The sequence below is a fragment of the Myotis lucifugus genome, unplaced genomic scaffold (assembly GCF_000147115.1).
Source record: "Myotis lucifugus unplaced genomic scaffold, Myoluc2.0 scaffold_300, whole genome shotgun sequence".
In the NCBI taxonomy this organism is placed as follows: domain Eukaryota; kingdom Metazoa; phylum Chordata; class Mammalia; order Chiroptera; family Vespertilionidae; genus Myotis; species Myotis lucifugus.
Genome location: NW_005871348.1, coordinates 432456 through 503072, shown reverse-complemented (window position 1 = coordinate 503072; position 70617 = coordinate 432456). Strand labels below are relative to the sequence as shown.

Genomic DNA, 70617 nt, shown 5'->3' with positions numbered 1-70617 from the left:
GGGGCTGAGGTGATCTGCAGGCCAGGGCTGCTCTCACCTGAACCCCGCTCAGCAACCAGCCTGTCTAAAGACACCAGCCCCAGTGCCTGAACTATCCAGGCCTCTTCCATGCACCTTGAAGCTGTTTATCCAGAGGAGCTGGGTACCTGAGAATAGCAGAGTGAGGCCCTTTTCTGGTTTATATGTCACAATAGGAAAGAGGCTTAAGCTAAAGCAATAAAACCTTTTTTTAATTTTAATTTTTAATTGATTTCAGAGAGGAAAGGAGAGGGCGAGAGAAAACATCAATGATGAGAGAGAAACATTGATTGGCTGCTTCCTGTACATCCCCTACTGGGGATTGAGCCTGAAACCCGGGCATGTGCCCTGACTGAAAATCAAACTGTGACCTCCTAGTTCATAGGTTGACGTTCAGTCACTGAGCCACACCAGCTGGGCAAGCAATAAAATCTTAATGGGTGATTTCTAAGCATCAGGCTTATGACACATTTGGCCAGGAGCCGGTTTTGCGCAAGGCATTTTGAAGGTAGTGGGTTAATGCTATGATATGCAGCTCAGACCCCCACTTATGAATGAAGGCTTTATCCCACCAACTGCTGGGAGGGCTACCAGAAGATAGCCTCAGCTGCCAGCCCTCTTTGGGACTTGCACCTACTGAGGAACATTGACTTGTGAAAGATCACACCTGCTTCCATTTAGGGCAGGGGTGGGGAATGTCCAGCCTGTGGCCTGTGGCCTGTGAAATCATTTGGTCTGGCCCTGCTAAGGAATTAGGGGTGAGTTAATTAAATATTTGACCAACTTAGCAGGCTAATTTTTAAGTTGATAATTTTGTATGGCCCAAGAATGATGTTACAAATATCCAAATGGCCCTTGGCAGAAAAAAGGGTTCCCCACCCTTGATCTAGGGAGTTCACATCAAGTGACGTGACAGTGTGAGGGCATAAAAGGCATGGCTCCCTAGTCCATCATGGTAAAACTCTAAAGAACCATCGCAGGAGAGCTCTTCGGGCTCAGTGGGAACCTTTGTTGGAACTGCATGGCAGCTCAACCTCTCTCTAATCCTGCTTCCAGCCTCCCTTTTCCACAGGTGTTGATGCCAAGAGCTCTTCCGAATAAAGGTCCTGCATACCAACCTTTGACTCAGAGTCTGCTCACAGCACCTGATTTATAGTGTTTGGTTCCAGGAGTGATTTTTTTTAAAAAAGGAGATTTTGGAGCTAGATTACGTGTCTGGCTGCCAGTGAGGACCCAGCCCTTCCCAGTTGACAGGTGAAGCACAGACAGCCTCTGGCACAAGGTAGTGGTGCAATTATAACTTTCACTCCTGTTGGAAGAAAATGCATTAGCTGGTGCAGTTTACCAGGTGTTTGAGAAACATGGGGGAATTAGTACTCTAAGGACAATGAAATTGGGTAATTATTGCTAAGCCTGATGACCCTCAGGAAAAGATAATGAGAAGGTTAGAGTGATTAATTTTCAATTACAAGCTAAGTGTGAAAGCCCTAGGCCTCCATGGTTCATATACAGAGCTCTCATCTCGTGCAGTGGAAGACAAGGAAAAAGCTGAGAACCAAAGTCAAAGTAGTGAAATGCCATAGAAGGTTAAACTCCAACCAAGACAAGTCTTCTGTGCCAAGGTCAGGGCCTAGTTGTGAAAGAATGAGACCCTGACACATGGGGTGTCTTTTGCACCTGAAAATCTTGAATCATCAGATTCCACAATCCTCTGAGCCTACATAAGTGGCCATTCATCCCTATTAACAGCTAGGAACTCTAACTCTTGCCTAACTAAAGATGATGCAAAGTCCTCAGTCTTGCAAAACATATTCTCTCTTCCTCCCAGGATCTGTTCCCTCCCCCACTCTTGGCCACTAAGCCAATAACTAAAGTTAAGTCACAACATAGGCTGGCCACAGATGTGCCGGACCTGCTAAAGGAGAAAAAGCTCAATACCTCAAAATGAATGCAGGAGCTAGCCCACAAGTGTGAGCAGGAGTTGGGAGAATATATACAGGACTGGATTCTGGATCGAGAGGGTAGAACAGAAATTTGGATAAAAGAGTTTATGGATATGGATCACTCTCCAAGGTTATAATGTTTAAAACTGTGGCAAGGACCCAGGGGATGGTGCAAATACACCATTATAATGGCTTCTAGAAGCGTGGAAAAATAAGTGAGATGTGGCAGGAAGTGGGTGTACAGAAGTAGATATATTAAGCAAGGTTGAAAAACTCACCCAAGGGCCCAGGAGATACCAAAACAATAAGGAATGGGCTGGAAAGAAGGGCACCAGCATCACTAAGAAGTAAAGTGGTTGTCCTCCATAGGCCAGGCTGTGGTGTAAGTAGCCCTGCCATTTGAGCCATGTGAATCGTCAGACCTTGAGGTTTTTAAAGGTATCAGTAGTGGGAAAATACATTGTGTCCCTAGCGTTCTGGAGCAAGGCATTAGTATCTGCATTGGGGAATTATGCTTACCTTTTGAAAACAGCTCCTGTTAATACTACTGAACGCTAGTGGAGCTGGAGGGACTGAGTGACCATGCCGCTAGAACTACTTGTGATGGGTTGGTTTTTGTCAGACCTACTAAGCCATTAGGTCAGGTGGGCTTAGCAACAACCTATTATAAGATGGAATCAAGTGTGAGCAGGATTGGAGGGCACAAGTAAGCTGCACAAACAAGTAACACAGAACCTATGTCATCACTTCCACGGCACCAGAGCCTCTCCCTGTCTCACACCTATGACAATGTGTGTGATACTCAAGGACCAGCTAATGGAGGAGGTTCACAAATAGGTCAGATCAATATTTGGTCAAGCCAAAATGGTTAGTAACTGTACTACAGTCCCACTCGGGAGTGACCTGGAAAGTGAGGAAAAATCTAACAGGCTGGAACCTCAGGTGGTATACCTGGCCATTGACTTTATATGGGGAGGTAGACTGAAGTTAAAATACATGTGGACTCATGGGCAGCAGTAAATGGCTTGGCTGGTCAGGGACCTGGAGGGAGAAAGACTAGAAGACCTGGGACAAGAAAGTCTAGGATAGAGGTACGTGATGGGAAAATGTTAGTGGCATGAAGTATGGAAAGCTTCATATTGCATGTTAATGCCTACTAGGAAGCATACTGCAAGGGAGGAGGTACAATAATTGGGTAGACATAAGGACTCTTCCAGTTGATACTTTCTAGCTTCTGTCATTGTAATCCCAGTGCTGGCTCAATGGGTAGGTAAATGTCGTAGCTAATGAGGGCAGGGATGGAGGCTATGGAAACCCAATACCATGGACTCTTAACCACAGTTCATCTAGTTACTGCCACTCACCTGTCTAGACTTGCAGCCACAGAGACCAATCCTGAGCTCCACAAACAACACTGTGCCTCAAGGAAGTCAACAGGTCACTTGGTTGCCAGTTGACTCCACTGGCCCTCTTACACCCTGGAAAGGCCAGTGATTCATTTTGACAAAAATAAATACACATTCCAGGTATGGGGTTACCTTTTGTATCTGCTGACCTCAGCCAAATCACTATCCAAGGGCTTTCAGAGTTTTTTATTCACTAGCACAGTGGTCGGCAAACTGTGGCTCACAAGCCACATGCGGCTCTTTGGCCCCTTGAGTGTGGTTCTTCCACAAAATATCGACTTCGCATGGGCCACGAAGTTTCAATCGCACTGTATGTGTGTGCCCGCACGTGGTATTTTGTGGAAGAGCCACACTCAAGGGGCCAAAGAGCCGAATGTGGCTCGCGAGCCACAGTTTGCCGACCACTGCATTAGCATGAGATCTCATAGAATATCTTGTCAAGCCAAGGGATTCACTTTACATCAAAGAATATGGAGGAGTAGGTCTATGACTGGTCATAGCACATACTGCACCATCCAGGAGCTATCAGCCTTCAATAGCTGTGTCATCTTGGAAATGGTGCTATACAAGGATAATGAGCCATCATCCTGAGCTCAGTTCTCACTGTAAGTCAAAGACCCATATATGGAACCATGTCCCAGTAGGTATAATGCAAAGGTCTGAGAACCGAGAGATAGAAGCAGAAATGGCCCCTTTACCATGGCCCCCAGTGACCACCTTGGGAAATTTGTGCTTCCCATCCCTGTGACTCTGGACTCTGTGGATTTTTTAAAAATATTTTATTTATTTATTTTTTTTTTACAGAAAGGAAGGGAGAGGGATAGAGAGTTAGAAACATCGATGAGAGGGAAACATCGATCAGCTGCCTCCTGCACACCCCCCACTGGGGATGTGCCCGCAACCAAGGTACATGCCCTTGACCGGAATCGAACCTGGGACCTTTCAGTCCACAGGCCAACGCTCTATCCACTGAGCCAAACCGGTTAGGGCTGGACTCTGTGGGTTTAGAGATCCTTCCACTGGGGGCCACTGCAAGAGTTCTATTAAACTACAAACCAAGACTGCTGCCAGGGCACTTTGACCTCCTTGTGGCTGGGGACCAGCAGAAAAGAAGAGTAGTCACCAGCTTAGCAGGGCCACATGAGCCTGACATCAGGAGGAGGTAAGGCTACTGCTACACAGTGCTACACAGCGAGCCTCTTGGCTGCCTCTTTAGTACTCCCGCCCCCAATTTTATCAGTAAAGGGACAAATGCAGCAACCCCAGGCTAAAATGGAATCCGACCAGGAAACAGACCCCTCAGGGACTGGGTCATGCTACCAGAGAAGCCACCAGGATGAGCATACGTGCTAAGCAAGGGGTAGGGAGAATCGGACTAGGGGGATAGCAGAGGAAAAGGTGAGTCCTAGTTGCAGCCCTGAGATAAGCTACAACCATCCATCTCACTAAGTTTCCTCCCGGAAGAGAAGCACTAGGAGAGGGTTATTCTCCCAGCTTAGGAGTGCTGCTGAGACTCAGCTCTCCGTGGGCATCCCTCTCTTGGGGGATTTTCTTGGCTGAAGATATTTGTTATGGCTCCTTCCAGGGACAGCCTACATCTAATTACAGGTCAACATGAAGGAATAAAGGCCAGGACCTTTCAGACCCTCAGGTCTTTGGGCCCTGGAGGTATGTGTGTTAGGAGAAAAGCTGGTCAATTGGAGCTTAACATCCTCTGGTAACCACAGAAGCACAGAACTGCAGCCTCAACCTGGCACTGTCCACATTGTGCCCACACAGACTGGACTCACAGTGATCCCTAAGAAGACCTTTTCCAGGACAAGCAGGCCCACCAGGCTGTGAGGGATATGGGGCAGCCTTTCCCTATCCCACAAGGCTGGGAAGGGAAGTCAGGACAGGGGAATGGACTGAGTTTTGAGCCTGGTTTTAAGGACAGTGAGGGCCTGCTCCCTTCTTGGATACTATGGTGTAGGGGGAATTATTGCCCTAGAAAGAGTCCCTCTAAAGCCTCTGATCACAGTGCCAAGAGGGAGAAACTCCATAAGCCTCTGGGCTGAGCTCAGAACAGAACTGCCACCTTCCACCCTGACCATAGCAGCTGTGTCTTTGTCCCTGCCAAGGACTCCAAGTCTGTCCATCTATGTCTCTCGATCTGTCACTGCCACTGTTCCCAGTTAGTTGCTCCATCTGCCCCTTCCAAGCTCTGTCTGAATTTATTGGTCAGTGCCAGGGATTCTGTCAGTGTCTGTCTGTCTGTTATGATCAAGAGCCCTGAGCTGTGTCTGTCTGTCTGTCAGTGTCATGGGCCAACCTCTCTGCCTCTGACTTGTGGACCTTTGGACTGGCCAACTCTAAGGAAAGATGCTCCTTCCCACTGTGGAGGTTCATGACAACTAGAGGACACAAGTTCATGGCCATTCCTGGTGTTTTTATTTGGTCATAGAGCCCAAGGTTGTATCACTCTGTCCTTGAGCTTTATAGGCACAGGAACCTGTGGGGTGACAGTGGCCCAGGGCCATGTCCTGGGACTCTTGCACCTTCCTCTGATCTCTACTTGGTTTCTGACACTGATTGGTGTGCATTTCCAGGGCTTGGACTGGTGAGAAGGGGTGTTAGGGTCCACTGAGTCACAGCCCTATGACTCTGGGCTGGGTGTAGCTATGCCCCGGCCCTGAGGAGGGCTAGAACTTCTGTTTCATTTAAGGATCTGGGAAGGGCCCTCAGCAACAGCCTCAAAAAGATTCTGGTGGGAGATGGAGCAGAGGACTATGGGGGTCAGTTAAGGAGAGCTTTGGGGGTTGGGGGGCAAGGGGAGACAGAATTCTCGAGTAGTTTCTGACTCGAAGCTGTGGCTCCAGCAGCAGTAGCTGTTTTCCCAGTACCTGAAGGGCCCTATCCTTATCCAGCTCCGCTACCAGGAGAACTTGGGGCTGCCCCAGACTGTGGGCTGGAGGAAGTATGACACATTGCCAGGAGCTGGGCTTCCTTTTCTTCTGATTCCTTTGAGAGAGTTCCCAAATTAATTAAGTGGGAAAGGGAGCAGGCAGCTATGCTGCTCTTGGGTTCCCAGCTCCCCTGGCTCCTGGTTGGCCCAAGGTTATCCTCTTTGCTCAGCTCGCAGATGCTACTGTTGAGAAGGATCATGATCACACCCTTGGCTATGTAGTGAGTACCTTATAGCCTGGTGCTGATCTTTGCTCCACGGAGCATTCTCTCAACTTTGGTAAATTCATGCTGCCTTTCCATCCTAATTTCCATAAAACCTGTGTTTTTCTTTTAATCAGAGGTGAGAAGAGGCTTACTTTCATCAGACCCTCGACATGGCTGCTCTGGCACCTGTGCAGTGAGGGGTCCTTCGCAGATCTGGGGGATAGAGCAGGGTTCAGAGCAGACACCTCACAGCACCTCTGAGACCCAGGACATGGGCAGGCAAGCCCAGAATAGTGTTGAGGAGGAGGATGTCCCTGTAGAAGACATGTCCACCACCCGCTGGACTCTGGTCTACCCCATTGCGGGGGCTAGATATCAATCACTTAGCTGGGATGCATTCCAGGCACAGGGGCCAGGGGATGTTAGGAGAGCTGTGGCTAGTTTATGTCCCTGGGGTCCAGAGCTGCTGTGAGGGAGAAGGAGGGCTGTGAGCAATGAAACTTGGGGCGGGGGGAGGAGGGAAGGGTAGGGGCCATGGGGCCACAGTGGCAGGGCAGGGCCTTAGATAAGACCAAAGGGTTTGGAGTTCACACTGAGTCAGCAGGCAGCCCACATGGGATACAGCCAGACTAATCCCCTAAAATGTAAGCACTTCAAGGGTGCGTTTCCTACTGAGTCTGACAGTTCCTGCTACTTCCCAGTCACTCAGTAAATTTTTGTTGAATTAATTAATCGTACCTTATAGCCTGGTGAGAAACCCATCTGGCTGCCAGGGGGAGAGAAGCAGGAGGGGTCTGTCTAGAGCAGCGGTTCTCAACCTGTGGGTCACAACCCCTTTCGGGGTCGAACGACCCTTTCACAGGGGTCGCCTAAGATCATCGGAAAACATATATAATTACATACTGTTTTTGTGATTAATCACTATGCTTTAATTATGTTCAATTTGTAACAATGAAAATACATCCTGCATATCAGATATTTACATTACGATTCATAACAGTAGCAAAATTACAGTTATGAAGTAGCAACGAAAATAATTTTATGGTTGGGGGTCACCACAACATGAGGAACTGTATTAAAGGGTTGCGGCATTAGGAAGGTTGAGAACCACTGGTCTAGAGACTCCTGTGGGGCATTGGAGGTGCTCACCTGTGTGGGAGAGTGGATTGGGCCAGGGCAAGACTGTAGGATGGAGAGAACTCCAGATTTGAAAGGGGCCAGGAAGATGAAAGCACTAGCACATGGTAGGGGACTGAAACCCCAAGAGGAACCCAGATCACTCCCCAGGGCTGAGCCCCTTGGCCTGGACTCTCTACTAGGACGGCAGCCAATCATAGTTTCCTCACAACCTCCAAGAAGTTCTGGGGCCAGAGACTTGTAGACCAGGGCTGTACTCCACAGTGCCCTGGCAAGACACCATCCACGTCCATGTCAGACTGGGCCTTCTTGCGCTAACTCCCCCAAAGGGGAGACACTGGAAGTGAGGCCGTCCTGCCACAGACTTGGCAGCGTGGGGAACTGACGAGTGATAATCTGGCTAATTTCCTTTTGGTGAGCAGACTTCGCTGCAGCCTGCCTGAGCCAAGCTCCCCAAGGGCAATCCCTATGACCCTGTGAGCAAGGTCTGACCTCCGCCCAGGCTTACTTGGATTTGGGTTTTGTTTCCCAGAATTTGGCTTGTCAGAATATGGACAGTTGGGCAAGACTGAACGAAGTGGAGAAGGCTATCTCATAATGATGAGGACATTCGGGAGGCAGCTTCAGGTCACACGAAGGGAGAACTGAGACCAATGTCTGATGGATACGCACTGTCTGCAGATGGCAGGACAACCCATAGCAGTGTTGTTTCGAAAGGACTTTTCCTTGGAAAAATGTTTGGGTACTTACTAAAGCTAAAATATGTATATCCTGTGACTCAGTAACTCCATACCATTCCCAGCATTTTCAACAGAAATGCATACATATAATTACCAACATATGAGTACAAGAGTATTTATAGTAGTTTTCTTTATCTCAGCCAAAAATCAGAAACAGCCAAAATAGGCTATAGAGTGGGGAAATGCATCATGGGGCATGGGATAGTGTCCAGAAATGGAAAGAACAGACCATAGCTACATGGAATAACTAGAAAGAGTTATACAGCCCTAACCGGTTTGGCTCAGTGGATAGAGCGTCGGCCTGCGGACTGAAGTCTCTCGGGTTCAATTCTGGTCAAGGGCATGTACCTTGGTTGCCGCTACATCCCCAGTAGGGGGTGTGCAGGAGGCAGCTGATCAATGTTTCTCTCTCATCGATGTTTCTAACTCTCTATCCCTCTCCCTTCCTCTATGTAAAAAATCAATAAAGTATATTTTTAGAAAAAAGAGTTGTACAGACATGACATGGGTAGAAGGAATTATGGCGATAGCAGTTGGGATGGTGGCTGCGCATAGAGGGGTGGTTTCTGACTGGGAAAGAAAGCTCAGGAAGCCTCTGGCTGCTGGAATAGGTTCTCTGTCTCGCTCTGGGTGCTGGTTATGTAAGTTTAAACAGATATAAAAATTCATTAAACTGTACACTTAAGAGTTATGGACTCTATTGGATAATAATTCAACTAAAAATAACAGTTTTTTTAAAAGAACTTTCCCCACTTTTAGAAGAAACTGCAGGATTTTGAAGGAAATGCTGACCTTCCCCTTGGGTGAGGGCCCAGAGGTGTGTTTGAGGGCAGAACCTGGGGAGTTTATGCTCATCTTCCCTTGAAGTTGAGAAAAAGGGAGAGAGATTTTCAATGAATCATCTCTCAGGTTGAAAGAGCAGGTCTAGGCCAGAGATAACATCAGTGGCAACAACATGAAACTGTTTCGCTGCTCTTATCTCAAACCACAGTGAAAAATAACATGTGAAGTTGCATCTTTCCTGGCAGCCATAGCTCAGGGTCTCCTCACAGGAGGGAAATTGGTCAGCTCTTTCCGAAAACAAAGACTATGCCCAGCAGCCCTTCTGAGGGCCCCACAAGGGGGCTTCTGTGGGGCAGGCCTGAGGATTCTACCTAGCCCACCACCTGGGTGGTCCTGAGGAAGTCCCAGGACTCTCTGGCGCGGGGGTGGGGAGCTTCCAGCACTGCGGGAAGGTGAAAAGGCCCCCTCATATCCCAGCTCCATCTTGTGGGCTGGCCCTGCTCTGCCCAGCTCTGCCCAGCCCTGCAGACCTGGATGCCATGAGCATTCTGGCCTCCCCTCTGCTCAGAGGGACAGGGAAATCAGGGCACTCCCAGCAGAGACAGGTTTCCCTGGCTCTCCCCAGAGGCCCGGGCGGCAGGGCTCTGCGTGGCCAGGCCTCCGCGTGGCCAGGCCTCCTTATGTCAGGCAGGCTGGCCAGAGGCTGGAACCTCTCTGTTCCTGCCATGACCCCACTTCACAGATTTGAAAAGCAGACCCAGAAGAGTCTGATTTGTTACTTGTGAAACCCATGTGACAAGCTTGGAGGTTCCAGGGCAGGAGCGATGGGATCCAGAGCCACCAGCCGTGGGCCTTCAACACAAACAGCAGCTTGCTCAGGAGCTCAGGCTGGCACAGTGTGTGCCTGGTCCATGCAGCCCCCGCCTTCCACTTCCAGTCGTACAGACCCCCCAGTTCCCAAGCACGTACATGTGCAGACAGCCAGGAAGCAAGAGGAGTAAGGGCTCGGGAACATGGCATATGTGGGTTCCAGGGCCAGGCCTGCCCACTTGGGGCTGTGATGCAGGCCGGTGTGTAGCCCTCATCTGTGACTCCAGCACCAGGACAGTTGTGAGGTTGGTTGAGGATGCCTGGATAATACCTTGCAGCCTCCGGGCCCACACTGCCCTGCCTGCCGAGGAGGGCACACAGGCCTCTTGTGCTGTCCATGCTATCTCTGAAAGAGGGTGCCAGCGCTTGAGGCTTTGAGGTGAGCAGCCCCCATTGTTAGCTAATCACCAGCATCTTGGCTGAACAACCAACTTGGGGAATCAGTCGGTGCAATGTGAGCCACCATGAGGACCCCCACTTAGCTGGGGACAGAGGGTGCAAATTCTCTATAAGCAAGGGGACCGACCACATTATACCACTGACCTTGGCCCTCAGCCTTTCTCCTCAGGTCATGCCATGGCCACATTTACAGCCATCGCAGAGTAGAAAATCCAGGAGAAAACTCCCCTGCCATCCCCCCACCCAAGTCAACGTCCCCTTTCCCTTCCAACCCTGAGGTCACACAGGGTCATCCCAGCATCAGTGCCATTCTGGAACTTTCACAGGTGTCTTGTCATGTTAGCTTCATGTCCATCATTTCATTCCATGGACTGACCCATTGGCTCTTTCTGTGGATGAAACTTTTCTCCTTCTTTGTGATCCCTCTGAATATGAACGTTGAGTCAAAGGATGTGGCCACGCTATGGCCCATGACAGACTCTGCCATGTGGCTGACAAGGGGGCCGTTCCACTTCTCAAGGTCTAGCATATGAGAGAGGGCTGCCCTGCTGCTTTAGTGCACACCTTAGATTCCTGGTTCCACCCTCGGTGCTACTGATTTCTGAGGGGTGGTGGGTGAGCAGGCAGAGGAGATGAGAGTTGAGGTGGTTCCTGGGGAGGCCTCTGTGAAGGGAGTAGGAGGGACTGTTTTACTGTCCTGGGAGATCTTGATGTGTGAATGAACCTATTCCTCAGGCCACCCAGCCCTCTTCTCCCTCCTCGTCTACAGATGGGCCTAGCAAAGTTGAGGGTTTGTCTTCAGGGTCAAGGTGGGCCTTCCCCAGGCCTGCTCATGGTTATCTTCCATGGAGAGATATAATTTGGACCTGCTTCCCAGCATTCTAGGAAAACAGGGTGTCCAGAGCCAAGCCCAGACAATTGGGGATCAAGGCCTTGCCTCTTGTGCCCAGGTTTCCAGCCCAGAGTTCCAGGCTTCCAAAGTACTGGCCTCTCCTTAGATCCCAAGGCAGCAATACCAGTAGGCTCCAAGGAAACTATGAGCTCAGAAACTGAGCGCATGGCCCTCCCAGCCGGTTCCAGCCCCCAGCAGGTTCCCCAGTACCACTGTCCAGATCTGAGCCTGGTGAAGGGTAAACCAGGGCACATAGCAAAGGTTATCAGGGAGACGAAGGCAGTTTCTCTGTGTGGTATAGCCACCTTCCCACCTGGACCTTCCCAACTTTCCTGTTTCCCAGGAGAGGTACCAGAGGCTCTCTGTCAACTTGTTTCCCTAAAGTTGAACCAGATGCCTTGAGACCTCTAGTTTGACCAAGACTTTGAACATTGGCCGTGGTCTGGCCTCTGGGGCTAGAGTCCATCCCACCTTTGTGGACTCTGGCTGAGAGACTGGGGCACCTGTCCAGGGTCACACAGCAAGCTAGTGGCAGGCCAGGCTCCTGCACACCCTGCTGTCCAATCACAGCAGTGAGATGACAAGGATGTACGTGCCACCATCCAGCCCTCTACCATTAGGTGCCTCAGGCCAAGAGGAGGCCGGGTCACTGAAGTGGCGGGTCTTCCTGCCAATGTGTCTCAGCATGCGCCCCCAGACCCTGCTGCCTGTCAGGGAGGAGTGGTCTCCAGAAGCCTGAGCACCTGTGTGGTGTGCCCAAGGGACAGGAGCTCACAGCCCCTGGGGACTGGACTGTGGGCTTTCTCAGGGCTGAAACCACCCTTGACTCCTAGCCCCATGCCAACCCTGACACCAAACCTGAGTCACAGGGCCACCCTCCATGTTCTGAGATAATACGGCAACTTCACTCAGTCACACTTGCTGACCTCCAGCCTGTTGTGGCCCCAAGTGGTGGAGTGGCCCAGGACTCCTAGGGCCAGGGAGGGGGTGGGCAGGGCGGTGGTGGCCTCTGTGCTGGTTGCAGGCATAATCTGAAGCGTCACAGCTTGGCAAGGTCTGTCCATGGTAGACAGTGCAGGCTCTGTAGGTCTGGCCTGGGCCACATTGTGTTACAGCTTGATACCTAATTGTGTTCCAGAACAATCCATCTTTGTCTTTCCTGGTTTGGTGAAGGAGCCCACAGTCTGAGAGGTTTAAATTGTAGGAAGCTGTTTGGATTGTGGGTTAATCCCACTCACTTCCAATAAACTGTTCAAATGATTAGGTTAGGGTAGGACCTGAGGGTGGAGGATCAGAGCACAGAGGCACTTCAGGACCCAAGTGCCTGTGGATTCACTACAGGCAGGGCCTTGTGCCCTGGGGAGTCAGGGCATTAGTAGTCAAGGAGGGCTCCAGTGGTGCCACGGAGGCACTGGAGCATGTGTGAGGGGCCCTGCAGGCCAGGCGAGGGGCTTCACTTTGAAGTCAGGTAGTTCTTTGCTGATCTGGAAGAAGCTAGGAGTTTGGAGATGCCCTGGTCCTTGTGGGCCCCCCATCTGGTCCTGGTCCCCGGAGCCACTCCCCAGGGCTGACACTTTGTGGCCACACTGAGCCCTCAGGGCAGTGGGTTGAATTAAACTTCAAGCTCCCCAGGAGCTGTAGTAGAGACCAAAGGAGGGAGGACCTGGGGAGAGGGGTCTGGGCAAAGATCAGATTTGAGTTCTGAAGGACACAGAGAGACGTCAGGGCAGTAGCAAGCTGCACAGATCTTGATGGGGTTCCTACTATGTGACTACTCGCACTGGAGCGGGTAGCACTGGGGCCATGAGGTGGGTTTCCCACTCGCCCTCCTAGGCCGCTCCTCTTGGGAGACCGCTGGGCCCTGGTTATGGTGCCACCTATCCCAGCCCCCTGCCCCTTCCAGTCCATCAAGGCCCGGGGAGACTGGACTCTGTCACCAGCGTTTCCATGCCCCAGCTTTATTGGAGCAGCAGGTGCTAATGCATCAGTTACAGGAATATTTCTTCAGGCACAGCCCCTCCATTACCACCTTCAGCCTCATCTGCCAGCCCAGGGCCGGTACCCCCACCCATTCCAGACGTCAGTTGTTCCTGATGCTCCTCCAAACCCATTTTCTGCAGCTTTAACCATATATACCAGGCTCCCATGAGAGGACAGGGTCTCAGAGGCTACCCTCAGTCCTATTACATGATTTCCATACTTCTATGTACAGAATAACACTCTTTAAGGCTTCCTTGAACTGTGCGAAATCACTGTACTCAGAAGTACAGTTCTTGGATGATCCTGTTGGCTAAAAAAGAAACATATATTTAAGTCATCGCAGCAGAAAAAATAAAAGGGTCACTTGGTAAACTCCCCATCTGCTAGGAGGTAACTTAGCCTCTGTCCTAGGGAGGGCACTGGGGCCCATTTGCTGATTGTGGAGCCCAGAGCCATGGGGAAAGAGTCCGCGGAGTGTGGGCAGGTCACGGCTGCCTAGGGCAGGGACACAAGGATGAGCAGGGGCCTGTGCAAGCACTGGGTAAAGAGAGGGGAACACCTCAGTCATTTCCCCACAGCACCCCCGCTCCCCAACCCCTGCCTGACTGGGATTGGCATCACGTGGCCCTTTCCTCTCCCCAGGCTGAGTCCATGACCAGACCTGTCTCAGACCTACTCCTCACTGACCCCTGTACACGGGGGCTTGGCAGAGAGCATGACAAACCTCCAGAACGACCCCCGAGTACCCCCTCCCACAAGCCCAGCCCCCATCGGCCAGTGGGCTTTTGAATTGGAAAGTAGTTCCCGAGGCCTCCGATGCAGCAAGCAGGGGCCATAAGAAGCCCTTTGCCCTGCTGGACCTCTGGCTGTAGCAAGGAAAATAATGTGTCAGGTTCCCCCAAGAGCCAACAGCAACTTACTTGAAGCTTTGTGCAGATTTGGGTAAGGTATTTCATGTTCTTATAAACCTTTTGCAGGTGTTCATTCTTGTTACCTTTTATGAGATTCTTCAGAGTGGAGATGAAGTCCTTTATAAACTCCCCATAGCAGGACTCCTGAAACAGGGTTGGGGCACTGGGATGATGGTGGTGCACAGCACCAATTGACCGCCAACCTCATCCAACCCTTGTCACCCTGGCCAGAGGAGCCCTGGGCTCAAATTCAGGCCCTGCCCTGATCCTTTCACAGGAGACCTCTGAGCACTGTGAGCTGTGCAGTGGGTGCTTGGTCTCTCCCCAGGCCCAGGGCTGATCTGGGATGGTGATCAGAGAGCCTGGCAAAGCCCAGGACCTGGCCATGGCTTCATCTGTTGGCTGGGCTGGAGGCTCCATCCTCAGACTCTCAGCTTTCTCCCCAGATTTCTCTCTCCAACATCTTTTCTTTTTATCTCTTCCCTAGATGCCGACTGGGGTGATGGCCTTTGAAATGTGGTCAGAAGGTCCATGTGGTAGCTGCTCCTTACCTCACTGGTGTTCTGGGGCCTTTTGAAGTAACCCTGGAAGCAGGAAAAGTTGGTCAGAAGCACAAAGGACCACTGAAAGCCAAGTGATGTTTGATGAAGACCCAGACTTACGTTGTATGTAGTGTTGTCAGCCGAAAGGTCCTTCTGAATCTCAGCACAGACTGCCGTGTGATTGTCGTAGGGAGGCCCGCTGATTATCTTCATCCGGGTGGAATGGCTTTCCAAGCCCCAGAGCACACAAGCCAGGAGCACAAACAGGTACATGCTGTAACTTAAGAGCAGCTCTGATCCGATCCGAGCCCTGGGCTTGGTGACATTTCTGTGGGAAGGGCTACCTATATATGTGGGTCTAAGGAAATGCTAAATCTCTTATCAGTCATAACCGCCTTAGGTAGAAGATAGAGAGGACCTTATCGCCAGGCAAGATGTGCTTTTCGTGCATTTTATATGACCACAGCACACTTCATGGATTCTTGTCTTTGTTGAAATGCAGGTTTGGTTCAAGAAATGTTATTCATACTCACATTTTGAGTCATGACCCTTCTGCCTGTGTGTGGGGCAGCGCTTTGGCCAGGACTGGCTCTATCTGCAGGTCTGACCAGAGCACAGAGAGTGGATGAGGTGGAGAGAGAGCCAGCAGGGGCTAAAGCTGCACCAACCCAGCTTCCCCAGGCCCACCTGTCGGGGAGAAGGCTGGCCCTGCTCCCACCTGACACCTGGGACACACCCACTTTCTCACAGTCCACAGTAGGGAGTTGGGGGAAGAGGTGCAGGAACAAGTCTCCAGCCCTGCTGGCAAAGCAAGGGGGGAGATGACAGCTGCTATGTTCTCATCCAGACGGTCATGTATTTTAGGAGAAAGCACCTGATACAAAACTTCATGCACCAACATTCTGACTCTCAAAGATGAAGATCACCCATTTTGGGGAAAGTTTGGTAAATATGCTGAGCACTGATCCCTATGGTTTGGTTTCTTCTCCCCAGAACAGGTAGGCTACCTGCTGGTTTCCCTTAGGAGTGGTGAAGTCCTGACCATGAGGCAGGGTGTGGCCTCTGAGGGGCACGGGTGGTTTGCCTGATGCTAGGGGGCCTGTCTAGTCATCGCCTAGCCAAGCCAATCAACCCCCAGGCCTGCCCAGGAAGGAGGATGCCCCTTCTCTGGGGCAAGTTTCCCACTGACTGAGTACCTTGGATTTTTAAGTGAACCTGGAAACCTCTCCCTGGGATGGGAGCCCCCGTGCATCCTGGGAAGCACATGCAGGTGTGCTGAGTGCTGCACCCAAGGCTCTCTCCCCTCCCCTCTGCTCTGACAGTGCTGTCCACAGACAATGCTAGACCTGCTGCAGGCCTAAGCCCCTGCCCCCCACCAGTAACCTCCCCTCTACCCTGTAGGGAGGGCAGCACCACTAGCATTTGCTCCTGGCGAAAACAAACTACAAAACTGCACAAATAAGAACAGAATTTTAATAATTTATTATTATGGTAAAATATCTTGAATAAATATGAAGTAGGAGCATAAATAAATAAATAAATATTAAAATACATAAATATATAAATAAATATTAATGGTCCCTGCCAGTGTAAAAATCCTCCACCCAGATATGGGTCAGCACGACTCAGCGCAAGTCTGTGGCCCCATGGCCTGGCTCATCCTGTGGTCCCTCCAAGGTGAAGATCCTGAGTTTCAGCTCTTTGTGGGTAGGAGGACACCGATCTGCGAGGTAAGCTCTCAGGGCTGGCTCCTGGACTGGCCTGCCTCACTTCTGGACTGGCTTCCAGCAGTCAAAGGGGGTGATAAGTAGAAAATCATTCAGGTTCTCTTTGAAAATTTCGAAAGTGGTGTTGTGGATTGCACAGGAAGTTTCCTTTAAGAGAAAAAGAAAACTTGAGTCTAGGCGTGAGTGGGTAATGCGGGGGGGAGCACCAGCGTATTTATGTGTCTCTTAGGACTCAGAGGTCAGAAGGCCCGTCTGGGGCCTGCCTGCTTACTGGACCAGGTGACATGTGTGTCACCCGAAGTTGGGACCAGGGACCTGACAAAGTGCTGGAGGCTGGTCTGCTGGACAGTTGGGCCACTGGCTCTTTGGTCCCAAGCCAGGACAGAGCAGCTTGGCTGAGGCTGGCTCCAAACACCCAGAAAGGGCAGGAAGACACAGCTCTGTTCCCACAAGAAAGAAATGGTTGGACTTTGTACATCCTGATATGCTTCCATCCTTGCTCCCATGCAGTCCAGGAACCCCACCAGGGTCCAGGGGAAGGTCCCGTCGGGGAGGCGGCACTTGGGCTCCGGAATTTCCTCTCTATCTTTTCCACCCATGCCTGACACTGAGTTTCCTTGGGATTGCCTCACCGTGACAAGAGCAGAGAAGCTGCCACTAGGGGGCGCTGTGGACTCTGGAGCTCCAGACTTGAACTCCTTGAGCCTGAAACAAGGGCTGGGCTGCTCTAATTACAAATCTGTTAACACAGATTCCCTTTGGTGTCCCGAACAGCCACACCCAAAGGTCTCCCCTCCGCAGTCCTCCATCCTCCTAGACCAAGACCTTCCCGTTTGGGGCCCTGACACAGGCACTTACCAGGGTAGGGGGGCAGTGCTGCCTGTAGTGGCTGGCTATCAAGGTCAAGGAGCCCTTGAGCCTGGTGAGGCTGCCCCGAAGGCCCTTCGTAAACACCTCCAGGCGGGTCTGCAGGCATGTCGGCTCCTATGGAAAATGTCCAGGACTTGGTAAGCAGTGGCCAAGTGCCCTCCCCGTCACTCCGTGTTCTCATCCCTGTCCCCTGAGAGTAGAGCCTGGGAGGTCCGAGCTAGTCTCAGGCAGGTCCAGTCATATATGCTGCCCTGCCCCCTGTCCACTGCAGGCACCAATCTGCCTCCACCTCACCACTCAGCTCAGGCACCCTCAGCCCACACAGCCTGGCATCTCAAGAGGGTCCTAGCCCTTAGGAAAGGAGGTCACTACCCCACTTTTCAGGGAAAAGGGGGCAAAGGGGGCAGGGCATCGCCTGGACCCCTCTGTAGCCAGCACTAAGCCCACAGTCCCTGCTTACCCACCTGTCCCTGGTGACCCCTGGCCCCTTGAATGCTAGGTTTGTCCATGGCTGCTCAGATAATAAGGCAGCTCATGTGACTGCCACAGAGGCAAGGCCAGTGCCTTCTGAGCACACCTCCTTCTGGCAGCCAGCTTACTGGAGGGGAAGTGGACCACCTTGTGAGAATCCATCTAACATGGAGCCACCCTCTCCCCCAAAGGCAAAGGTCTCTGGGAAGGTGAGTCAGAGAAGAGCATCTTACCTGGGGGTTAAACACTTCAGAGATGACTTCTACTGTTTCATCCTATAGAAAAGGAAAATGCAGTGTTATGAAGCTGACAGGAAGGGCTCGTCCAGGCCAGGGGGTTTGGCCCAGGCACAACCCTCGTTCCCTCACTCACCATCACAGCAGCAGGGTCATTGCTCCGTTTCAGAAGGCTCAGGGCTTCGTTAATGGCTTCCACATGTAGAAAGGGCCGGGTGACGGGGCTGGGTGGGTGGGTGGGTGCGGAGATACTGCAAACCACAGTGCCCAGGAACAGCAGGTTCTGCAGCCACATCCTCCTGAGGACTTTAGCCTTTCTCTCTGAATACTGGGCTCACTGGCAAAAGAGCTTTTATATGCAGCTAGAGGAAATGATTAATGGTGACCACAAAACTCCAGGGAGGTGGGGGAACTACCTGAACTGTGGAATCTCCTGGCTCTTATCAGCTTCACGTGGGAAAGGTGAGCCTTCCCCCAGGTGGTCACCATCAGGGGTTTTCATTAATGAGCTCTTCCAAGAATTTGCAGCCCACCCACCAGCCTCCTTGAGCACGCTCTAGACCTCCCTAGGCGGTCTGGCAGCCCGCTGAGCCTACCCCCTCCATCTGAGGGGCCTTCCAGCACAGCTTGGACTTCCTGGCCTGGAGTGGCCGGAGGAGTCTCTGGGAGACACTGGATCTAGCTACTACTCCCAAGCTCCCCATCCTGCCTGTTATCCCAAGAGGCATTTGGGCTGGCTGTGCCCACCCTGATGTCCATTCCAATCCCAGCCTCCCCTTCACCCCCCTGGAGCCCTCTCCTATGACCACAGTGAGAGATTTGAGTGTGAGGAGGACTCTCACTGCCCCACTCTCCACCAGGCAGATTCCAGCCAAATTGCTCACCTCAGTTCCAACCGAGGACCCAGAGCAGTTGATAAGCTCTGCTCAGCCAGGGTCCTCTTCCCTACAGACCCTGTGAGCAGAGGAAACGACAACCATGCAGCTGCTCTGTTCTTGTCAGAGGTGAGGCAAACCCAGCGGGACTGCGGAGGGCTCCTTCACGGTGAGATCCCGTCGGACAGCCAGGCCTGGCTTAGCCCACGGTGAACCCCGCAGCTGCAGAGGTGAGCTGGGGCTCTCAGCTGGAGTGGGACCCTGAGCACGAATCCTGGCTCCAGCACACCTGGTTGAGTGACTCTTCCCTCAGTGCCGAGAGCCTCACCTCCCTCTGAGGTGGGCAGGGCTCTCCTACCTAGTCCCCGCAGGCACCAGGAGCTTCTGGGGCTGGCGGTGGGGTCGCGGCTGCGTCCACACCAGGTCCAGGGAACAATGTTCTCTCTAACAAGGTCTCCCAGGCTTAATTTCCTACATGGCCTCCAGCTCCAGGGGCCTCTCCGTGGAACAGGAACTGTTTCTGGAAAAGCCACAGGCTCTTGAGGGGCTGACAAGTGTTTGCTTTTCACAATGGAGTTTGGAGAGGATAGCACGAGGTTAGTTTTGTGGGTTTTTTTCCAATTAAAGTATAGTGGGCATATAATATTGTATGAGTTTCAGATGTACAAAAGTGATTTGACATTTACATGCCTTATGATGGGATCGTAACACTAAATCTAGTACCCGTTTGGCAACACACAAAATGATTGTGATATTGACTGTATTTCCTATGCTGTACATTACATCCTGTGACTTACTTTATAACTGAAAGTTTGTACCTCTTATTTCCCTTCACCTTTTTCATTCACCTCCCCACCACCACCCAGGACAGCATGCATTTGTGTTTGCTGCCCACACTGAGTTTCATGGCCGTGGGGGTGTGGGTCCACATGTATACATTTCTGGGTGTCTGTGTGCCCATGTGGTTGGATGTGTCTGTAAATACAGGTGATGGGGGTGTAGATTTTATAGGCGGTCATCTGTGTGAGCCCCCATGCCATGCCACTCTGATATGGGAGAAGCTCCCCACACGGGTGTGATGTTTCTGGGCCCCAGGGGCTGATTTGGCCTAGACTGATGGGATCAGACACAAGCCAGAGCAACATGCGGGACTAAGTGGGCAGCCCTTGACAGCAGGTAGAACTCATGGTCTGAGTACTGTGGCCCTGGAAAGTAACTACGCGACGGGAGGGTTGCTACCCTTGCACGGGAAAGCCAGGCCTTCGTCCTCCGGACCCCATTGGGTTCCTGCCAGATTCTGGGGGCCACCATGAGGCCAGCCCTGCCTTTCTGACCCTGGTGTAACATCCTAGAGGGCCAGGCTCGGGGGGAGAGTGTGGCATGTCTAGGCCCTGGCCCTTCTTCCTCTGAGGCCTCTGCTCAGCCCTTTCCAAGGAGCTCTCAGGGGGCACAAGGGGAATCAAGGACACTAGACGCCACAGAGTGGAGGTCTGTGTCAGACAGAGCCCCGGAGGCTCGGTGGTGGGGAGTGGGGTCCACAATTCGCGACTAAGCTGGTGACCAGGGAGGCAGAGAGCTGGTGTAATCCCTCTGAGATGGAAGGTCACTTTTCTCCAGGAAATGAGTTGATAGTTAGTCAACAGATTTGTCCAATCAGCACCAGGCCCTGTTCTGGTGGGAGGTGGATGGGACTTTCCCACTGGTCCTCACATCTGGCCCTGAGGACCTCCCAATCTGGTGAGGGAGACAGACAGCAGTGGACACTCCCATTGTGTAGTGCAGGCTTGTGGGGGGGCGGGGAGTTCAGAGCTGAGGAATCCCCAGGAAACCAGGTCTCCCAACTTGGGGGTCCAAGGGCCAGAGAGCTTCCCAGGAGATGCTGCCTCCCACCGCACCCTGAAAGGACAAGCAGAGTAGGTGGGCCAGTCAGGTTGGGGGGGGGCGGTGAGGAGAGGGGGGAAGTCCTTAGGGCACAGAGAAGCAGCGGGTTTTAGGAGCAGGTGTGGTTAAGATGAAGCAGGCTCCAGAGAGATTTAGAAGGTAGAATTGTGATAGGACATGGTGGTGTAACGGACTCATTCATTCAGTATTTACTGAACACCTACTAGGTTCCCAGCAAGGGGGGATACAAAATGGTGGAAAACCGACAGGGTCCTGCCTTTATGGACTTTGTAGCCCTGTCGATGAAGGAGCAAGATTAATCTACTCACCCCCCTCCCCAAAGGTGCTTCTGGATATAAGTAAGAAGAGTTAGGCCCAGCCGGCATGGCTCAGTGGTTGAGCATCCACCTATGAACCAGGAGCTCACGGTTCAGTTCACAGTCAGGGCACATGCCCGTGTTGCAGGCTCAATCCCCAGTGTGTGGGGGTGTGCAGGAGGCAGGCGATCAATGATTCACTCTCACTGATGTTTCTATCGCTCTCTCCCTCTCCCTTCCTCTCTGAAAAAAAAATGTTATATAAAAAGAGTTAGAACCACTGTCTAAGTGCCTAAGTTGGGGACCCAGGGGACAAAGGAGTGGGTCTGCAGGGTCTATGGGCCCATGAAAAGGTTTAGTAGGCAGCATGTGCAGGGCCAGACCTGGGTCCATGTCCAAGCGGTCACTAAGGCCACAGAGGGCCATTCAGGAAGAAGGGCTGACTGAAGGCCGGAAAAGAAGCAGGGGCCTGATAGCTGGTCAAAGGGCTGCCAGTGGTCAAGGCCCTGGGCAGGCAGGACAGGAGGGAGCACAGGAGCCATTGCAGAGGTCTACGCCCACAGTGTGCCCTATGGGCGCCAAAGTCAGCACGCAAAGGATAGAGGCCGGCTATGGGTTTGGCGCTGAGGTTCGTGGGCAGCCACATATCTTTCTTCTGGAAAGATGACATCAGGGCTGAGGCCATTACACGGGCAGGCATTCCTAGATTGCACCGCATGGAAAGTGGCAGTGATACCATCTAGCGGGTGCACTGACTCAGGGGCCCCAGTGGGACTGTGGGAGGGTGGGGGCAGGACCATGATGGGTAGGCAGTGTGACTCCTCTTTGGCCCCCTTACACCAGGGCCAGGAGAAAACCCTCTGGAAGGATTTTTTTTAATGAATTTCCCTCCTACAGGTTCTAGAGGAAACGGGCTTGTAGCTACCACAGGATCCTTATCACAAAGGAAGCTATCATAAGGGGAAGGAAACAGGCCTCCAAGTGCCTTGTGTCCCGTGGGACCTCTGCACAGGCATCTCAGCTGCCCTCACTCTCCCTGGGCCTGCCACCCTTTGGTGGGGTCTTGGTACTGGTGGCCCTCCCAGTCCACACGGTCAATGGTGCAGACAGTATTTGAGCCTATATCCATCCCTGCTTCCCCAATGTCTTCTACTCTCTCAGGGATCAGAAAACCAGGAAATGCTGGTCACCTGGCTAGACCAGCAGAGGGACGTCCCCCTAAGGACAGCTGTAAAGGGAGACTGCTGCAGGTGTTGGCAGAGAAACAGTGGCCTGTGACTGTCCCAGGGAAGCCCAAAGGCAGAATTTCCACAGCAGAGCCTGCCACCCAGGCTTCTCTCTGTCTCAGGCTTGGGCTCTCCACCACTGATCCCTGAGTAGCTCAAGAAAGTCCCTCCTCCCTGAGCCTCTGCTTCCTCATCTGTACAATGGGTTTAATTATCGCCGCCTCAGAGGAAACTGTTGCCTGTCTCATGAAACTTTGTGGGGAATCCTCCCAGGGAGGAGGCAGTGCTTCAACCTTTCCTCTCCTCTCCCCACCAGGTTGAGAGGTGTCTGAAGCCCAAACATTTTCAGGGTCAGCTGCCCCTTGCCCAGCCCCAGGCCCAGATAGCATCTTTCTGGAAAGATGTGGTGAAGTGGAGAGCTCAGCACAGCTCAGCACACAGCCTCCAGCCACATTTGGGTCTCATGGGTTCCTGCCCCACCCTATGAGATCCCAGTGCAGGGACAGTACCATCCTTCTCTGGGAGGGGGTTCAGGTCACTCCAGGCTACCCCAGACACTTGAAGCAACATCTCTGGCCTTCGTGCTAGCAGCTCCAGGCAGACCCCTCCCGCATCTCCTCTGTCTAGGTCCCCAGAGGTGCACCTCCAAAAGGCCAGGCTGTAAGACCAAACCCCGGTTCTGGTCCTGCTCACTGAGTATCCCCAGACCCTGCCTGGGACTGGCGAGTCCTGACTGGTCTGGGAGGATCTGAGGGTGATTAACTCCCAACTATGTGTGGACTCTGCGTCCCTACAACCAAGCTTCCAGGAAGCCCACCACGTGCCCCACCTCACAGCACCCTGCATTCAGAGCTCACATCTGGTGGTCACTTTAAGGAGGGGACAGGGAGGACAGGGCCACAACTCATATACACAGTGTTAAGGGCACCAACCAGGATGTACACCTAGAATGCAGTCAGGGGGAGTGTCATGAAATGAGAGAGACCTGAGATAGGAGGCCACGAGGGAACTCACTGGTTGTGTGGGCTTGAGGCAGGAGGTAAAGAAGGAATCTGACAGTGAGGCCGTTTGCTGCGATGGGGAGGCCCAAGGTGGCACGGGGTTAGGGAAGTCAGTCCAGACTGGGCTGGATGCGGCAAGTTTGGGAGGCCACGGGGCCTCCAGGAAGACAGTCAGATGTGGGACATGGGCCAGAGGTCATGTTTCGATTCCTCATCTGAGCACATGCCTGGGCTGCAGGCTCTATCTGTGGTAAGAGGTGTGCAGGAGGCAGCTGATCAATGATTTTCTCTCATCATTGATGTTTCTAACCCTCTCTCCCTCTCCCTTCTTCTCCCTGAAATCAATAAAAACATTTTAAAAGAAATTAAAAGAGGGAGAAATCATTAGACCAGAAGCCTTTACAACCCAGAGTCCTGAGGGTGCTCTCCCTGCCCTCTGTCGGACTGGAGTCCAGGCCAAGGTGCCTTCCTCTGGAGCTGATGGGCCAGAATTAAGGTTGCAGATGTGGGTTTTCCACTCTGGGCAGGATGGGTGGTTCTGGAACGAGCTTCCTTCAGGACTTTCTGAAGTGCCAGTCTCCCTCGAACTCTCCCTGGGGCTCTGTTTGGTGGGCACATCTCTCCTTCTGGTTCGCCAGGCCCCAGAGGGCCCTGGCCTTGGGCCTGGAGGCCACCTCTGCTCCCTGTTATGAACCTCTGCCTCCAGGCAGAGCCACTGCCTTCTTCCAGCATCTCCTCCGGAGGCCCTCAGCCCCTCCAGGGGTGACTGTCACTCAGGCTGAGGGCCCAGCAGGAGGGATAAAGGTGACAATGAATTAGGGGTTTGTGAGGAAAGGTGGTCCACAAAGTGTCTCTGGATGGCTGGAGGGGTCCTTGGGGATCTCTCCTTCCAGTCCAGGGCAACCACTCATAACTCTCTCCCCCTAACACAAACTCATTCCCACTCTCCCAGCCATGTCCCAGTAGGGGTGTGCCCAGTCCCCTATGTAGCTTCCTGGGGACACAGCAGCTCCCTTTGTGATGAATGCAGGTTTGGGGGTGATAGGCCTGCCTTCAAGCCTGGCCACTCCTCACTGCATGTGACTCCCACCTCTGAGCCCCAGTTGGCTCACCTCCACACAGAGGTGGCTTTGTGGGTTGCTGGGGAGCACTGGCCACATGTTTTGGCTGATGGGGTGTTGTACCCACCCCTACCGCCCAGCCTCAGTCTCCCTGTCAATAAGAGAGGGGCGTGATTGCTGGGGTCTGGACCAGTCTCCAGAGCTTTCCTGTGCCCTGGAGATGATGGCGGATTTAGGCTTCCCTGATGGGGGCTCCCTGTGCACACCCCTCCCCAGTGCCCCAGCACCTCCCACACCCAGCCGCAGGAGGCAAACCCTGAGGGTAGCCTGGATGAGCTAAGGTCAGCTGACTAAGAAATGACTCAGTCACGTGGATTTTCCTGGAAAGAGCCAACTGAGGATACCAGGACAGGGGACTCCCGTCCTGGCTGGAAGGAGCAAGTAACCATTGAGTCCAGCCCTCAGCCTGAGGAGAGCAGGGAGACGCGGGTGGGCTCACAGCCCCTCTGAGGGGCAGCGGTGGCTGTCCATTGTTTATTACCCATGCTCAGGAGGGCCTGGCCTGGCCCACAGGGATCGCAACAGTCTGTTGAAGGAGGTGGGAAGAACACCCACCACCATCACCTGTGTGGGCCCTCACTCCCAGCGCTCTGAGTCCATGGTCCACTCCCCACTCCCAGGTGCTCCTACAACTCTGTGCTGTGACTGCCCCTCAAACCTGCCCTGGCCATGCCTTCCCTCCCCTCCAGGGGGCCTCCCTCCCCACACCTCTCTGACACAACCCCCCTCAGGGTGCACATCTTCAGTGTCACAGTCTGCTGTTCCTGTCTGCACCTGGGCGGGCTCTGGACAGGACAGAGCAGAGCAAGACAGTCCCCAGTGTCTGCTGAAAGAAGCCCCAGGGGCAGCCAGGGTGGAGGGTGCCTCTCTGCAGAGGTGAGAGGCCTCCGACTAGGATTCCAGACTAGGACCCTGGGAACAGGGAGTGCTCCCGGGAGAGAAGGGAGGTGTCAGCATCAGCCAAGGCTGGAGGTAGAAGCTGAGCCTGGGGTCTTTGAAAGGTGGGTGGGAGGGAGGAGGCCTTGACTGCAGGCAAGGCAGGTGATGGCTGTGAGACCGTGGTCCCTCTCATAAGCCCCACGAGGTGTGGGGATGGGGCACACATGGACAGGAGCACCGGGAACAGCTGTGGACCTAAGCCCCAGTGTGGGTGTGTGGGGACTGTGCTGGGCTGGGCGGGGGGAGGGACAAATGGCATGTAGAGGAATTTGATGATGGATGTATGGTGGTTTGGTAAATGGGGGGTGGAGCTGAGGCACCGAGGCTGGGCTGCTGTCCTTAGGGCTGGAACCAGGAGTCTGTGGAGCCAGCAGGTACCTCTGGATCCAATCAAGGGGAGATGCCAGGTGGGCCCTGGGCCAGACCTAAAAGGCTCCTCAGCCTCAGTGGGCATTGGCCAGAGCACTGTGGTTTAAGGATTCAGAGGCTCTGGAGTTAGACTTCCTTAATTTCTTCGTGCCTCAGTTTCTCTGTATGTAAAATGGGGGTAATAATAGATTTCATCAGGTCATTGAGAGGGTTCTCTGAGTCTCTCCTCAGCCCAGCAGAGCAACAGCAATTTTGCCTGATAAATCTTCACCTCCATTAGCCTGACCTAAAATTTCCAAGAGGAAATTGAGGCCCGGGCTCCCTATGACAATTCACTCAACCCTCCACTCTGTGCCACATTATCTCCGCCTCTCCCACGCTCCCATTATGGGCCCAGGAATCCCTTTTTGCTCGCTGGGCCCTCCTCCGGCATCTTTCTCCCTCTGCCCTGGCTCCTTCCTATTGGCGTTAAACACAGCCATCCTATCCCTGATATGGCCCTATCCTACCTCCTGGTCTCCACAGTGGCCAGGTGGGATCAGGGAGGGAGAAATTGGGGAGGGAACCTGGCTAAATCCAAAGCTGCCTGTGGCCCAGGGTGGCGCACCTCTAGGGGCGAAGGCAGTGCCCTGGGGTGCTCTGGGGACCTGCCTCTCCTGGCACCCACACTCTGGCCCTATAAACTGCCTAGCCTCTCCTATGCCTCTGCTTGCCCTGAACTCTTAGACCTCCACGTCCTTGCCCCCAGCGCCATCTGCCTGACACCCTTCTCTGTGCCTCTCTCTGCCTGACAGACTCCTACTCCTTTCTCCTTTGTGCATCACCTCCTGTGGGAAGCACCTCCGACGAGATCCACAGCCCTCCAGCCACCACCTTGTTTATAATAACCTCCACCACATTGCGCTCGGCCAACTGGACAAGTGCCCCAGCCTGGGTAAGCCATGGAGGCCTGCACCCCAGCCTGGGTAAGCCATGAGACCTGCACCCCAGCCTGGGTAAGCCATGGAGGGTCCTCGGGGTGTTTGCTGAACTGAGTCAAATGTGGATTCGAGGCCAGGGTGGGAGGGCAGAGCCCCTTCCTGGAGCAGGAGGCTTCACATGGTGGTACGAGGCTGGCCATGCCTCTCAGTTCTCTCCTTAGGCACTTGCCTTCCTGGCAGTTTTTCTTTGCTCTGTTTGTGTGTTTTTTCAATTAAAGAGGATATATGCTCTCTCATATTTCCCTCCCAGTGAAAAACTAATATTTTCACAGCTAAAATAAAAAATAAAATTCCTGGTTGAGGCAATCTACTTTTCTGCTGAAGTGGGGAGGAGGGAACTTTGGCCTTCAGCCTGCCCTCCTCCGGACCATGAGGCTTTGCTGTCCCCTTGTGGCAACTGGGCTTATAAAGCTAGAGCTGAGGACAGTCTGGGTAGGCTTGGAGGAAAGATGTGAAACTGACAGACCTGCAGGGGGAGCCATCAGCCTTCCCAGACTGATGACTGAACACCACTTGGGCAGCAGCCCAGAGCTGTGCTTGGGCCGGGTTGTGCTGGCCGCGGGCAGAGTCTGAGGCTTGGGGTGAGCCCTCATGGGCCAAGCCCATGTTCATCCCAGTCCAACGTGGAGTGGACTGGACTACTCCATAAGCAGGGCAATGAGAGCCCCAGAACATCTGAAAAGGCCCATCTGCCTCTCAAGCATGTCCCCTCCTCCTTCACCCCCACTCCTGCGGTGGGTCCTGCTGGGTGCTGATCTCTCTCCCACACCTCTGATCTTCCCACACCAGGTCTGGGTCTGACCTGACCCCTAACCGCCTCCTGCAGTCATCGGTCACTGACACAGGGCTTGGGCCTGAGGGATGCGGGAGGGAGAGAGATGGAGGGAGAGTGGTAGGCTCCTCCCAGAATTCCCCACCACAGGTCTCCCTTTGTTCCGTGAGTGCTCTCAGCCTCTTTCAGTCTCTAGATCTCTGCGCTGGCTGTTGTTCCCTCTGTCCTCCCTAGTTGCCACGTGGCTGGCACTTTCTTGTCGTTCAGGTTTCAACCTATAGGTCACCTCCGCAGGAAGGCCTTCCCAGACATTCAGTCAAAAGCAGCCTCCCTGGACCCCTTCCATGTCCCCCGCGTCTGTACAGGGCCTGACACAGGCGCGCAGCCAATGTTTACTGTATGTACGAACTGCAAGTCAGGAGAGAAATGCAGTGTCGTCCAGCCTGGATAGTGGACAACCCAGAGGTAGGCAGCGTTTGAGTTGGTCTCTCAAGTAGAAACTTCACCGAGCGAGTCAGGATGGAGGGCATGCGAGGCAGAGGTGACAGCGTGGGGAAAAGTTTAGAGGTAGGAAACTGGTGCGTGGTTCATTTAGGGAGCCTCAGTGCGTCCCTTGGCTGGAGCCTGGAGGGGATCGGTAGCTGTGGGAGTAAGGAAAGAGAAGCACAGGTGGCAGCAGGCCTTTGATGCTTTCCTAAGGAGAAGGACAAGGTCCAGACCCTGAGGATTGGAAAATTAGGAATGAGGCCAACCTGGTTAGATTTGCATTTTCTAAATCTGGTTCCCCAAGAAAACACAGATTGGCAGGGTGTGGGTTCTGGGCCCCATCTGGTGGCAATGAGGCCTGAGGGGCAGGGCGGGGCAGGGGGAGGGTGGGGAAGGTGGCTAAATTATCAGGCAAGAGAGTACCGAAGACCTGAGTCAAACTGAGACACGGGCAACAAAGCAGTTGTTCACAGTGTGGTTTATTTTCACAGATGTATAGAAACTGGCTCAAAACCTGAGGTACAAATGAGCATGTCCCCAACTCCACTCCTGATCTTGTTCAGAAGGAGCAGGGCCTGGCTCCTCTGCTAAAATAAATACACGTCACATTGCACAGTAATAAATAAATGCGTAAATCTTACACCTATGGATGAGGACAGTGGCAGGGGGTGGGGGCATGGGGTGGGGTGGGAACCAGGTGGAGGGGAGATATGGGGGGGAAAAGGAACATATGTAATAATCTGAACAATAAAGATTTATTAATAAAAAAAGAAATAATAAATAAATAAATAAATGCATAATAAATAGCCTCAATAGGATAAAAATGAGAACATAATTGCAACAGGCCACATGGGGCTGCACACTTCAGACATTAGATAAATAACAATTCTTTGGACTTTGCTGGAGAAAATAAAATCCTCTGGTCCTGCGCTGTGTGAGAGACGTCTCAGAGTCTTCAGAGGTTTTGCTGCTTCCTGTAGAGAGAAGGCTCAGAGGGATCTGGATGTCTGACTTAACACACCCACTTTTTAAGGGTGCCCAGATATTCTCTCAGTTTCGTCCTGAAATCTCCCCAGTTCTTGATACTGAACAGGTTTTCCTGTGAAGAAACCGGAAAGGTGGTATTAGATGAGGCTGGGTTGCAAGGCAGATGACAGGCTGAGGGTCCGATCGTGGCTGATGGCACCACTGGCAGGGGTGTCTTCGGGGGCAGCTTACCTTGGACGTGGAGGTGGGCAGGACTGTCTTGAATACCTATGGGAAGAGACCAAAGCAGACCGTCAGAGCCTCGCCTGGGAAAGGAGCAGGCCCTGAAGAGGTTCCCCAGAGGAAGGACAGGGCCGAGGGGGGGAGCCCAAAGCCCTCGACAGCTTCACACACCTCAAGATTTGTCCTGATTTTGTCTCCATCTGTAAAATTATTGGTAGCATTCAGGAATGTATCCAGATTTATCTTCAGAAAGCTATTATTCTAAGGGGACAAAGAATACATGTAAGAGGGGGGACCTTGGGGAGTGTCCTTCCCATGACCAGGCTGAAGTCCTCCCCACAATTTTCCAAGACTTCTTCAGGGACACCCTTGGACAGTGCCCTCCTCATCCCCCTCTCGCCCAGGTTATGCCTCAAAGGACACAGGCCTAGATGTGTGAGCACGGAACAGGCAAGGCCCACTTCCCTCCCACCAGAGCCCCTGTCTCCATGAGAGCTGCATAGAGGGCCCGGGTGGATGCTTCTGCACTTGGGGAGAAAACGTTTTTCAGAAGAAACGCTAAAGAAGGCAAAGCGCTGGCCAAGGGACATTCTTGCAGCGAACAGGGTAAATGCCCAACTGCACTAAGGGCGCTGAGGAATCAGGAAGAAAATCCAGCCCCCCGCCCCCCCCCCCCCATGGAAATGGGCGCAGCATGCGAACTGTGAGTGCCTAGAGGGGAGCTGCAGGCGGCCGATAAACTCAGCAGAGGTTTGACTCCCACCCCCACCCCCCGTGCACACAAGATGACATAGTTTCCATTTAGGAGAAATAATTGTGAATGATAATACCCAGGGCTGGTCAGCGTGGAAAACAGAATTCAGTTTTTTAAAGAAAAGAAAAGAAGCAGGCATGTTCCGGGGGGGGGGGGGGGGGTCAATCTGCCAGTCCAGAGGCTGCCCCCTGAAAGCTGAGCTTACAGCCTATGGTATTATTCACCTACAGCTGCCTTTTCATTTTGTAATAAAAACAAAACATGTTCGTATTATAGCCATGGCTGCGGAAATGTCCTGGACACCTGACCTGGGCACTTTATGCACAGTGGGCCATTTAACTCACAACCACCCCACCGAGCTAGGTGCTGCTAACCCTATTTACAGATGAAAAACTGAGGTCACCCAGGCAGGGGGTGCAACCAAGTGTGGGGCTGAGCTCTTACCTTCAGGATGAATTGTTCATTTAAGCTCAAGGGTTCCTGTGGGGGAGAGAGAAAGCGAGCCCATGAGTCCCGTTGGCCTGAGCACTGCCAGCCCTTCCCTGCCCCATGCCAACCTGTCCCGGCTACTCACTTCTGAAGGCACAGGCGGCTTTTTCAGGATGTTCTCGATTTCGCTGAGCAGTTCCCGGCAAGTCGTTAAGGGCCGCCCCTGTGCCCGAGGAGCGTGGAGTGCGAGCAGGAGCAGGAAAAGGGGCAGGACGGGGAGGCTGCTCATCTTTGGGCTGGCAGGCCGCATTCTGTCTTGTCCTGGTCCTTCGTGCTGTTCTGAAGTGTTGGAGGCAGCTGCTGCCTTTTATGCGCAGCAGCAACGTGCCAACCACGGTGGTGAAGGGGCGGTATTCGGAAGAATCTTTTATCTTAGATGGAACCTAGTCAAACCACAGACTTATTCGTCACTTTCTAGTACTTGAGATGAGTGAAACTTGGAAAAAATTTACTGGAAGAGTATCTCCTCATCTTGTCAAGGAGATGAAGAGATTGACTGAGTGGGAGCAGGTGATGGACCTATCTGAGCGGTCAGGGGCATCTGACTCTGACCTTCCTACGCAGCCATCCCCTGGACAGCCCTGACCCTCTGCTGCCCACCCCCCTGGCATGATGGCCTGGTCCTGCATGAGGATCAGCCCGGCAACCTGTCACACAGCTAACCATCCACCTGTGAGCTTGTCCCCTGAGAAGCGCCTTTGACCCCCCTCCCAGCGCGGAGTGACTGCGGTGAAAGCCCTCCGGGGTCTGCCTCATGGGCCGTGGGCAGCTTCTCCTTGACACTTTCTGGGTGGCAGGTGGGACTCAGGCACCAGACACCCATTCTTTTATGGCCGTGGTCGGCAAACCGCGGCTCTCGAGCCACATGCGGCTCTTTGGCCCCTTGAGTGTGGCTCTTCCACAAAATACCACGTGCGGGTGCGCACGTACAGTGCGATCGAAACTTTGTGGCCCATGCGCAGAAGTCGGTTTTCGGCCTGGGCGAGTCTATTTTGAAGAAGTGGCATTAGAAGAAGTGGGGGTGTCGGTCGGTCGGTCGCTTGGGCGACCGGAGACGGGATACGCAGCTCGGGGGAGGCGCGCACGATTCATGCACGAGTTGAGTGAGCCAGTCAGTCAGCAGTCTCATTGTGCAGTGGTTAGTGCTAGTCGTGTCCGCAAATCACGCGCGGGTGACAAAAGATAGACGAAACAAGTATATACAAGACGAGTGTGGATGGGAGAGTTGGAAGGGGTCAACCTCAGTGAACGTACAGATTGAGGATGTTTTTAGCAAAGGCCAGCTTAGGAGTACCCTAATTAAGTTAATAACAAGGTACTACCTATATATAGTTTAAGTTTAAAAATTTAGGCTCTCAAAAGAAATTCAGTTGTTGTACTGTTGATATTTGGCTCTGTTGACTAATGAGTGTGCCAACCACTGTTTTATGGGTCTGATAACAGCACAGCACAACTTTGCCCTGTGTTGTGGGACCTCAGTCCCTCCTGGAGGGCTGGCTGCAGGTGCCTGGCGTTCCCCCTGATAGTACAGAGGAGCTTGGCTTCAGGGGCTTGAGGGTAGGGATCCTGAAGAAACTGTCACGGGGGAGAGGGCTGGCCTGGGGAGGTTTAGATAGTGGGATGGTAAGATCTGAGGGTGAGGGAAGGGAAGAGAGGAGGGCAACTCCCTGGTTTCAGGCGGGTGTTGGGAGCAGTGACCACAGGAGAGAGTAGTGTTGGGGGTCTGGGTCGACAGTCTCTGCTGGAGCCTGGGTTTGGCAGATGCAAGCCCAATGGGAAGGGTTTGCAGAGCAGGGAAGAGGGCAGGGACTGACCCTGGGGGAGGTTACAAAGGACCAAAGAAACAGCAGCCAGAGAGGAAATAGGAAAACCTGGTGGGTGGGGGCCCCTGCCCCTTGGGGCTGTCAGGCCCTGACAAAGATCCAGGGCAGGGGGGTGGTAAAGGGGTGCGGGTGACAGGGATGTGGGGAAGAGTTCTGTGAGATGACTAGGCCTGGCTGAGGGTAAGAAGAGAGTAAGGATGGAAAAGTCAGGGGTCAGGAGGGGCTGTGACGCAATCAGCGTGGGGAGATGAGGGCAGGTTATGCTGAGGAAGGGGAATTTGGGTGTTCAGGGCTTCTGGGCAGGAGCTCATCTGGTAAGACAACGATCAGCTTGTGGCCGCAGAGGGGCAAGTGAAGAGGCTGGGATACAGGGCAGTGCCCTGAGAACAATGCCTCTAGCCCAGCGGTTCTCAACCTCTGGCCCTTTAAATACAGTTCCTGAAGTTGTGACCCAACCATAAAATCATTTTCGTTGCTACTTCATAACTGTAATGTTGCTACTGCTATGAATCATAATGTAAATATCTGATATGCAGGATGGTCTTAGGTGACCCCTGTGAAAGGGTCGTTCGACCGCCAAAGGGGTCGCGACCCACAGGTTGAGAACCGCTGCTCTAGCCGAATACACAGCTACTAACTCAGCACGGGCCAGGCCCTGGGCTCCAAGATCTGGACCCAGAGCATCCTCAAAAGCAAGTGGAGCATCTCCAAGGCATGGGTAAAATGAGGCCACACGTGGGGAGCCTTAGGACTAGGTACCCTCTAAGGCACAATTCATTCAACAAAACGTTTTTTAAAAATATTTTTATTGATTTCAGAGAGGAATGGAGAGAGAGAAATATCAATGATGAGAGAGAATCGTTGATCAGCTGCCTCTTGCACATCCCCCACTGGGGATCGAGCCCACAACCCAGGCATGTGCCCTGACTGGAAATCCACCCGTGACCTCTTGGTTCATAGGTCAACGCTCAAGCACTGAGCCACACCGGCCAGGCTCAACAAACCTTTATAAGCACTTGCTGTGTGCAGGCACCGTGAGTGAAACAGACACGCCCCTCCGCTTAGGAAACACAGTCTTGTGGGGAGAGAGACCACAGACCTCTCTACTCCTGGCTGGGATCTCAGACCTGAGGTCTTAGCCAGGCTTTCTGATGAAAAATTGCATTTTCACAAGGTGGTCACAGGACATTTAGGACGTTCTGATTGAAAAACTCAGCTTGGGCAGTTGGAGGTCTGGGCCCCAGAGGCATAGGGCTTGTTGACTACTCAACTGTGGCTCGTTGTTACCTTCTATGTAAAAGTTTTGGGGATCTGTGCACATGCGCGTGCATCCCACACACACGCGCGCACACACACACACACACACACACGCACACATGCACACACACACAAAGTGATTTCTTATAGAAAAAAATCCTCTTTTTTTTTTTTAAATAGGCTTTTTGAGGGAATTTTAAAACCCAGTGAGTTTTGAAGTGATGAAGGCTGAATGTGCCTGCAAATGTTTCTTCAGAAGTCCTGACCTGGTGCTGTATTGTAGCAGAGAGAAATCCTGCCTAGTGCTACTATAGATCTTGATGTTTGTAGGAGAAGGAAGTTTAGACTTCAGGCTAGGAGCACTGGAAACACTGGAGTTTTCAGCCAGGGAGGAGTGTAGTCCCTTGAAGGTTTGGGTCCAGGAAGCCCAGTCTCACTACTCGGGGAGAAAGGTTGGGAAGAGGCAGAACAGCAGGGTGGCCAGTGAGGGACGGGGGAGTTGTCTGGGCCATAGATGGTAAGAAGGCTGAACTAGGTTGGTCCTGGGGGGGGATGGAGAGCTAGATGAAGGTAAAGACTCTAGTAGCTAGAGTGGCACTTAGTAAAGGTCAGGCACTCAGTTCTTTTCATGGGTTAATTCATTTAATCCTCCTAATGAGCCTGTGAGGCAGGTACTATTATTATCCCCATTTTACATATGAGAAAACTGAGGTTCAGGGAGGCCTCGTCCAGAGGTCACAGACTTGCCCAACCCTTGGGAGAGGCCTGGCCCTCTGCATGAAAGTGATTTAACAGCGGGTGGCAGGGGCGGTGGAGGTGGCGGTGGTGACAGCGGCGGCAGCAGCAGCAGTTGTGTCAGCCCAGCCCAGAGAGAACATCCTTGCAGACTGGGCTGATTGCAATCAGGAAGGAAAATGAGCTGAGGGTGCCCAGCCCTGGGCAGGCATGAGAGAGGCCCTGCTAGGCTGGGTCAGGAAAGCCCACCCAGCACTGCTGCCTGGGTCTGTAGGAAAGAGACCCTGTGGGTCCCAGGGTGCGTCTCTGGACCCCGTCCGATGGACCTCTGCAGGCCTGGCTCTGTCCCACCCGTGGCCTGGAATGGCTCAGAGTGGGACACAATATCCAAGGTCCTGGTCCTCGGGGCCCCTTCCAATCGGAGGTCCATGCCGGCTCTCCCCCACAGGCCTGGCAGAATTTTCTGGGGTGCCCACCACCGGCAGAGACCCAGGCCTCAGTCATCATGACCAGCTTCCCTGCCACCCTCTCCATGGCGTCATGTGTCAGATTTAGTCTCCCCATGATCTGTCATGCTTCCGCTGGTGGCCCTGACCACACTGCCTGGCTTTGTCAGTGCAGAAGGCAGCTCAGGACTCCTAGCCAGCCAGACAGTGCCATTAGGTGTCACATGTGCACCTAGAGAGCTCAGGAAAAAGCCACCTTGGTGGGCCCAGATGAAGAGGCCTGGCTTCCTGTTCCATCAGCTCTGTCCTCCTTCCTAGGGCCTGTACAGCCTCAGCCTGTGCACCCTCAGCTTTCCATCCCATGCTGCAGGGATGTGGCCTCCTTGGGGCTGGGAGAGTGGAGCTCCTCCCTAAGTCCAGTCTAATAGGGAAGACAGATGGAGAGTCACAGTATAGAATGGTAAGCCTGGGGGAGGGGGTGCCCAGAAAGGAAATCAATAGTCAGCCAGGACTATCGGGGAAGACTGGAAGAAGGGGCAGCTCAGACCTGGAGGATGGTCTGGAGCCAGGAATGTCACAGAGGAAGTGCTCCCAAGCAGAGTTGGGTTTTGGGATACAATGTTCTGTCTGTTGATCTCCAGCCTACTGATCACAGCTCTGATACTGGGGTAAACGGAGGCAGCCACGTTACTCTTAATGTTATTAATAAATGTATGGGCATATGGTGCCCATCACCCTCTTGATGCCCACCTGGAGCACAAAGATTTGGGACATGCATTCCTATTGTGTTCATTGTCATTTATCTCAGACAAAACCAAGAGCCACAGGAGGGACAGGCAAAGAGCTGCCTGAAAACTGAAATGACAATGTTTGGACTTAAATGCTAGTAACACAGTGTTCTAGGCTCTTAAGGAATACTCTTCAAAGTGGTTGAGACTTCACACAGATTATTACTAGCAGCCATGGAGATGATGTTGCCAAGTAGAATCCTGTCTGCTTCGCAGACAGGGAGGGGAAGACCACCACAGGTGGGCAGCAGGGGGTGAGAGCTGTGCAGGGGACAACAGGACCAGATCCTGGTGGGGCAGATGCACAGGCAGGTCCTGCTGAGCTGAGTCAGGCTGTCCTCTTCCCACACCCACTCTGTCTGGTGGGCAGAGGCTCTTATCTCCCTTGGCAAGTGAGGTAAGACCCTTTGAGAATGTCCTTCAAGTTTTACTGATCTTTTTAAAAAATATGTTTTCTGTTGATTTTAGAGAGAGAAGAAGGGAGAGAGAGTGAGAGATAGAAACATTGATGAGAGAGAAACATTAACATCAATTGGCTTCCTCCTTCAGGCCCCCACTTGGAATCAAGCCACACACGCAGGGCTAGTTTTAGCTATCTTGAGTTCCAGACAATGATGAATATGTTATGTGTTTGTTATGCAGGTTGGGCAAATGAAAAAGGGATTCTACAGAAAGTAGTCACAGGGGGATCTGATTGTAAATTCCTAACTGGGCAGATAGTCACGCCCCAGTCATACAACTTCTAGTAAAAAAAATTGATCTTTGCCTTAAGCAGCCCAGTTCCTTGTTCTTGTGCATTTAGGTTAACACACTTTTGAAATAAGTGTAACCACCCTCAAGAGAGCACATAATCTTGTTAGCTATCCTGTAATCCAGTCCCCACCTGGCTTTCTCCCACCTCCATGTAACCTTCCTTATGGTCCCTCCTTAAAGTCAAGTGAATAAAAGAAATTGCAGAGAAACCAAGATGGCGGCATAGGTAAACACCGGAAATTGCTGCCTCCCACAGCAACTTCAAAAATACAACGAAAAGACAAACGTACATCATCCAGAACCACAGGAAGGCTGGCTGAGTGGAAATTCTACAACTAGAAGGAAAGAGAAAAGCACACTGAGACTCAGAGGAGCTGCGGAAGTAAAATGCAGAGGTACGGAGGCTCGAGCATGCGTGGAAAGGGGCTGACACCTGAGGATGCGGCTGTCTTTTTGAATCGGGAGGGAGTCACAAGCCCCCGACTGCTCTGAACTCCAGTTCGGGGAAGTCTCTGGGGACTCAGGACTCATGGGGGGGGGTGGGGTGGGGGGACTAGACTGTCTGGCTGTGGGCAGAACTCGGAACTTGAGGGCAGCTTTCCTTCAGAGGTGCTTGCAGCAATTACCCGGGCACTGAGACACAGGGCCCCTTAGGGCGGGGCTGAGGATCAGCCATAGCTGCTTGCTCCCCTGAGACCTCACCCCACCCAGGCTGCGGCAGAGGCTTTTGCATATGAATGCCCTGGCCCTTTGCAATCTGAAAATTACCTAACAAATTGCAGCTGGGCCAGACAGACCCAGAACTTCCAAGAGAAGGCCCAAGGCCCCACAGCAGCTTGCATTGTTTCACAGCTGGGCCTCATCTGGGCACCTAATAACCCCAAAAAAGGAAGGGGAATCTGCAGATCTCTTCATAGCTCCTGCTGGGTAGCCTCAGGCAGAGGCTAAATTAGCACCTCCTTAAATCCAAGAGCCAGTGTACCCAGTGGTCAGAGTGGGACAATCCAGATTACAACTCCTCAGATCCATAAAGGACACACTCAGGGGGCACACTCAGTGAGCACCAAAGCCCCACTGAAGCAAGTCTTGCCCCAGAAGGGTGTCTTCAGCACAGAAATTCTCCCACCATAGACACAGCTGATTCTCACAGCCAATTGGCCTGGAGGTCAATTCCTCCCAGTGATAACCACAACAATCAAGGCTTAACTACAACAAGACTGTGCACAAAGCCCACAAAGGGGTGCACCAAGAGTGTGCACCTCAGGTAACTGGGGAGGCTGAGCCACTGGGCCCTATAGGACACCTCGCACATGTTACGGTAAAGCGGAATGAAGTTTACTAGAAGAGAACGCTCTGCCAGGAAAAGACGGGAGCCTGCAAGCAGGCCACGTCAGAACAAAGTCTTGCAAGCAAGACTTATTGTTCAGAGGCAGAACTTTCTTTGAGGTGATAGTTTATGAGGACATGGAAAGCCAGGGAGGGTGCATTGCTGCAGGTGGAAATAATCTTTGTATAATACAGGAAATTAATAGTGTAATGTATAACTTAGCTTTAATATTTTCATAAGCATGCCTGTTAATCATCGTCACTTGCTGTACTCCATTGTTGTTTGCTACACTCACTGCAATAAATGCCAAAAGGCATCAGAATGTCTTGGCTATTCGCCTGAGCTAGCGGTAGCCCTCTGCTTCTCCGTATCCTGTCGTCCGACTCATCTCCGCGTCTCCGTTCACAAAGAACATCAATATCTGACGCCATGAGCAGGGATCAGGGGTGAGTTGAAGGGGCGTGGGACCGAAAGGGAGATGCCAGCACAAAGTATGCGGAACTTTCGGCAATTGAAGCAAAGCATGGGGACGTCGATGCAGAGTCAATATTTAGCTATTCTGAAATCATTGTTAAAGAGCTCAGGGGTAAAAGTGAAGGATGAGGCTTTTAAAAAATTGTTTAAGGCAATTCAGCAGCACTGTTGTTGGTTTCACCCAGAAGGAAAACAGCATTTAAATCTTAAATTGTGGAAACAAGTTGGAAGGTCATTAAGGAGGGCTCATCAACAGGGAAATGCAATAGAGGCTGATGTGTGGGCTATTTTTAATTTAGTAACTTTAGCTTTCCAGCCTTTTCAGTCTAATTCTGAAGATTATGAAGAAATTCCTTTGAAGTCGCAAAGTGCTGCTCCAGGAGCTGGGTGTTTAAACCCTGAGCCTCTCCCTCCTGAGAAATTGCAACCCCCTGAGCCGCTCCTGGTAGAGGTCACTGAACCGAGGGAGTCAAGAAAGGGACAGAAAACTAGCTGTCAAAATGAAGTAGGAGGTTATGAAAGAATAACCTCAGCCAGCAATTCAGAGCTGGATGATTCATCTTCCGCTGGTTCGGAAGATGATTTTTGCCCTCACCCTAAGTTAAGGAAAAGGAGGGTGGCGAGAAGGGAAACAGAGATGAAAGAGCTTTTGTGGAGTCTAAAAGAATTATCGCTTACAGTAGTGAGGAAAAGAAAGAATAAAAGTCCTCAGGAACTGGCTGCACCGCCGCCGAAAAGTGAAAGTAAAATGGCACTAGCCATTAATCCGGCGTTAGCAGCTGAGCCTCCACCTCCCTCCTGAGGACACAAAGAGCTGCTAATGCTCAATACCTTCAAGGGTTGTATATATTATTAATTATAATATTATTATATATAATTATATATGCTATTAATTTTTATATATTAATATAGAATTAATTTATACAGATTATAAATTAATTCCTTATAAGCAATATCTGCAATTTAAATCCTGGTGGTAGAAAGAAGCCAGAAGAGTGGCGATGATTAACGCCCAACAAATTCCACCTGGATGTAATTTTGACCAGCTAACAGGGAGTAGGACACATATTAGCATACCGCAACAGGTGTTGTTAGAGGATGCTGTTATGCACAGATTAGAGCTTATTGCTTAAATGCTTGGTCAAAAATGGAGAAGGCTGGCACCCCAGCCCAATCATTTTCTAAAGTTATACAAATAATACTAATATAATAATAATAATCTTATTAAAATCTTATTTAAATAATTAATAATAATGTTAATTTTCTTGCTGATGCATTAAAAACTGCAATTCCCATCCTGTTAAATGCTATAGATGTGGGAAAGTAGGACATATAAAAAAAGAATTGTCTGAAGGCAAGGGTCCCACAGGGGAAAGCTAAACATACTCCCAAAGTTATTAATACAGATTATGAAGGAGAAATATTAGTTATAATGTCTACTTCTAGTATTATAAATATAAAGACTAGAGAAAAAATGGCACAGTTATTATTACTTCCCTATAAACAAATAGGACATACAACACCAGTTAAGCAAACTGAGGGATTTAATAGCACAGGAAAAAAGGTTTTTTAGCATACAGTCTTAGGAGGCCAAAGACCTCAATTTTTACAGTTTGTTCCCAGAGGGAATAAAAATTATCAGCCTGATGGATTCTGGGGCTGATGTAACTATAATTTTTACTTTGCACTAGCCTCAATCTTGGCCGGTGCACAAGGTGAATACAACTTTTACAGGTTGTAAACCTCACTGAAATTTTACAAAGCTCTAATGTACTTGAATGTCAGAGGCCTGAAGGACAAAAACGCAAAATACAGCCATATATTGCCTCCATTACACTATCTTTATGGGGAAGAGATCTTTTACAACAATGGGGAGCTACAATTACTATACCTTCTTTACAGAAAGGCCATAGACAAATAATTTGTCAAGCTGGTGCTAGCACCAGTGTTCAGGACCAAAATTTATAAAGGGGGCCACTTCAAAGCGCTTCGCCCTGCCTTTAAAATAGAAAACAACTAAACCAGTATGGGTAGAGCAGTGACCCCTAACAAAAGAGAGAAGTTAGAAGCGCTCCAAATTATTATTAAAGAACAAATACAACTAGGGCATATAGAAGCCAGCTCTAGTCCGTAGAATTCCCCTGTCTTTGTTATAAAGAAAAAATCAGGTACATGGAGAATGCTTACTAATTTAAAATGGATTAATGAGATTATTAAGCCTATAGGACCTTTACAACCTGGAATTCCAAATCCAGCATTAAAGCCTTTGATGTAATAGGCAAACCCTGAGCCATTAAAACTAACAATAGCTCAGCATATTTATCAGGTAAGTGTCAACATTTTTTCAACAGTTTAATATTAAACATATTACAGGAATTCCTTGAAACAGTACAGGTCAAGCAATTATTAAACGGCAAAACCGAACCCTTAAGAAAATGCTGCAAAAACAAAAAGGGGGAGAAGAGCTGGTATCAGGCCAGACTCCCCAACGAAGATTATTAAGAGCTCTATTTACTTTAAATTTTTTAAATTTGAATACAGATGCAGTGTCAGCTGCTGAAATGCATTGGGGACATAAAAAGGAGGTCCCGGTAGAACAACCTGTCATATACCAAGATGTTACTACTAATCAATAGTGCCCGAGTACCGTTTTAAGGTGGGGTCGAGGCTATGCTTATGTTTCCACAGGAACTAAGAAGTCCTGGATTCCTAATAAAAGAATCAAGTTAAGGCATGGCAAGCAAGAGAAAGTGTAATGAAGCTGGACTAGAAGACCGGTTTGCACAGCTAACCATCCAGAGAGGACAAACAATTCGTGTGCCATTGCCTAACACCCGAAACACCCCTCCACCTACATGGGGACAGGTGAAACGCCTATGCCAAGAAGGGGAACGTCTTATGACTGACCATAGAAGGCCCTGTAACTAATAACTCTAATTAGATGCCTGGACATTTTAAAGATCCTGGGCCTATAAAACCAGAAGAAAAAGGAACAAGAATGAACAAGTATTCAACAGGAGTTGCCAGAATACCTATATGTCTGGGACTGGGGAAATATCTTGTTTTAATTGTACTTTATTAACTTGTATAAATAACTCTGTACCTTTTAATTACAGTAGAGAGAGCTTATATCTATTGCGAGCCAGAACAGGAGTATGGTTACCTGTACAGATAGATATCAGTCCAAACTGCTACTTTTATTCAAGACTGATATAAAGATTCAAAACAGTTATGGAGTTCTCAACGGAAAATTGATAGTAAAATCAATGAACAATTAGCCGATCTTGAACAATCAGTAGTTTTATTGGGGGACCAAATTATTAGCTTGCAAAAGCGATTACAGTTAAAATGTGATTGGAACCATACTAGTTTATATGTCACCCCTGTACCTTATAATGAAATAGCTTTGCTGTCTTCTCTATCATGATTCAAACCTGCAGCAAAACTAAAAAGGGGGAAAATGTTATGGTAAAGCGGAATGAAGTTTACTAGAAGAGAACGCTCTGCCAGGAAAAGACGGGAGCCTGCAAGCAGGCCACGTCAGAACAAAGTCTTGCAAGCAAGACTTATTGTTCAGAGGCAGAACTTTCCTTGAGGTGATAAATAGTTTATGAGGGCATGGAAAGCCAGGAAGGGTGCATTGCTGCAGGTGGAAATAATCTTTGTATAATACAGGAAATTAATAGTGTAATGTATAACTTAGCTTTAATATTTTCATAAGCATGCCTGTTAATCATCGTCACTTGCTGTACTCCATTGTTGTTTGCTACACTCACTGCAATAAATGCCAGAAGGCATCAGAGGGTCTTGGCTATTCGCCTGAGCTAGCGGTAGCCCTCTGCTTCTCCGTATCCTGTCGTCCGACTCATCTCCGCGTCTCCGTTCACAAAGAACATCAATAGCACACAAAGCCACTCTACCAACACAGGGAAGCATAAAAAATGCAGAGACAAAGAAACAGGTCACAAATGACAGAAATGGAGGAAAGCAAATGACTGGATATAGAGTTCAAAACCATGGTTATAAGGTTTTTCAAGAATTTTCTGGAAACCGCCGATAAATTTAGTGAGACCCTGGAGGATATGAAAAAAGAACAACTAGAAATTAAGCATACACTGACTGAAATAAAGAATAATATACAGAGATCCAACAGCAGACAAGAGAATCCCAAGAATCAAGTCAAAGATTTGAAATACGAAGAAGCAAAAAAACACCCAACCGGAAAAGCAAAATGAAAAAAGAATCCAAAAATACGAAGATAGTGAAAGGAGCCTCTGGGACAGCTTCAAACAGATCAACATCCGAATTATAGGGGTGCCAGAAGAAGAGAGAGGACAAGATATTGAAAACCTATTTGAAGAAATAATGACAGAAAACTTCCCCTACCAGGTGAAAGAAATAGACTTACAAGTCCAGGAAGCGCAGAGAACCCCAAACAAAAGGAATCCAAAGAGGACCACACCAAGACACATCATAATTAAAATGCCAAGAGCAAAAGACAAAGAGAGAATCTTAAAAGCAGCAAGAGAAAAACAGTCAATTACCTACAAGGGAGTACCCATACAACTGTCAGCTGATTTCTCAACAGAAACTATGCAGGCCAGAAGAGAGTGGCAAGAAATATTCAAAGTGATGAATAGCAAGAACCTACAATCAAGATTACTTTATCCAGCAAAACTATCATTCAGAATTGAAGGTCAGATAAAGAGCTTCACAGATAAGAAAAAGCTAAAGGAGTTCATCACCACCAAACCAGCATTATATGGAATGGTGAAAGGTATTCTTTAAGAAGAGGAAGAAGAAAAAGGTAAAGATAAAAATTATGAACAGCAAATACATATCTATCAACAAGTGAATCTAAAAATCAAGTGAATAAAAAATCTGATGAACAGAGTAAACTGGTGAATATAATAGAACCAGGGGCATGGAAAGGGGAGTGGACTGACACTTCTTCCGTCGAAACTAGGTATGGGGGGTGCAGGGAGGAGCTGGACAAAAAATCGCACACCTATCCATTCGGACAATGAGAGGGGTAAGGACAGAGGGTGGGGTGGAACTGGGTGGAGCAGAGCTATGAGGGAAAAAAAGAGGAACATCTGTAATAATCTGAACAATAAAGATTTAATTTAAAAAAAAAGGAAATTGCAGTTCGGCCAGTGTGGCTCAGGAGTTGAGCATCAACCCATGAATCAGGAGGTCGGTTCAATTCTTAGTCAGGACACATGCCTGGGTTTTGGGCTTAATCCCTAGTGGGGGGTGTGCAGGAGGCAGCCAACCAATGATTCTCCTCATTGATGTTTCTATTGCTCGCTCCCTCTCCCTTGCTCTCTGAAATCAATCGATATGAATATATATATATATTTTTTTAATAGGGTCAGGGAGGACCACCATGGCTCTCAACAGGTAAATATATATATATTTACATACATAGGATAGCCTTGGCCACTGTCCGATCGCTCGCCTCATGCTCGCTGCCTGCTGCCTGCCCACCTCACCCAGCTTGTTCATGCCCCCACCTTGACCTGCTGGGGTCACCCCCTCCCCACCCACAGACATGTCCAAGGTCAAGAGCGCTGGCCCCGAGTACGCCTCCTTTTTCGTGATCATAGGTGCTTTGGCTGCCACGCGTCTTCAGCTCCTTAGGTGCTGCCTATGGTACCGCCAAGAGTGGCACCGGCATCGTGGCCATGTCCATCATGTGACCAGAGCTGATGATGAAGTCCATTATCCCAGGGGTCATGGCTGGCTTCATTGCCATCTATGGCCTGGTGATGGCAGTCCTTATTGTCAACTCCCCCAGTGAAGGCATCAGTCTACGGGAGTTTCCTCCAGCTGCACGCTGGCCTGAGTGTGGTCTCAGTGGGCTGGCAACTGGCTTTATCATTGGCATTGTGGGGGACACTGGCATTCGGGGCACTGCCCAGCAGCCCCTACTCTTTGTGGGCGTGATCTTGATCCTCATTTTCGCTGAGGTGCTGGGTCTCTATGGTCTCGTCGTTGCCCTTATCCTCTCCACAAAGTAGCCGCTCTCTAACCAGCCACAGAATATGCTGCAAAGACCACCCTCTCCTCATTCCAGAATGAGCAGCCTGACACACATGCAAGGGCAGCTGCCGTCCTCTCCCCACAAGTAGTTGGTCTTGTAAATGGGCTCAGGGTCCTAGTGCCCATCGTCTGTTACCCCACACTCTCTGTGCTGTGGACATCTGGGCCCACTCATCATCACCCATCCAGGTCCCCCAACCAGTGAGGATGGTAGCCTCTGGCCAACCCCACCCATTTACCTGCCCTAGAGTGCTCTGTGGATAGGGATGAATTTGAGTTGTTGTTTTCACTGGATGTTTATTTATAAAGATTTATTCTGTTCACAGCCCTCCCATCTCCCAACTATAATAATCTTTAGAGTGTTACTTTGTGGGGTTACTGTGTGCCCTGAGATTTTTTTGTATGGAACCACTGTCCTCCAGCCCTAGCTGCGAGGCTATAAGCTGGGCCTGCCAGGCCCAGAGCCATAGCCAATAAAATTCTTGGATGTGAAAAAATATATATATTAAAAAATAATAATAATAGTAGATAGATAGAAAGAAAGAAAGAAAGAAAGAAAGAAAGAAAGAAAGAAAGAAAGAAAGAAAGAAACTGCAAACCATCCTTCTCTGAAGCATTTGAGATCTTGCATTTGTAGTCAGTTTTGACTCAAATAAACTCATAAAACTTCTCCCCACCATCACCCCATATCCCACCCTGCCCTGCCACTGGCCTAAAAGAAAGTGTGTAGGCCAGGCCACTTCAGATTTAATAGGGTCAAAGAGGACCACCATGGCTCTCAGCAGGTCAGAGATGTAGAGATCCTCTGCTCTCCCCGCATCCCCACTTCTCATCTTCATTCCTCTCAGTTTCCCAAACGCCCTGCACTTAGGGACCCCTGGAACCCAGCCTCAGGCCTGCTGCTGCTGGTATATCATCTCTATTATTTAGAATAATCTTATCACTGCTGTGAGTACCTGAGGCCATGCTGGGGTCAACAGCACTAGTGGGTCTCTCTCCCCCTGCAGCACATGCTGAAAGTGAGAGCTCAGCCCTGAGGGCCCACTGCATTCCTGCTGGTCACTGCTGGTCACTGCCCTGGGCTTGAGTACATTCGGATCAGGGGTCAGGCATACCTGGAAGGCCACACTCCAGTCTTAACCCTTTATCTGGCATCTTAACTGCAAATTCTTCGTGTCAGTTTGTTTTTTTGCCTCCTGTGGGGGTTGTGTGATAAATGTTTTTCCCAAGTTTGGGAGTTCTAAATTGTATGTTAACAAAGCTGACCTCCTTCCCTTTGGGTTCTTCTCTGGTTTAAGAAGTTCGCCATTCACCCAGGCCCCTTCCCCAGCCCACCCAGAGCCAGAAGCTGGGATGGGCCCTCCCTTGACTGGGCTTTGCCAGAATGATCTATGACCACTTAAGGTGCTGCACCTTTGGGGCAGCTTAGTTCTTCCTGGGGTCTGGGGCAGAACAGAAGTGATGAATCTGAAGGCTGGGGGAGGTGGTAGAGGGTATTGTGAAGGCCTCCCCTTACCTGGTGAAAGAAATAGACATTCAAGCACAGAGTCGTAAACAAGATGAGCCTAAAGAGGCCTACACCAAACCACATGATAATTAAAATGCCAAAGGTTAAAGACAAACAGAGAATCTTAAAAGCAGCAAGAGAAAAGCAGTTAATTACGTATAAGGGAGCTCCCATAAGACTATCAATTGATTTCTCAACAAAAACTTAATAGGCCAGAAGGTAATGGCAGGAAATATTCAACGTAATGAAAAGCAAGGACCTACAATGAAGATTACTCTATCCAGCAAAGCTATAATTTAGAATTGAAGGTCAGATAAAGAACTTCCCAGACAAGGAAAAGCTAAAGAAGTTCACCACCACCAAACCAGTATTACATGGAATGTTGAAGGATCTTCTTGAAGAAGAAGGAGAAGAAGAAGCAGAAGCAGAACAAGAAGAAGGGGGAGAAGAGGGAAAAGATTAAAAATGTGAACAATAAAATGGCAGTAATGGCATATCTATCAACAATTGAATCTAAAAATAAAAATAAATGAACAAGGAATCTAATGAACAAAATTAGCTGGTGAATAAAGTAGAGGCATGGAAACATGGAACAGACTGATGAATCAGAGAGGGAAAGGTAGTGGCCAGAAAGATCATATCAATAGATGCAGAAGAAGCATTCGATGAAATCTAGCACCCATTTGTGATACCTCTCAGGAGAGTGGGAACAGAGGGATCATACTTCAACATAACAAAGGCCATATATGAAAAACCTACAGCCAATATACTCAATGGGCAAAAACAAAGTGTTTCCCTTAAGATCAAGAACAACACAGGGATGTCAGCTTTCACCACTCTTATTCAGCATAGCCACAATGATCAGACAAGAAAAAAAAATAAAAGGCATCCAAATTAGAGAGGTGGAAGTAAAACTATCATTATTCACAGATGACATGATATTGTACATAGAAGACCCTAAAGACTCAACTCCAAAATTTAATAAATGAATTTGACAAAGTAGCAGAATGCAAAATTAATATCCAGAAATCAGTGGCATTTTTATATACCAATAATAAACTCAGAAACAGCAACAAAGAAAACAATCCATTCAGTATTGCAAAAATAAGTAATAAATAAATAAGGTATCTAGGAATAAACTTAACCAAGGAGGTAAAGACCTGTACTTGAAAAACCAATAGGACAGCCCAGCCAGTATGGCTCAGTGGTTGAGCATTGACCCAGGAACCACGAGGTCACGGGTTTAATTTCCAGTTGGGGCATATGGCTGGGTTGCAGGCTCGATTCCCAGTAGAGGGTGTGCATGAGGCAGCCAATCAATGATTCTCTCTCATCGTTGATGTTTCTATCTCTCCCTCTCCCTTCCTCTCTGAAATCAATAAAAATATATTTATGTATTTTTAAAAAATATATATTTTATTGATTTTTTACAGAGAGGAAGGGAGAGAGATAGAGAGTTAGAAACATCGATGAGAGAGAAACATCGATCAGCTGCCTCCTGCACATCTCCCACTGGGGATGTGCCCACAACCCAGGTACAGGCCCTTGACCAGAATCGAACCTGGGACCCTTCAGTCCGCAGGCCGATGCTCTATCCACTGAGCCAAACCGGTTTCGGCAATCAATAAAAATATATTTAAAAAACAAAACAAAAAACTAAAGGACATTGAAGAAAGAAATAAAGGAAGCTGCAAACAAGTGGAAGTATATACCATGTTGGAAGAATTAACATCATTAAAATGTCCTTACTATCCAAAGCAATCTATAGATTCAACAAAATTCCTATTTAAAAACCAATGGCACATTTCAACAATTATATGGAATTGATAAAGACCCTGAGTAGCTTCAGCAATGTTGAGAAAGAAGAACAAATTTGGAAGGATCACAGTACTAAATATCAAATGATATTACAAATCCACTATAATAACAATAGCTTGGTACTACTCGGCTGGTGTGGCTAAGTGGTTGAGCATCAACCATGAACCAAGAGATCCCCAGTTCAATTCCCAGTCAGGGAACATGCCCAGGTTGTGGGCTCTATCCCCATTAGGGTGCATGCAGGAGACAGCCAATTGGTCTCTCTCTCTCATTGATGTTTCTGTTTCTCTATTCCTCTCCCTATCTCTCTCTCTAAAATCATAAAAACATATTTTAAAAAAATACTCTGATACTGGCACAAGGAAAAGCATATAGACCTATTGAACAGAATAGAGAGCTCCAAAATAAACCCACACCTATATGCTCAATTTATATTTGACAAAGAAGGCAAGAATATATAATGGGGTAAAGATTGTCTATTCAATAAATGGTATTGGGAAAATTGCACAGATACATGCAAAGAAAAATGAAACTGAACCACCTTCTAATACCGTATGCAAGAATAAATTCAATGTGGGTTAAAGACTTAAATGTAAGATTAGAGACCATAAAACTCTAAGAAGAAGAAACTCGTAGAAGAAAATATAGGCAGTCGCCCTAACTGGTTTGGCTCATTAGAGTGTCAGCCTGCAGACTCAAGGTCCCGGGTTCGATTCCGGTCAAGGGCATTTACCTTGGTTGTGGATGCATCCCCAGTGGGGGGTGTGCAGGAGGCAGCTGATCAATGTTTCTCTCTCATTAATGTTTCTAACTCTCTATCCCTCTCCCTTCCTCTCTGTAAAAAATCAATAAAATATATTTTAAAAAATATATAGGCAGTCAAAGCTTCAACATTTCTTTTAGTAATATTTTCTGATATATCTGCTTGGGCAGGGAAACAAAAAAATAAAATGATGGGACTATGTCAAACAAAACATTTTGCACAGTAAAGAACACCATCAACAAAATGAAAGACAACACACTGAGTGGGAGAACATATTCATTATGGACAAAGGACCTGGATAAATATTTCCTCAAAGAGGCATACAGATAGCCAGAAGACATATGAAAAGATGCTCAACATCACTAATCATCAAAGAAAAGCAAATTAAAACCACGAGATATCACCTGTCAGAATGGCTGTCATCCATAAATCATAAAACAACAACAACAACAAAAAAACAAGTGTTGGTGAGGATGTGGAGAAAAGGGAACCTTTGTATAATGTTAGCAGGCTTGATTCCCTGGGGCCATGTAGGAGGCAGCCAATTGATGTTTCTCTCTCATATTTATTTCTCTCCCTCTCTCTTTAAAAATCAAAGTATCTTTTGTTGTTGTTGTTAATTCTCAACCGAGGATATTTTTCCATTGATTTTTAGAGACAGTGAAAGGGAGGGGGAGAGACAGAGAGAAACATCAACCTGAGAGAGACATATCACATCGATTGGTTGCCTTCTGCACATGGGGCCAGGGATCAAGCCTACAAATGAAGTACATGCCCTTGATTAGAATTGAACCCAGGACCCTTCAGTCTGATGCTCTATCCAGTGGCCAAACTGGCTAGGGCTAAAAAAAAGATCTTAAAAATAATATTGTGAAAAAAAATTTGTAATAATTATGTATGATGCTAGGTAGGTACTGGGAAATATCACAGAATCACTTTGTAAAGTATATGATTGTGTAACTACTAGGTTGTACACCTGAAACTAATACAAAATAATATTGAATGTAAACTAATTAGGAAAAATAAAAAGTTTAAAAATTTTTAGATATGAAAAATAGGTTAAAATGGTAAATTTTATTATATCAATTTTTGGTACCCCAAACAAAAACCGAGAAAAAAAAAATATATATATATATATATATATAGAGAGAGAGAGAGAGAGAGGGACCTTGACTTACGAGTTTAATTCGTTCCGTGACGGAGCTCGTAACTCAAATTACTCGTATGTCAAATCAATTTTCACCATTACAATGAATTGAAATGCCATTAATATGTTGTGGCATTCACTATGACATTCGCTGCGCCAACTAGCGGTGGGGTATCTGAAGCTGGCTCATAACCCGAATTTTAGCTCGCAACTCAAAGCAAAAAATCGGCCGAGAGACGACTTGTATCTCAAAAAACTCGTTAGTCGGGACACTCGTAAGTCAAGGCCCCACTGTGTGTATGTATGTGTATGTGTGTGTGTGTGTGTGTGTGTGTGTGTGTGTGTGTATACACACACACACATTGGCTATATATATTAAACAGAAAAATCTGGCCTGCATGTTTTCTCAATAGAGCCTGAGACTCTTCTGATGTTTCCCATTGTCTGGATCTCAGTGTGGCCACAGGGTCCTCAGAGCACCAATGCAAGGGTTCTCTCTACCTGATCCCTCATCCTTCTTCAGCCTGGGGGTCCTTAGCCCCTTACTGACCTAGTGAATTTCTCTTCATCTTGAGAGTCATTTCATGGTCACTCTTCTGTGTGGCCATCCCAGCCTCCTCAATTACCCAGAGGTCAGTGCCTGCCCTCCTGAATGCCCCTGCTATGTCTGTAATCTCCGTTTAAAACTAGGCAGACACTGTGAGAAGGGAGTATCACAGCCATTCCCACTAGAGTGATCATGGGCTTACCACCCAAACCACAGCACTTTTGAGGTTTAGAGAAGGTGTTATAAATGATGATGCCAGGATGACAAGTATAAACTGGGGTTGTACCAAGAAAATCAGAACCTATGTTCCCCTAACTCTCACTCATGAACAAAATGTAAAAATCTTTTTTAAAATTAGGATACACAAAGTAGCAATACAAAAAGTGGAAATAACATATAATGACCATGTTGGGTTTACCTGGAATACAGATTATTTTAACTTTAGGAAATAAATGAATGGAATGGGATTCACCATATTAACCAATTAAAAAAGCAGACACACATACTCATCTCAATGTAAGTGGAAAGGAAATTTGCTAAAATCAACATCCACTCATGATAAAATCACTGGGCAAACCTAGGAATAGAACGGAACTTCCTTAATCTGATAAAGGAATATACTTAGAAGAAACATCACTCTTAATGGTAAAATGATGAAATCTTTCCCTTGACATCTATAACAAGACAAGGGTGTCTAATACCGCTACTTCTATTCAACAGTGTACAGGATGTTTAAATCTGTGTAGTAAAGAAACCAAAGAACTTATATGCTTATATGCATAGCCCTTGGACACAGGCAATAAGGTGATGAAGACCTGGTGGGGTAGTAGGGGCTGGAGGGAAGGAGATAAAGGCGGGGGCATGGGAGACATAGGAAAAGAAGGCAAGTGAAAGCAAATCATCACTATTCGCAAATGATGTACTTGTCTCTATCTAATCTAATAATAGACAAACATGGTAATTGACGGTACCTTCACTACGCCTCCCATTGGCTAATCAGCGCAATATGGAAATTAACCGCCAACAAAGATGGTGGCTAATTTGCATACCGCAGGCACAGCGGAACAGCGCCATCCCGCCTGCCCTGCTGCCATCTGGGCCTGCTATCTGCGACCTGGGGCAGCAGGCGTCCAGTGTGCGACCCGACCTGTGGCTGGCGGGTGGGACCACGGTGATCCCTGCCGCCCGCCCCGCCCTCATCCAGCGCTCCCGCGGGAGACCCGGGGCTGTCGGGCTGGAAGGCAGCTCTGGCCAGAGCAAAGGCCTGGGTCCCGGGTGCTGGAGGAAAACCGGTGCTGACAGCCAGGGGGAGGAAAGGTGTATTGCATGAATCTTTTCATGCAACAGGCCTCTAGTATCTACACTAATAAAAGAGAAACATGGTAATTAGCATATGACCGCTACCCATCCCATTGGCTAATCAGCATATCCTTATGCAAATTAACTGTCAGCCAAGATGGCGGCTGGCAGCCAAGCAGCTGGAAGCGAACATGAAGGAGGACTCCAACATTCCCCACCTGCCTTGCCGGCCTCTGAGCTGGCAGTTTGAAACATTCTAACAAATATAGAAGCTAAACAAAACCCCAGAAACCAGCTTTCAGCCAGCCGGGATCTCAGAGCTGGAGTTATACATTGTTTTGATTATAGAATGCAAACAAACCAGATACCTGCTTTCAGCAGCGGAAGCCTCAGAGCTAGAGCCAGAGCTAAAGCTGGCCCAGAATTAAAAAAAGAAAAAGAAAAAAAGGAGCGGTTGGGAGCTTCAGTCAACAACCGCCAGCCTGAAAGCAGCCCTCAGCCCCTCACCCAGACTGGCCAGGCACCCCAGTGGGGACCCCCATTCTGAAGGGTGTCTGACCAGCTGCAAACAGCCATCATCCCCTCATCCAGGCTGGCCAGGCACCCCAGTGGGGGCCCCCACCCTGATCCAGGACACCCTTCAGGGCAAACCAGCCAGCCCCCAGGCCTCTATCCTATATAGTAAAAGGGTAATATGCCTCCCAGCACCAGGATCAGGGGAGCCTCGAGGCCTCCTGGCACCGGATCAGCGTGATGGGGGGCAGCGCCCAAACCCCCTGATCGCCCTGCGGCTCTGTGTGTGACAGGGTGCGGCGTCCCAACCCCCTGATCGGCCCTGCTCTGTGTGTGATAGGGGGTGGCGCCCCAACCCCCCCCCCCCCACGGGCCCTGCTCTGTGTGTGATGGGGTAGAGCCATAACCTCCCCATCAGCCCTGCCCTGAGTGTGACAGTGGCGGCGCCCCAACCCCCTGATCGGCCCTGCTGTGTGGGTGATAGAGGGCGGCACCCCAACTCCCCTATCGGCCCTACTCTGTGAGTGACAGGGGGGAGCTCCTCACCCCCCTGATCGGCCCTGCTCTGTGCGTGACAGGGGGGAGCTCCCCAACCCCCTGATGGGCCCTGCTCTGTGCGTGACAGGGTACGGAGCCCCAAACCCCCTGATGGGCCCTGCTCTGTGAGTGACAGGGGACAGCGCCCCAACCCCCTGATTGGCCCTGCTCTGTGCGTGACAGGGGGTGGCGCCGCAACCTCCCCATCGTCCCTGCCTTGAGTGTGACGGGGCGGTGCCCCAACCCCCCAATCGGCCCCACCCTGAGCGTGACTGAGGGTGGCATCGCAACCTCCCAATCCGCCTTGCTCTGTGCATGACAGGGGGCGGCGCCCCAACTCCCCAATCAGCCCTGCTCTGAGCCCGACCAGGGGCTGCACCTAGGGATTGGGCCTGCCCTCTGCCACCCGGGAGCAGGCCTAAGCCAGCAGGTCGTTATCTCCTGAGGGGTCCCAGACTGCGAGAGAGCGGAGGCCGGGCTGGGGGACACCCCCCCCCCACCCCAGTGCACAAATTTTTGTGCAGCGGGCCTCTAGTATATATATAAAAGCCCAAGAGACTCGTCAGTCAACTGTTCAACTGTTTGACCAGTAGCTATGATGTGCACTGACCACCAGGGGACAGACACTCAACGCAGGAGCTGCCCCTTGGTGGTCAGTGCACTCCCACAGCAGGAGCATCACTCAGCTGATCAACAGGCACCAGACGCCTGGCTCATGGCTGGCAAGTGCAGCTGCGGCAGCACAAGCCTCTCCCACGGGCACTCCCCCTGTGTGCCCCTTCCCCATCTGGACCTGATGGGGTGGCAGCAGGCGCAGTGGGGCTGGGATGAGCGGGAGTGGTGGGACACCTAGCTGGGGCTCAAGCTCCTCCCTGGCTACCTGCTTCTTTGTGCACTACTATATCTCTCAGGACTGCTGGTTTTGGCCAATCCCCAAAGGCCAGGCCGAGGGACCCTACCAGTGCACTAATGCATGCACCAGGCCTCTAGTATATGAATAAAATCCAAAAAGATCTGCAGGTAAAGTTTTAATATTGATTAAAGAGTTTACAAGTTTGCTGGATGGGCAAAGGACCTAAATAGACACTTCTCCAAAGTGGACATACAGATGGCCAAGAGACATATGAAAAAATGTTCAAAGTCACTGATCATCAGAGAGATGCAAATTAAAACAACAATGATGTATCACCTCACACCTGTCAGAATGGTTACCATCAACAAATCAACAAATGACAAGTACTGGCAAGGATGTTGGGAAAAAGGAACCCTCGTGCACTGCTGGTGGGAATGCAGACTGGTGCAGCCATTATGGAAAACAGTATGGAGTTTCCTCAAAAAATTAAATATGGAACTGCCATTTGACCCAGTGATCCCACTTCTCAGAATATATCCTAAGAAACCCGAAACACCAATCAGAAAGAATGTATGCACCCCTATGTTCACAGCAGCACAATTTACAATAGCTAAGATCTGGAAACAGCCTCTATAATTGCCATTTGTCCATCTTTCTCACTACACTTTTAATCAGCTGGGATTTTGTTGTATATCATGAGGTAAGGATCTTAACTGGGGTTTTTTTCCCTCCCAAATAGCCATTTTCCTCATCACAATTTAATGAAGAATTGGTCCCTTCCTCGTGGATTTGTAATTTGCAATCTGCCTTCCCACTGTTACTCAAGTAATTGAGACAATTGCAGGAATTGCCCTTCACCTACACACACCAGGTCCCTGCAATATCCCTCGATTATTTCTGAGTGTCCCCAGAGCCGAATCCTGTGGTCACACACACTCACTCTGATGCACAGACACTTGCTCGGATGTTAGAATAGCTGTCCACCCATAGTTGGCAGGCGACTTGGGCAGCATCTGTCCCATTTATGCAGTGATCCAGGCATTGAGAGAGTGGGTAGCCAGGAATGACCCACAGTGAGGCGAGCAAAGCCAACCCAGGTGGCTGGCCTTTCAGCCCAAACCTCTCCCCACTACACTTTGCTGATGAGGCCGGCAAGAAAGCATGGTCGTAGGTGACGGGAGCCTCGAATGCCAGACCAAGGACTTAACTTATTGATGCCTGTTCTGCGCACAGGCTGAGCATATAGAGAGGACTTCAGCCTTTGCCCTCAAGGAGCTCACCAACAAGTAAACAGACAACTATGGTTCCTTCCTTCATTCATTCATTCATTCCACTAATATTTATTGATTACCCACTAATTGCCAGGCATTGTTTTAAGGGCTTAGGATACGTAAGTGAACAAAATAGCCACGAAAGAAACATTCAAGCCTGTAAAGAATTTTTGTGAGTTTATTTGAGCTAAACTGTCTACAACTGGTGGGAAGCAAAATCTCAATGCATTGAGACAATGCTCCAGAGAATGGTGGTTTTTCACCTATTTTTAATTACCATCAAAGGAGGAGATGTACGTGGGTTGCAAGAAATCCACTGGTGATAGATTAGGGAGATGGGAGAAAGCAAAGTGGGGAAACCTCTAGGATTGACTAAAAAGTAAAATGATAGACCAGTGATGGCGAACCTATGACACGCGTGTCAGAGTTGACACGCGAACTCATTTTTTTTTGGTTGCTTTTTCTTTGTTAAATGGCATTTAAATATATAAAATAAATATTAAAAATATACATCTTTGTTTTACTATGGTTGAAAATATCAAAAAATTTCTATATGTGACACGGCACCAGAGTTAAGTTAGGGTTTTTCAAAATGCTGACACGCTGAGCTCAAAAGGTTCGCCATCACTGTGATAGGCACATGCTTCTTTTAAGTAGGTGGGTTTAGGATAGTTAACAGTCAACAATTAAGAGATAACAATCAGGGAATTTGTGGTCGCCCTGGAGCATTGGTTGTGTCCTGAGGGATCCAGAAAAAGGGAAGTTTACAAGTTACCCCACATTCCAAAAGTATGTTATCATAGATGCAAAAAGACAACAGGCTCAGTAAATATCAAAGTTGATCTTTGTCAGGGAAGATACTGGCCTAGGACATGACTACCCACCCTAGACTGCTTTTTAATTAAAAAGCTTCAATTCCAGACCATCTTTGTGGTTACTTTAGGTCTCCGAGAAGGCCTCCCCTGAGCTAGTCAGGTTAGCATGTGACCCCTTTTCGTCCACAGATCGCTGTCCTTGAGAAGCTCATCAGGGAGAGACATGTTAGGGGGTAATAAATGCTTTGGGGACCGTAGAGCAGGATCAGGGAACCGGGGATGTTGATAAGAGACGGGCAGGAGAGTGATTTTTAAATATGGCAGTCAAGGTGGTTCTGAGGGAGCTAGCTACCTGGAGAACTGCAATGTAGTAAGGGGCTGTGGGAGCGGAGAGCAGTGCCTCCCACCAGCAAGGGAGAATTTATGGAGGGCTTCCCGGAGGAGGGCCCGGTGAAGTGATTCTTGAAGGATAAGATGAGGAGTCAGCCGACTGAAGAAAGGGAGAAGGCTCTTCCAGGCAGAGGAAGCAGCATGGTCTTAGGAAAAATTTCCCAAGGCCCAGAGATCAAAGAAAGAAACTGACATCTCCATCATGACATCAAGAGTTTATTAGGGGGATTTATGAGGCACGTCTTGGGCAGCAGCAAGAAGCCATGTGGCAGGTGCTAAAGGGTTAGGTAGAATAGGGCAGGATAGATGGGGTACTGGGGCGTGACGCGCCCCCCTCACCCCCCAATAAGGGGGAAACACCTTCATGCTTGCCCAGGGCAGGGCAAGGGTCTGTTCCAGGAATCAGCATGCCTGGGGCAGAGAGGAGGGATCCATCAGAGAGTCTCTAGGCGATTTACATGAGGCAATCTCTGTCCTGGCCCAGATCTAGCTGCATCTAGCTTGGCGCTCCTGCAGCAGTCACATCCTTGAAGGGTCTCTCCGTACATGGGCAACAGCCTAGAGGTGATGGAGAGAGTGGCTCCGTGGAGCACCACAGACAGGTCATCTGGTGGGAGAGCGGGGGAAGCATGAGTGAGAGGTGTCCCTCCCGAGGCCGGTGAGAGCGGCAGTGACGATCACAGGATGTTAGACCACAGGTGGCGCCTCAGTACCTGCATCTGCAGCCCTGCTCTGCCCAGAGTGATCTTGTCCATCCAGGGCCTGAGCTGCCCCTCGCCAAGCATCAGGCTGGCTGCCACTAAGCCTACCTCCTAAGACAGAGCCATCCCATGGGAAAGGCTGGGAGTGGAGCAGTGGGCCTCGTGTGTCTCTGAAGCCAAGACTAGTCTGGCAGGGCAGTTGCTGAAACTGTGACTGTGGCTTCTGATCTCAGAAGAAGGCAGGAAGCTGTGGCCAAGGCCCCAGCAACAATATTTGCTCAGATAAAAGAAAGTGTGCGCCAGGAAACGTGTGCAGCAGCCCCTCCCTGACACCAGTGCCTCAGTCCAGCAGAGCCCCAGGTCTGACCGGAGGCTCATGGTCAGTGAACAGTGCCTCCCAGATGGCATCAGGGCTGCAGGAGTCAAGGTGGTCACTGGCACCAGGGACTCTGGGCCCCAGCAGATGTGGAATCTGTGACCAAAAGCCTCAGGGTGATTCAAGACCTGCCCACACACACCCCAACCCAGGGTTTCTCTGAGTTGGGGCTTCCCATTGACTGTGGCCACAGAGGTTTCTCAGGCCCTTTTTCTCTGACGCTTTTTCTCTGACGCTGGGGACTGATGTGAGCCAGCATCTGGAGCCACAGTCCCCAAAAGCCTCACGGATTCTCCCCTACACCTCTCATCTGCCTCTACACTCACTCTCTGCACAGAAGTCTGACCGAGAACTCTAGCTTTCATTGCAGTGGGGCAGAGCACCCCACCGTGGCGAGGCCTCAACGAACCTCTGCTGCTGTGGTGGCCACAAACATTGCTGGAATTCACACTGGGTCCAAACGCAATGAATGTTAGGTCTCAGGATATAGCAATAACAAAACTGTATCCGCACAACCAAGATAATTTCAGGCAGTGATAAGTGTCATTAAAAAAATTAACTAGGTGGGTACCTGGAGCCTGAGTCCTCAGGCAAGGCCACCATGAGGAGGGGCCAGGCAACCATGGGAAGCATGGGGATACAGAAGAGCAGTGCCGAAGCTTCCCATGGGGGCAGGGGGCGTCTTTAGGGAAGAGGAGGCCAGTGTAGTTGGGGAGGGGGCAGTGGAAGGGGTAAGCCAGGAGGGTAGGCTGGGCTGGATTGCATAGAGCCTGTAGGCTTGGTAAGGATTCTCAACCCTATTTCAAATGGGAAGGTTTTAAAGCTGGCTAAGGACATGATCTAGTTTAGGTTTCTCAAAGATTCGGCTAGCCGCTGTGACAGAGGGGACAGCAGTGGGACAAGGGGAGGCATGGATGGACTCCTCATCTATTTTGAAAGCAAGGCTGAAAGAAGTTGCTGTCAGACAGGCCATGGGGTGTGAGAGTCTGAAAGGAGTCCGGGATGAGTTGAAGGGTTTTGGCTGAGGCGCTGAATGGATCGGAGTGAACTGAAGTGGGAAGAGCACAGAAAAGCAGGTCTTCTCCCTGGCTGCTCCGGGGAGACCTGGGCTTCAGCCATGCCTGGGGAAGAGAGGATTGACTCACGGGAAATACACTGTAATCAGGGTCAGCATTTTGTGGCGAAGGATATTTCTTTTGCTTTCCTCCTGTTATCTGGATCCCACTTCTGCTGAAAGGGGAAGCCCTGTGCCCCCTCACCTCCATTCTGAGTCGCAGCCCACCCTCATTCCGCCTGTCTTCTCTGTTACAGTGGACAATGCACTTACAAAAAAAAAGTCCCTTTTTAGAAAAGCCATATTATATATGTCTACTTGCATTCTTTGGGGGAAAAAAGGTGACATTTTGGTTTTCATTCTGGCCACAAATGTAATATACGTTTATTATAAAAAATTTGGAAAAGAGAAAAACAAAAAAATAAAGAATGACAACAAAATAAAAGCTTGGAAAACTCAGAAAAGCACCCCCCCCCCCCAAAAAAAAGTAACAATAATCATCCTGAATCCCAAACTCAGAGGTAATCACTTTATTTTTCGTAATCCTCACCTGAGGATATATTTTTTTCCCATTGATTTTTAGAGAGAGTAGAAGGGAAGGAAGGGGAGGTGGGGAGGGAGGGAGAGAGGGGGAGAGAGAGAGAGAGAGAGAGAGAGAGAGAGAGAGAGAGAGATTGATGTGAGGGAGTTGCCTCCTGCACAGGTAGGGGCTGGGATGAGGCCTGCAACCCAGGTATATGCCCTTGACTGGGAATCGAACCTGGACCCTTCAGTTCACAGTCCACGGGCTGACACTCTAACCGCTGAGCAAAATCGGCCAAGGTCAGTCACTCACTTTTGACACATCAGTTTGTGTCTTTCCTGACGCTCTTCCAACCACATCTACTTTTTAAAAAATTGGAACCATACCTTACATTTCCGTTTACAAAATTGGTAATGGAATGTTCGATTCCATGAGAGCAGGAGTTTTATTTAGTTTGTTCACTGCTATTTACTAGCGTATGGTAGTCACTCAATAAATATTTGTTAGAAGAATGGATTTTGTAACTGTTTTCACTTGACGCAATGTAACCATTTTCTGATGTCATATGTATTATCTTTGCCATTATTATTATCTTTTCACTTCAGACCAGCAATGTGGTGAAGTCTCAGCAAGGTTTGAGGGAGGCACCTCTCACACAAGAGCATGAGTACCCAATCATCACGCTTATGAACTACAAAAAAATCTCTTTGCCATTATTTTTAATGGCTGCATAGTATTTTGTCCTATGTGTATTTAACCCACTGCTGTTGATAATGTTTTCTTGAATTTTTTATACTTTAGGTAACATCATACTGAACATCACTGAATATATTGTACTAGAAGCCTGGTGCACAGATTCGTGCACCAGTGGGGTCCCTCAGCCTGGCTTGTGGGGATCAGTGGACCTCCATGCAGTCGCAGCCAGCCTTACCCGCCAGCTCCTCAGGTGGGAGGGGCATGCAGGGGAGTATTTACAGGAGAGGTTCGCCCCCTGAAGCTGTGCTCGCCAGCCGTGAGCCTGGCATCTGGCGCCTGTAGGTCAGCTGAGCGGCGCTTTCATTGTGGGAGCGCACTGGCCACCAGGGGGCAGCTCCTGCATTAAGCATCTGCCCCCTGGTGGTCAGTGTGCATCATAGCTACTGGCTGGTTGTTGGGTCGTCTGGTCATCCAGTCGCTTAGGGTTTTATATATAAAGATACTATTTCTGCACATTATTTCCTGAAGATGAATTCCTAGAAATAGAATTGCTGGATTGAATGTGCCCACTTAAAATTCTATACATTTTGCCAAATTGCCCTCCTACCCAACCCCCCGAAAGGCTGATCAATACCCATGTCCTCAGTTCTTTCCAATGGAATCTATTATCATGTTTTTAACTTTGCTAATTTATAGAAAAAATTGTACCTTATTTGTATTGAATTGTTGTGATTACTTGTAATATTGACTAATATTTGTTTATTAGCCATTTGTATTTTTTTCTGTATTGCTTAGTCATCTTTTTGCCCCTTATTCTTTTAGGATGTGTTTTTTCTAATTGACTTGTAAGAGCTCCTCATACAATAAATATTTGGGGATTGCAAAATTTTAAAATTTCATGTAGTGTCTTCATTTAGTATTTGAGCTTCTAATCAATTGGTCTACTTCTGTGCTGGTACCACTTAAGTTTGTGTTATTAATTATTTATTGTGGCATTTTAATTTTTAGTATTATTCTCCTTTCAAAAATATCTCTTGGCCAGTACTATACATGTATGTTCTTTAAATCTGTTTTTGTTGAGTTTAAAATTGAGATTGCATTAAATAGAAACAACTTTGGGGAGAATTGACTTTTTTTTTGTTAATCCTCACCCAAGAATATATTTTCCACTGATTTTTACAGAAAGTGGAAAGGAGGAAGGGAGGGGAGAAGAGAGAGAGAGTGAGAGAGAAAGAAACATTGATGTCAGAGAGACACATTGATTGGTTGCCTCCCATACTCACCCCCACTATGGCTGGGGATTAAACTTGCAACCCAGGTACATGACCTTGACTGGAAATCAAACCCATGACCCTTTGGTGGGTGGGCCAATGCTCCAACTACTGAGCACACCAAAAAAGAAAAATAATTGGGAATTAACAAGATATGTGCAGGATCTAGATGAAGAACACTCTAAACCTTTATAGAAGATGTAAAAGGACACTTCTGTGAATGGAGAAATGAACTATATCCCTGGATTAAAATACTAAATATTGGCCCTGGCCAGTGTGGCTCAGTTGCACTGAAAAGTCACTGGTTTGATTCCAAGTCAGGTCACCTGCCTAGGTTGAAGACTCCCCAGCAGGTGTGCATGCAGGAGACAACCGGTCGATGTTTCTCTCCCTCTCTTTCTCAAAATCAATTTAAAAACATATTTTTTAAATGCTAAATATTACAAAAATGTCAATTCTTGCCAGGGTCCAGCCCCAGCAGGTCCAGGGGTTCCCAAAGGTGTGGATGGAGTCGGCGAAGAAGGAAGGACACGGAGACAGCGTTCAGATGATCAGCATAGCCAGGTTCTCTAGCCAGGTTCTCCCTTTATTGTCCTGTTACATCTGTATATATACCATTTGATCCTATAAGCATGCCTCTATAATCACATCATGGTATGTTTTGGGTAACCTACAGTTCCTTGTTTCATTTCCATAGTTTCTTATCTGACCTTTGCCAAAAATCCTGTCTCTGTCTAGTTCTGTTGATTTTAATCTTGTCTAGGTTAATCACTGTGTTCCATTATAAGGGCTATTCGAAGGTCACTGCTCTACTGATAAGCTACAAGGAAGTGACTGAAGGAGATTATCCTACCCAGTAAAGGTTATGTCCTCCCAGCCTCGCTGCTTACTTTCCCTGGGACTGCCCTGTGTCAATGGGCCTCCAGGGGTATAGGCTTTGGTGCTTTCCCTGGTGGGCAGACCCCTGGGGATGTGGGCCCAACAAGTCCCAAATTTATTGGCAACAGTCTTAGTCCAAGTTCTTCATAAGTAGTACATGGCATTTCTGTAACACTAGGGGGTTTTACTGATTTATTCTCTTCCTTAGTCCTGTTAATCCCTAACTCCAGGGAAAAATCCTCACCTGGGGAAACAACCTTTCTCGGGGAGGTGGCCCTAGTTAAAACACATAGCGCTAAGAGGGGGAGCAAACATATGCCATATACGCCAGGTCCCTTGAAACGTAAGCTGTGCAGATATTTTTTCCCTGCAGCGACTGTGTCAAGCAGCAAGGGTGGACTGGCTTCCGGCAAATTCTCACCCTGGCATCAGGCTTCTCCTTGGTGGAAAGGAGTGGGAAAGGAGTGGAGGAGGAGGTGGGCACCAGGCCTCCCTGCCATGGAAAGGAGTGGAGGAGGTGATGGGCACCAGGCCTCTCCTCCATGGAACGGGTGACCCTGTGGGTTTCGGGCTGTGGTGGTTGAGTCACCGCCCACACTCTTTACTCCTTGGTTTCTGGGAATTCACCCTCTGAAACTGTCCTGTCTTCCCCAAACACCTGGCCCAGCCTGTCCGTCCTGGGTGTTTTACATTCTATTACCTTTTCCTTGTTTGGAAGATTTCATTCTATAGATCAAATATATAGTTTTTATATTCTTTTGAATGGGATTGGAGTTGTACAGCACATTTATGGGGGATGCACTGGTATTTTGGGTGATTCCCTGCTATCATCACCAAGAGCTTGTGGTTGGTGTTATTCTATTTCCTTCCCTTCGGGTTTGCCCCCTGCACAAACCACAGGAGGCTGTGATGGCTTCAGGGAGGAGAGGAAGGACTCTGATTGCTGGGCTCACTCACACTTGCCACCTTTACCCACTAAAAGATAGACTGGCTCCTGAATTCAATCTTCTCTTTCCAAGAAATTAACTCTTGCTTTCCTTTTTTTACGTAAGAAATCCTCAACTCATAATCTTGAGATTTTATTGAGAAACAATGTTGACTTGTTGTGGATTCCTTTTTATATGATTACTATTGGCCCAGTGCACAAAATTCATGTACATTAAAGGGAATTAATTAGAGGAAATATTTTAATATTGCTATTTGCCCTTTCTCTGTAATAGAAGTGTCAGAGATGAAAGAAAGTTAGTAAAATGTATATGAAAATCTCCCTCCTGTCAGAGTCAGGGGCACGCTGTGGGACCCAGAATCAAGTCCCCGCCCACCCACGTGCGCCTCGAAATCGCATGAGACCCAGACCCGGCTAGCCCCACCCCTGTCAAGCCCCTCCATGTGGGGGGGGGCGCAGCCTCAGGTCCCTTGTCAAGGCCCTTCAAGCCCCTGGTGCAGCCTCAGGTTCCCCGGCCCGGCGCCGGGGTGGGGGGCACGGCCTCAGGTCCCCCAATCCAGCACTGGGGCAGGGGGTGCAGCCTCAGGTCCCTCATCAAGCCCTGCTGGGTGGGGGGTGTGGCCTCAGATCTCCCAGCCCTGGTGTGAGGGCACAAGGGTGCAAGGGCATGATGACCATTTGCATATTAGCTCTTTATTATATAAGATTGCCAGTTTTTCTATTAATAAGTAGAATGGAAAGAACACAGGCTTAGGAGTTGGATGGCTTTGGGTTCAAATATCTGACCTGAGGGATTTCAGGCAAGTTACTTCAGCTCTCTAAGCCTCAATATCCTCATCTGAAAAATTATGTATATTACAAGTGACCACAAGCAATTGTAACCTACTCAAGCCAGCTAAAGATTGATCAGAGGGTCACTGGGGAGTAACTCATATGCTCCAGATGCAGGAATGCAGCTGGGCCTCTGCACACTAGGCTCAAGGATGTGGGTGTAGTCAGAAATGAGGGCCATCACAAGTTCAGGCTCCATCGTGGACTGGCTAAACATCTTTACCTGGGACTTGTCTTGAGATGCAATGTAAGAGACCCAGGAGGTCAGGAGTCCAGTAGCATTGAGCCCTCTTCTAGTCTGGTTTGTTTGTTTGTTTGTTTGTTTGTTTGTTTGTTTACTTACTTACTTACTTACTTACTTACTTATTTTTGGATTGACTTCCTCCACCCCTCCCTGGTCCTATAGGGAACTCAACTATGAATTCCTCTGTTTCTCATCTCTGCATCTCTGGGCATATTTGCTTCATTTTTTATGTTCTCTGCACATGTGCCCTGACTGCATAAAAGGACTAAAATTCTAATTTCATATTCCCAGGGAAGAGCTCAGGTGGGTTAGCTCTTGGGCCAGTTATTGGTCACCTGGATGAATCATCAGTGACCAGGGGACAGAGTCACACTGTGTGAATACGGCAGCTCCTGTTGTAAAGTTGTGGATGACGAAGGGGTTCAGAACAGGCCTCCCCCAAATGTGCCACTTTGGCGTGTGAATTATTTTGAGCTGAAGGCATTCGTGACCTTGTGGGCTCACGAGAAACTTTTACCTCTCCCTTAAAGAATTTAAGTTTGGGGCCTTGCCCATAATAGGCATTATCACCATAAATAACTTAAGGCAGGACAAACTTCTATCATCCCACAGTGACCTTCCTCCCACCTGAAGCCCCAAGGCACCTTACCTCCTCCTTAGCTCAGAACGTCACATATATCTCATTTAACTCTGTCTCTGAACCTCTCGTGTATGTGGAGTTTCATACACACATATGTAATTAAATTTGGTCATTTTTTATTAATCTGTCTTGTGTTGATTTAATTATTTCCTAGGGAAAAAGAACCTAGTAGAGTAGAGGAAAGTTTCTTCTTCCCCCCTCAGGGGAGTGAAGGGCATAGTGAGGGCAACATTTTTCAAAGAAGCTGCTGCAGAGATAATCCTTATTACCTTAGATAATAATAAAGAATGCTTATATCTTAGAGTTGCTGGGGTTAAAATATGAGCTCACCATGCAATTCCACCTGGATGATGCTCAACAAATCTTTAGGTATTGCCCGGCTGCTTATTCCATGTCATCCTGGCACCCTGGAGATAGCTTCTCTTTTATTTTAATGTAATTCATCTTACACATTTAATCCATTTATTAAAATTTCATTGAAAATTGTGTGCCTATATTTATATCTGATATTGGCCTATGTTTTCAGTTGCTTAAAATATTGATATCACACCAAGTTTTGGAATTCTCTATATTTACATCATAAATGAATTGGACGACAAATAATGTTTCATATAGTTTTAAATAATTTATATAATACCGGGATTATTTATGTTTTCAAATTTTAAAAAATTCTCCCTAGGGGTAATGGATGGTACATTAGGCTGGGAGTCAGAATGCCTGAGTTTCAGTTTGGTCTTCCTCTTAATTTGCTGTGAGAGCTTGAACAAGTCCCTGCCCCTCCATGGGCCTCCGCAGGGTTAGGGAGGACGGGACAGCTGGCCTTTCTGGGTGATCAGCCTCTGGTCCTTGGGGTCATTTCTTTTAGGCAGAGGCCCCTCTGCACCTTTCTGGTGCCACCAGCAGATTTCTTTTTTATTCATTGATGAGAGAGGAAGAGAGAGAGAGAGAGAGAGAGAGAGAGAGAGAGAGATCAATTTGTAGTTCCACTTATTTATGCATTCATTGGTTGATTCTTATGAGCCCGAAACCTTGGTGTATCGGGACAACACTGTAACCACTGAGCACCGGGCCAGGGAGAAGCCACCACCCGAAGATTTCTAGCCAATGGTTTCCCCCACCTTTGAAGTGCTTTGGATTGTGCTGTTTCTCCCTTAGCCCTGAGGGTGCTCTTCCAAGCACTACTTTATTTTCCTCGTAGGTGGTGCCCTAGGCCAGTGATGGCGAACCTATGACACCTCTGACACGCGAACTCATTTTTGTGGTTGATTTTTCTTTGTTAAATAGCATTTAAATATATAAAATAAATATCAAAAATATAAATCTTTGTTTTACTATGGTTGCAAATATAAAAAAATTTCTATTTGTGACACGGCACCAGAGTTAAGTTAGGGTTTTTCAAAATGCTGACACGCCGAGCTCAAAAGGTTCGCCATCACTGCCCCAGGCATTGGTTTTTTGGTTCCCTGTAATGAGCACTGAGAATGGGAGGTGTCCCACTTGTCTCCAGGGGATGCACCTTGCTCTTCTGGACATTTTCATCTTTGACTTCCCTGGCACCTGGCCCTCCTCCAGGGTTCCTCCTTCCACCACCTCTAAAAGGGTCTGCCTCTGCCCTGCTCCCCTCCTTTTCGAACATCTTCCTGAGATGCATGGGTCACTCTGAAGGTCCTCACAGCCACCTCCAGCCCTGAGCTCTCTGCTCAGGCCCAGCTCTGTCATCTAATGGCCACTAGAGAAGGGGGAGCCGGGGGCAGATGCCAAGAGACCTAGGAGGTGAGGAGTCCAGTAGCACTCACCCTCTACTCAGACCCTGCAGTTCATGCCGTGGGCAGGAACATCATTTTGACTTATCTAATGATCTTCCCATGACCTGCTTCTCCCTGTCCAGCACCCCAGGGCTCTGGAAATGGCTTCTTCTAGACTTTTGCTTGTTAAATGTCTATTCATTGTAGAAAATTTGGAAAATACAATTAAATGCAAAGGGGGGGGGATCATATTATCCCACCACTCAGTGATAACCACTATTAACTTTTTCCATGTTTTTCCATGAATATGTAAATGCTTTTAAACATAATTGGAGTCACCTTGAATGTACTGTTTTATAACCTGTGTTTTTCAGTTGGCCACATGCCACAAACATCTCTCTGTGTCACTGTGCAATCTTCTGCATCATCATTTTTATGGGGAGCAGAGCATACACTATCCCATGAGTGTACAGAAGTGGATGCAGCTTTGTGATTGGACATTTGGCTACTTTCCAAGTTGGCACTATTGTAAATAATATGGCAACGACAATCCCCGTGAACAAGTAAGTCCTGTTTTTTTTCTCCTTTGTGTGAACTCCTATGCAAACTGGCCAGTGGTAGTGAAAGGTTAAGAATTTGTTGAGGTTGTAACACACCTTGCCAAGCTGCCCTTCAAAAAGGGTTTGCAGGTGGTCAGATCCTCAGATGCTCACACATTCTCCTGACCTCTACCCTACTTTTATTGTTGAGGTCCTCTGCCCAAGCCCTGGGCTGAGCTCCCTAGGTGGCCACCCCGAGAACTAGTCTGGATTCTGGGTAAATGAGGATAGTGATGGCAGGGCTTGGGGCTTCCAGGTGAGTGAGGTGGGTTTATGGATGTTGGTCTTCCCCCATCTAACTGGGATCAGCACCCCTGTGACATGTCTGGGATGGGGGACTCCACCTCAGTCTTTGGAGGAAAGAGACACAAAATAGATGGTGATATTCAGGCAGTGAGCTTCATAGTTCACCTAGGTGGGCAGCCAGGCAGAGAAGGGCAGCATCTCTCTCTCTCTCTCTCTCTCTCTCTCTCTCTCTCTCTCTCTCTCTTTGGTTTTAATTGCCTGTCCATGTCCTTTGCTTATTTATCTTCATCTTCTTGATTTGTTCCATGTCAAAGCCTTTTTCTGTGGCTGGTAGTATAAATATTTTTTGCGAGTTATCTATTTATCTTTAAAATTTTTTAATGGTGGTTTTTAACATGCAGACATTTAAATAGTCATATCTTTTATCTACTTGTCTTTTCCTTTGTGGTTTCTGCCTTCTTTGTTGTGCTTAACAAGATTTGCCCTACCCGCAGATGGTATAAAATTCATCTATTTTTTCTTCAAATTTTTGTGCTTCATTTGCAAAGCCTTACAAATGATGCATGTTTCCCATTAAATCCTGACCTTGTGATGGTGGGAGACATATGCACAGGTGTCTGTCTCCTCAGGGACCAGTGCTGGTGACTTGGTCAGCCCTAACTCCCAACCCTGTGGACTCAGGGCAAATTCCAAGGCCTTCATCTTTGTCCTTCTATGGCTCTGGGGAAATGCCAGGAGCCCACTAGTTGTTTTATTAACCTTTAAAAAAACAAAAATAAACTAGTTGCTTGTGTCTGTCTGGTTGGCTCATCAGAGAATTTTTAATTAAAAGAAATCTCACATAAGTAGGTTAATTCATGTCTGACAGCTGGGCAATGGAATTTCAATAGAGCAAGTGCACTCTACATGGGCAGGGCCTTCTTCGCTTGGTTGTTCACAGCTACATCCCCAGTACATACACAATCAAAAATTTATTTTCTCACAGTTTTAGAGCCTGGAAGTCTGAAGGTAAAGCATTGGCAGTGCTGGTTTCTGCTGAGGCCTCTCTCCTTGGCTTGCAGATAGCCATCTTCTTGCTATGTCCTCACGTGGTCTCTGCTCTGTGTGCATGCAATCCCTAGCGTCTCTGTCTCTTTTTATGATGACACCAGTCCTCTTGGATTAGGACTCCACTCACAGGAGCTCCTTTAACCTTAATTGCCTCCTTAAGACCCTGTCTCCAAATATAATCACATTGAGAGTTAGGTCTTCAACATAGGAATGAGGAGAAGACAATTCAGTCCATAGCACATATGTAAAATGCCAGAAATAATGCCTGGCACACACTAAACACTATATAAATGTTTTGTATTATTATTAGGAAACACACAAAATTGCACTGGCCATTATCCTTGGGGCATGAAATTACAAGTGATTTTAGTTGTTGTTTAAGTGATTTTAGTTTATATTTTTCTGTATTTTTAAACATTTCTACATTGAATAGTTTTATTAATCGTGGGTGGGAGACACTACTATTCAATAAAAGACATGGGTTGAACATTTGCTTATAACTCTTCAACCATTTCATCATATATTCAAAGACTTTGCTCTGATAGTGTTTCAAGTTCTTGGCTCAGCTCTCCAGATTGGTGGTTGTCAGAGTAAAGAGAAACAAAGGCCTGGCTCAGCTCACCTAGGCACACCGGCCAGAGCTTCCATCTCCCAGTGTAGCAGTGATAGGATGGGGGTGCAGCATGCTGTGTGCTCTGCCCATATTCACATCCTCTAGAGGCCTGGAAAGACTGTTAGCAGTGGGATCATGAGTAGGTCAGTCTGAGTTCTTGGTTGCAAACAAAATCCATATTGACTATTTTAAGCAGAAGATGAGCATATAAAAGAATGTTAGGTAGTTCTACAGTATTGTTGGGAGGGTTCCAAAACAGGGTCAAATCTTGGTTTCTAGGAACAACTCCCCAAACCATCCGCTATTCATAGCTTCTGCTACCAGCCTTGTATCAGCAAGATGGAGACCACTTGCAGGACTTTCTTCTGCTCATCGCTGACTTTGGAATCAAAGGCTCATGGGGCTGTATCTCATTGGTACTGTATAAGTTACTTATCCACCCCTTCCTGCAAGGGAGGCTGGAAAAGAGAGTTTTCTGGGTTTTACCTTGGGAAACTATCAAAATATAGGAGAGGGTTAAAAAATGTAGGCAAGCTCAAATAACAGAGGCTCCACCACTGTTAGAGAAGCATGGCCCGGGTGTCCTAACTGCAGGAGACCTGAGCCCAGAGCGGCTGAGGCCGTCCTTGGCTGGCTCTTAGGGCCACTAGCAGACTGGATACTGGGCCTCATCAACCAGAGGGTGGTCACTTGTGGTGAAAAAGAGGCAGCAGAGTCACAGCAAATGAGTCCTTACTCTCAGAAGCCTCTAGATCAGCCCTAACTTGTACCAGTGAACATAGAGAGAGGCAAGGGCTTGCCCAGGGTTGCACAGCATAACAGAATCAGAGCCAGGGCTGGGAGTGGTTTCCTTGGCCCACTTGAATATTTCTCCCTCCAGGAGGTCTTCTTTGGGTTAGGCTTGGATCAAATGTGTGTCCATCCTGGGTTGCTGTTACTTCTCTTTCTTTTTGTCTCCCCACATCCTAGCTTTAGCTTAATGAGTGTTTGGGGAAGGAAGTAACTTATTCCTATCCCTCTAGGTTCTTCCAGCTGGTCTAATCTTTAAAAATATAAGACAGATTGATAAGAGAAAATGACCAAATTTCATTGGAACCCCACATACATTCGAGGTTCAGGAACAGGAAGTTAAAATGAGATACATGTGACATTCTGAGCTAAGGAGGAGGTCAGGTGCCTTGGGGCTTCAGAGGGGAAGAAGGTCATTGCAGAATGATAAGAAGAGCAGATGTTTAGTCATTAGAAGTTTTCCCTGCCATAAAATAGGTCATAAGAAGTACTTCTGGCTGGTGATAACTCATCATGGGCAAGGCCCTTAATTTAAATTCTTGAAGGGAGAGGTAAGTTTCTTGTGAGCCTGCAGGGTCTCCAATGGCTTCAGCTCAAAAAAAATGTACATGCCATAGTGGCACACACATCTTGTATTTATTTACTTATTTTTTGGAGAGAAGAAGGGACAGAGAGAAAGGAAAAAACATTGATGTGAGAGAGAAGCATTGATCATTGCCTCCCGTACACACCCTGACCAGGGAACGAACCCACAACATAGGTACTAGTATATGCCCTGACCAGGATTGAATCCACAACTTTTTGGTGTACAGGACGACACTTCAACTGATGGAGCCACCTGGCCCGGGTCTAAGCGGCACATCTTGAGGAAGTCTGTTCTGAACTCCTTCAGGTGAATGAGTGAATGAAAGGGAGTCTGGAGGCCAGAACTGCTGGTGACCTGAGGCAGGTGCTCTCCTCTCTGGACTTCAGTCTACAACTCTGTTGAATGGAATAGTGTTCTCTGAATTCTCTGGGCCAGACCCTGTGCTAGGGCTGAAAACATGGTCAGGATCAGCCTGCCCACCCTCTCAGAAGTGCTGATCTGGGAGGATATAGGTGTGAAAACAGACGCCACTACTGTGGCTGACCTTACTAAGAAGTTCAAGGACCCTCCAGCCTAGCCTCCATTTCTCTGGGCCCTGGGTTCCCTCTTGCTGAGTTCCATGGCTGCCATACTCATGCAGTCTGGAAGCTTCAGAGTCACCACTGCCCAGGCCTGCTCTATAGATGGAGACCCACAGAGAGGAAGGAGACCTCTGGAGCCCAGGAAGGGAAAAAACAAGTCCCCTTACACTGGTGGTAACAGGCCTAGAGAGGAGAGATACCTGGCCATGATCCACAGCCAGACCCAGGGCTGTCCTGTCCCCATCCTTCAAATCAGACAAGCCAATGTCAGAGGAAAACAGAAATACTCAGTTAAACTGTAGTCTGTCACAGCTCCAGCACAGGTTTTTGAATTAAAATATTTACAAGTAGCAGAGACATCTGAGGAAGAGTAACTGGATGCACCATTCTGCAGGAGGCCAGACTAAATGTGTCCCATGACATCACTCCAGAGAGGAGGCTGCCAGGAGCCATGCAAGGGCCTGGAGCAGTTCTACGGCTGAGTGCTGCAGAGGAGGCCTGAGCCTGCGGCTTGCTGCTTGTCTCCTGGGCCCCCTGTTCTGTGAAGAAATGCTTTGCTGGATCCTGGCCTATGGAGAAATTGTCTGCCCACCTCTCTATTCCAATCTAGTCTGCAGAGATACTTTCTTTCTGCCCACTCTTCTG

General features: G+C 49.0%; 2 protein-coding genes, 1 non-coding gene and 1 pseudogene across 3 annotated transcripts; 1 reads left to right on the top strand and 3 right to left on the bottom strand.

The window, feature by feature from the left end:
- Window positions 1–16537: 16537 nt before the first annotated feature.
- On the bottom strand, window positions 16538–18370 carry CSF2 (colony stimulating factor 2). The gene is made up of 4 exons (XM_006100143.3): window positions 18212–18370; window positions 18073–18114; window positions 17357–17482; window positions 16538–16645 (listed from the first exon to the last, which is right to left on the bottom strand). Exons 1-4 carry the CDS (start codon window positions 18368–18370, stop codon window positions 16538–16540), a joined length of 435 nt encoding a protein of 144 aa, XP_006100205.1.
- Window positions 18371–28157: 9787 nt separating this feature from the next.
- On the bottom strand, window positions 28158–30744 carry LOC106699073 (interleukin-3-like). The gene is made up of 5 exons (XM_014465566.1): window positions 30580–30744; window positions 30450–30485; window positions 29261–29296; window positions 29068–29141; window positions 28158–28197 (listed from the first exon to the last, which is right to left on the bottom strand). The coding sequence occupies exons 1-5, from the start codon at window positions 30742–30744 to the stop codon at window positions 28158–28160; spliced, it is 351 nt and encodes a 116-aa protein (XP_014321052.1).
- Window positions 30745–43651: 12907 nt separating this feature from the next.
- On the top strand, window positions 43652–44120 carry LOC102427781 (annotated as a pseudogene).
- Window positions 44121–58855: 14735 nt separating this feature from the next.
- On the bottom strand, window positions 58856–58959 carry LOC111828213. Its single transcript, XR_002832009.1, has one exon. It is a non-coding gene; the product is annotated as a small nucleolar RNA U13 (small nucleolar RNA).
- Window positions 58960–70617: the final 11658 nt, after the last annotated feature.

Excerpts from the sequence above, each read along its gene's own strand:
- LOC106699073 (XM_014465566.1), bottom strand. The coding sequence starts at position 30,744 with ATGCGGCCTGCCAGCCCAAAGATGAGCAGCCTCCCCGTCCTGCCCCTT. Across the intron at positions 29,297-30,449 it reads ATGAACAATTCATCCTGAAG|GTATTCAAGACAGTCCTGCC; the intron begins GTAAGAGCTCAG and ends CTCTTCCCATAG. Across the intron at positions 29,142-29,260 it reads TGCCCACCTCCACGTCCAAG|GAAAACCTGTTCAGTATCAA; the intron begins GTAAGCTGCCCC and ends GTTTCTTCACAG.
- CSF2 (XM_006100143.3), bottom strand. The coding sequence starts at position 18,370 with ATGTGGCTGCAGAACCTGCTGTTCCTGGGCACTGTGGTTTGCAGTATC. Across the intron at positions 18,115-18,211 it reads ATGACCCTGCTGCTGTGATG|GATGAAACAGTAGAAGTCAT; the intron begins GTGAGTGAGGGA and ends CCTTTTCTATAG. Across the intron at positions 16,646-17,356 it reads AGCACTGCCCCCCTACCCTG|GAAACTTCCTGTGCAATCCA; the intron begins GTAAGTGCCTGT and ends TTTCTCTTAAAG.